Raw genomic sequence first — 61,595 nt, 5'->3', positions numbered from 1 at the left:
AGCCCTCATCATGCTAGTTAGAAATCGCCGTGGGCGCTGCTGCGTGTGAACAGAGGCTGAGAATAAGATCGCCTGAAATGAGAGAAGGGTGTGTTCTCTCTCAAGTAAAAGGAAACCCAGACGAAGCAACCCAGGGCCAGCAGGCTCCTGCCACCTCCTTGCTCCATTGTCTTTCACACACAGAGACTCTGCCTCTTGGTGTCGACGTGGCTGCTGCAGCACCGGGCATCACATTCCAGATGTCAGGAAGAAGCAAGAACAAAAGGGAATCCCTCTTCCCTGCACCAGCCCCTGCAGGGTGGGGATTATCTGGAAGCACCAACTCACTCACGACTTCCACTTCCAACAGCCATGTGTAGAAATGACTGGAAATTGGGAAACGCAGTCTCCCCAGGGGGCGACCGCCCGCCCCAGTTGAGATCAGGTCTACACTAGTCCGCAGGAAGGCAAGAGAAGGCAAAAATGAAAATAAAGGGCATCTAAAGAAGAGAGTGCTCAGTACCAGGTGCCTCTATTGAGTCGACTAAGGTTTTTGATGCATCATTTTATCGCCACGTTGAATGACTGTATCTCATTCTGCTTTGAAGCCCAAGCCACAGCCGGTGCCTGCAATTGACAGACGATCTCCCAACACGCCGGGCATGTCTAGAAGGAAAAGTCGAACCTCGGGCAGAGCGACAATTGTGAGAACCTTCAGCCGTACACAGGGAGAGTGGCTTATCCTCCTACATTCGTAAAATTTGGCCAGCGTGTTCTGTAAATCATTTCTGTTTCATCCTCACACCCAGAACCCCAGTGGATTGATGACAGAGGTGCAGCTCCGGTCCCTTGCAGGGCTGGGACCTTTTGCCCCCAGAGCCCAATACTGGGGGGGTGGGGGGACATCACAGGGTTCCCCTCGGAGTCTATCCACGAGGGACCCTGCAGGAAGTAGCCGGGCCAACTCCAAGGGGCAGATTAAAGGGCATCTAAGGGCCAGGGGCGCGGTGGCTCACGCCTGTCATCCCAGCACTCTGGGAGGCCGAGGTGGGAGGAGCGCTTGAGCTCAGGAGTTCGAGGCCAGCCTGAGCAAGAGCGAGACCCCCGTCTCTACCAAAAATAGAAAAATCAGCCGGGCGTTGGTGGCGCACACCTGCAGTCCCAGCTACTCGGGAGGCTGAGGCAGGAGGATCGCTTGAGCCTTGAGGATCGTTTGAGGCTGCTGTGAGCCAGGCTGACGCCACGGCACTCTAGCCCGGGGGTGGCAGAGCCAGACTCTGCCTCAGAAATAAATGAATAAAAGAATGAAAATAAAGGGCGTCTAAAGAAGAGAGTGTTCAGGACCAGGTGGCAGGTGAGAATGGGGTTTTGGGAGCCCAAAGGGAAGCAAGAAGCCACGGTCACCCCCAGGTGTGGAGGCTTCTAGAGTCCAGAGCGGGAGGCAGCAGGGGCGAAGGTCCAAATCCAGAGAAGATCCCAGCCCAGTGAGGCCAGGACCAGAGGCCGGCCTCCCACACAGGGTCCCAGGGAGACCAACGGGAAGTGGCCAGCACAGCCTCAAAAGGAGCCAGTAAAAGCAGAGACGCCCATGGCCGGGGTCCCCAACCTCTGGTGAGAGTTGCGTGACCACGTCATCATAACCTACGACGTGGTGGTAACCGAAATAAAGAGCACGATAAACGGAATGCGCTCGAGTCATCCCAAAACCATCCCTCCCCACCCCTTCCCCGGCGCATGGGAAAAAAATTTGTCTTCCATGAAAACGGTCCCTGGTGCCCAAAAGGTGGGGGACCCCCTGGTCTACGGAAGGTGGGGCGCTCAGGGCCAGCTAGAAGCCAGGTCGGCTCTGTTTGCTGTGTTTGCAAGAGTGTTGGCCGCGACCGTTTATGACAAACCTTTTGTGCTCAGATCGTCCAAACCGATGGCAGCCTAACAAGGTCCTGGCCTTCAACGAAAACTGCCGAGGGATTTGATTAAAGCTGCTGCTTTCATATAGGGAGGATATACGAGTGTGCACCACCACGCCCAGCTAATTTTGCTATTTTTATTTTTTATTTCTTTATTTTTTGACAGAGTCTCACTCTGTTGGGAGAGTGCCGTGGCGTCAGCCTAGCTCACAGCAGCCTCCAACTCCCGGGCTCAAGCGATCCTCCTGCCTCAGCCTCCCGAGTAGCTGGGACTATACAGGCATGGGCCGCCACGCCCGGCTAATTTTTTTCTGTGTATTTTTAGTCAGCCAATTAATTTCTTTCTATTTTTTAGTAGACACAGGGGTCTCGCTCTTGCTCAGGCTGGTCTGGAACTCCTGAGCTCAAGCGATCCTCCCGCCTCGGCCTCCCAGAGTGCTGGGATGACAGGCCTGAGCCACCGCGCGCCGGGACTAATTTTACTATTTTTAGTAGAGACGGAGGTCTCACTCTTGCTCAGGCTGGTCTCAAACTCCTGAGCTCAAGCGATCCTCCCACCTCGGACTCGCAGAGTGCTGGGATCACAGGCGCCCAGCCTCCACATTCTAAAAAAAAAAAAAGAATCATTCCCCAAGTTCTGCCTTTGGGTAAAACAGACCTTTTTTTTTTTTTTTTTTCCTTGCTAAATTCTTTTATTATTTCTAATCCTGGGTTTGTAGATTCTTGAGGCTTGTTCACACACTCAATCTGCCACTATAGTTTTTTTTGCTTTTTTTTTTCAGTTTCTTTTTATTTTTCATCCTACGGATACATCATGGCTGGGCATATTTAATGGGTCTGCGTGGTGTTTTGACAGAAGCCTGCAGTGTGTAATGACCAAATCTAGATAAGTGGGGAATCCATCGCCTCGAATATTTATCATTTCTCTGTGTTGGGAACATGTTCAAATGGACTCTTCTGGTTATTTTGAAGTAGACAATAAATTATTGTTAAAAAGCAAACTTTTCCTTTTTAGAGGAAGACAGCTGTGAGATTAAAGGCCACCCCCAGATAGATTACATGACCCCCTGTGCCGAGGCTGCACGGCACCCGTAACTTTATCAGGGCACAGCTCACCTCCTTGGCGTCCTTTAAGACACACACACACACACGCACACACGCACACGCACGCACACGCACACACACACACTCCAGCAGTTAACTGTGAACAGCAGGAACACAGGAGTGTCGTGTTCTCTTTGGGTTCCAGAAAGCACGTTCCCCACCCAGAGACCATGCTCACAAGGAAAAAAAGAAATTAGCAGCAAGAAATGCCCATTGCTGCTGCTGCTGCTGCTTCTTCCTCCTCTTCCTCCTCCTCCCCCTCTTCCTCCTCCTCCTCTTCTTCCTCTTCTTCTTCCTCCTCCTCTTCTTCCTCTTCTTCCTCCTCCTCCTCTTCTTCCTCCTCTTCTTCCTCTTCCTCCTCCTCCTCCTCCTCCTCCTCTTCTTCTTCTTCTTCTTCTTCTTCTTCTTCTTCCTCCTCCTCTTCTTCTTCTTCTTCCTCCTCCTCCTCCTCTTCTTCTTCTTCTTCTTCCTCCTCCTCCTCCTCCTCCTCTTCCACTTTTCCCCCACACCTGTAGGGCCAACTCCAGGAACAGATGTGCTGCAAACTCAGGGGTTCTACCTGCCTTATAAGCGGCGGGGATGTCTGCAGAAATCCCCTTTTAAAAAATATCCTTTGGGAGTTAGGTTACTTCTTTGGAGTCCAAACTCTGTTAAAGAAAATATATATATATATATATATATATATATATATATATATATATATATATATATATATTCTTTAAACTCTGTTAAAGAAAAAAAAAATATATATATATATATATATATATATTCTTTGGCACTCGTTAAAGCGTGGGCAAGAAGACTTCATCCCGGTCACCGGTCACCGGGCTGAGTGAATGCCCTCTCTGCAGTGGGGCGGGAGAGTGGCCCCAGCTGCAAGTACGGGAAGGGAGGGTGTAGGTTTATAACCAAGGGGCAGGGCGAGGGCATCCGCAGAGGGAAATTGACTAACAGGAGACCCCAGGGGTCAGGGGGTTCAGGCCAGGGTGACCAGAGGGCACCTGGGTGCAGGTGAAAGAGGATGAGGAACTGACCAGATACCCAGGGTGGGGGCTTCTTGCCAGAGCGACTTAGCAGGCTCTTGCTACCGCTGCATTTCACAGGGGCGTGCACGCCTGGGCCTGGGAGGAGGCTCGGGAGGCTGGCTACAGCCTGACCAAGCAGAGAGTCTCTGTCACCTTTCCTGTCCTGTAAGGCTGTCAGTTAAACACTGACATTCTGTCGGTACTGACAGGTCATTTCTTTTGTGAACTAACATGAAATATTAAGGCTCCCCCCTCCACCGGCTGACTGAGCGGACCCCCCTCCTGGCCAAGGGGACGCCCCAAAACTGAGTTGCTGGCCAGGAGGAGGGAGGTCAGACCTGCCCCTTCACCCCCCTCCCTTCTTGGGGATGTCCTTGGTGACTCACTGGCAGGCTGAGTCTGTGCAAGCCACTCCTGCAGGTCCTCAGTTTACACAGCAAATACGTGTCCGGTGGTGGCTTGTCTCTGATTAACACACTTATCTTAAAACATTGCAAGCCTTTACACAAAGCTTCATGTCTTTAACCAATTATAACTCAAAGAGTCTTTAAACCCACCTGTAACCTGTAAGACCCCTCTCCCCCCTTTGAGATGTGCCACCTTTTCGGGCCAAACCAATGTCCCCCTTCCACGTATTGGTTTATGACTTTTCCTGTAGCCCCTGTCTCTACCTGAAATGTGTGAAACCAAACTGTGACCCAGCCACGGCCAGTCCACCTGCTCAAGGCATCCTGGGCGCGGCTCTGGGCCGTGGCCCTCAAGTTTGGCTCAGAGTAAACCTCTTTAAAATTATTTTACAGAGTTTGGCTTCTTTTCTGTTAACACTTGTGATGCATTTATTTCCCTGGCCACGACTTGCAAAAAAAAAACGAGCATATCGAGCACGCAGCAGTTTCTGAGAGTGGAGGGGAAATGGAAAAAGACCTCCCGAGAAGCAGCTGCTGCTGTCTGCAGACCTCGGGAGAAAGGAGGCAGAGTTGAGCCCCAGGACTCCAATAGCGACTTAAGGAGGGGCCAGCCAGGGGCCATGCATGGGAGAGGGAGTTGGTTGATGCTGAGCTAGAAGGGGCCTGCCTTTATCTCAGGGGACGCCTGCAAGTCTGGTCTTTGACGCTTGGCTCAGATAAGGGGCCTCCTCAGGGGGGCTTTGCAATGTGCCTGTTAAAGTTCAAACCTGCCCCCCACCCCCAGACCCCAGGGTCTGTGTCTTTATGTGAGGTTTGCAAACAGGTTTGAACATCTGCAGCTGGCCTGACCGGTTAGACAGGCCAGTAACCAGAGAACTCACTCTCACACACACCCCCCTCGGGGTCTGCTTTGGGAGTCCCAGAAACCAACATTCCTCCTTGGTGCTTCAGTCCCGAGAAGAGGCAGGTGGGAGCCCAGGAAGCTCATGCACAGGGGGTTTCTGCACCCCCAGATTTTCCTGCAGGCTCCGTTTCACTCTGGTCGCATCCTTCTGCTGACGATTTTTAAACGAAAGCTCCAAGTGCAGGCGCAAACGTGCCCTGTGGGTGCGGGCAAGTCGGCTCAAGCACTTGGTCGTTTGCAGACGGGAAGACAACTGTCGGGCAGAGACCTTAACTCACACCCTTCATCTAAATTAACTCGATTAGAGACCCAGATGTCAGAGCTAACACTACTACAAGACTTTCCAGAAGAAAGCAGAGGAGAAAGTATTATTCGTTCTGTTTTGGCTTTAAAAAGACTTTTTTAGATAAGACACCAAAAGCCAGATCCATTTAAAGAAAAAATAAATAAATAAATGCTTGATAAATTAGTTTATCCAATTTCAAAGCTTTTATACTTCATTAAGGAAATGAAAAGCGCTAGGGTGGAAAAGTTTGGGAGGTGGGTGGAGAAAGATTTCTCAGGCAGAGATTAGGGTGGAAAGAAGAGGTTTATTTACTTTTCCCCAGGGTGGGGGGTCAGGACTGGCACAGAGTGGAAAAGGAAGAGCATGCTGACCCCAAAACCCAGCTATTGAGGCTTTTTAGACGGGGTTGTAGACTGGCGGGGTACAGTGGAGAAAATGCCGCATCCAATCCTGCCTTTCTTCTTGGCTGCAGGTAGGTAAGAACTGCCAGGATGTCAGAGTCCAAGAGTCGGTTTCCTGCGTTTCCTTGGAGAAGCGATTATCCCAGGAGACGTGACCCTGTCTTGGAGATACAGGTGAGGCTGTAGCTCATTCTCTTGCTGTTGACTCAGGAACTCCTTGGGCTGTAAAAAGCAGATTCTCAAAGCAATTCTGAAAGGGAGAGATTTACATCTCTTTTCTGCGCATCCAGCTCTCTTCAGAGGTTGTGCAGAACAGAACTCCTGCAGGTGTCTGCTAGCGAGGGAACTCACAGGAGCGATCTTTAACTGTTCCCGGGGAAATCAGGTATTTCCCTGTTATTTTTGCAAGGCCGCCTGCCCCTTTCAAAAAGGTGAGACAAGCCTCAGACAGGGGGAAAATAGTTGCAAATCAATACTTTATAATAAGAAGGCAAACAAGCCAATAAATAAATGAATGGGCTAAAGGCGCAAACAAGATTTTTATTTTACAGAAGAAGATCTATAAGCACCTGAAAAGATGCTTGGTAGTCACAAGTCATTAGGGAAATGCAAACAAAAGCCACCATGAATGAGACACCACCTCACGCTCACTGGGGCGGCTGGGATCAAAAGGACAGACATTTCCAAGCATTGGTGAGAATCTGGGGAAACTGTACGAATAATTCTCATCGTACATCGGTGACCTGGAGGCTGGGGCAGGTGCGGCCACTTTGCAAAATTCTTCGGCAGCAACACAAAATGGTAAACCTAAAGTCACCACAGGATGCAACATTTTGCTCTAAAAGGCACACCCAAGAGAAATGAACGTTTGTGTCTGCACAAAAGCTTGTGCACACAGCTCTAGCCACAATAACCAAAATGTAGAAATAACGCAAGGCGTGCACGGGTAAACAGAAGGCAGTCTGTCCGTGAAATGCGGCATTATTCAGCCACAAAAAGTCAGAAGTTCAGATGCATGCAGTGACGTGGATCAACCTCAAAAGAAAAAAAAAAGGCCGGGCGCGGTGGCTCACGCCTGTAATCCTAGCTCTCTGGGAGGCCGAGACGGGCGGATTGCTCCAGGTCAGGAGTTCGAAACCAGCCTGAGCAACAGCGAGACCTCGTCTCTACTATAAATAGAAAGAAATTAATTGGCCAACTAATATATATAGAAAAAATTAGCTGGGCATGGTGGCGCATGCCTGTAGTCCCAGCTACTCGGGAGGCTGAGGCAGGAGGATCGCTTGAGCCCAGGAGTTAGAGGTTGCCGTGAGCTAGGCTGACGCCACGGCACTCACTCTAGCCTGGGCAACAAAGCAAGACTCTGTCTCAAAAAAAAAAAAAAAAATTGTGCTAAACCAAAGAAGCCAGATACAAGAACCCGCGTAATGTATGATTCCGTTTCTGTGAAATGTCCAGGAAAGATAAATCTGTAGAGACAGAAATTCAACAATGAGGGGTTGTCTGGGGCTGTGTACAGAGGGAAAGAGGAATTAACTATAAATGGGCCTGAGGGATTCTATTTGGAGCCGTGGAAATATTCTAAAACTAGATTATGGTGATGGCTGCAGAATTCTGTAAAATAATTGAATTGTATGCTTTACATACAAATTAAATGAAGTTGATGTTGTAAGTCCAGTTGGCTTTTACGTGGATTCCACAACAGCGCTTTGATTATTTGTCGGGTCTCTTAACTCAGTAAGGATTGGCAAACAGCCCACCGTGACAGATATTTCTCCCTACCTTCTTTTGATGCTGTTGGGGCCCAAGACGCACCACCCCAAAACATGACTGAGCGAAGACAGAATATGCCACCCCCAAAATACACTTCTCTGGCATCATTTGAGCTCATTATTGGGAGAAAGTGCAGACACAGGAGTGGCTCTGCGAAGCTGCCCTTTTGCAAAATAAATTGGGATCCGTGAAGAAAATCTGTGTCATTAAAAGGTCTGTATGCGGAAGAGGGCTGCTCTACACAGCATTCACTGACAGAGAGACTTTTTATCTGCATGACACGGCAACCTTTATCCACCATGGAATTCCCCACCTGCACAAGAAGCCCCAGACTCTGTCTCTTCCTGCAGCTCAAAATACTATATAAGCTTCACCCATACAGTCTCAAGTGTTTTCTGTGGGAGTCCCGTGTGTGTGCACGTATTTAATAAAATGGTTTTCCTCCCGTTAACCTGCTGTATATCAAGTTAATTCGCAGCCCCGCCTGAGAACCCGGAAGTGTGGAGAAAAGACATTTTTCCTCCCCTAAACAATACCGAGTCGACCAGCTTGCTTCTTCCAAGCCTTGCAAAGAAAGGCATTCATTAATGGGTTTGTCGTGAGTGTGGTTAAGACGGACAAACCGAGCCACTGTCTAAATTTCAATTTGTAACTAGTTTTCAGATGTAACAAATGTAACAAAAATAGCGTAACAAAATAGTGTAGCAAAACAATGTAACAAAAATAGCGTAACTTATTTTTGTTAAGTTATGCTAACAAAACATGGGATGTAACAGATGTAACAAAAATAATGTAACAAAAATAAGTTACATTAACAAAAATAACTTAACAAAAAAACTTAACAAAAGTTAAGTTTTTAACTTAACAAAAATAAGATAATGCAACAAAATAATGTAACAAATATAGCTACCGTTTTTTTGCATGCCTCTCAGGTGGATAGAGTGTTAAGTTTTTAACTTAACAAAAATAGCAAAATAATGCAACAAAATAATGTAACAAATATAGCTACCGTTTTGCACGCCTCTCAGGTGGATAACCAAGGTCTCATGAACATAAAAAGAAGAAAAAAATATTTCGTAAAGGGTTTGGGACGGTCATACCTTGGAGCATGTTCAGGCACCTTCCTGCCTGGCTAGACGTCACCATGAGTAAGTTACATGTGAAACGTTTCCAAAGATAATATTTGCACGTTGGCTTTGTGAGCGAGCGGTGACAGGATGGTCTCCCAAAGCAAGGCAGGGAAGAAAGATTCCATCGTCTGTGCCACTACGATGATTTTTGAGTGAGTGGAAAATACTGGGTTGCGAATGAAAGTATTTCACCCCAGATCTCCCAGCAAGTAAAAAACGTGTGGCCCTTCTGCCGTTGTCTGAACACTAGGGACTCCTCATGGAAAGTAAAGATGATGAAAAATCTTGACTTTTTTTTTTTTTTTTAAGGAAAATCGTCAATGTTCCATAAAATAATACCAAGGACTGGAGCCAAGAGCCTCTGCCTACCTAAGTAATCGCAGGAGCTATGAGTAAGATACTGTTGCATAGTAATTGTTGCATTGATACAAACGTGTTACCCAGCCTGCGGGTTAGTGTTGTTCTGTGGTATAGGATTTTCCTGGCTGGAGCCAGACGATGTTTTTCTCCATTGCATTTCTTCTCGCTTCCCTTCTCTTTCCGGCAAAAAAGGAGAGACCACGTGAGTGACCTCAAGAATCACAAGTAACAGAAGCGGATTCACGTGAATTCTTTCTCCAGTTCAACAAAACAGACGTTTCTGGCCAGGAACTGCACACAAACCCCTTTTAACGTCCTAGACACGTCTGAGCTCATCTGTGAGAACATCCGTGTAAAAGGCAAGCCTCCTGGTTGTGTTGGAGTTTGGGGAAGAAGGAACTCGTACTGCAGCTACCAGTTTGCCCACAGCCACCCAAATTTTACAAACCTCCATCCTCTGCCTAGCTGTTCCAACCTCAATCCAAGGTCTCTCAGGTCCACTCCAATGTGTAGCAATTACCAATCGCTGTGGAACAAATGACCCAAAAGCCCAGCAGCATAAAAAAAAAAAAAAAAAAAAAAAAAAAAACCAAACAAACAAACAAAAAAAAAAACATGCTTTCTGTGAGTCACAAGCATGAACTTGGCTCCATCGGGGTCTGTCTTGCAGCTGAATTCAACGTGTTAGCAAGGCAACGGTTATCACAATTTTCGGTTGGAAATAGGGTCTACTCACTTGGTGGCAGTTCAGTTGCTTTCAGGCTCTTGCAAATCCCTTACCAAATGACAAGGACAGGTTGCCAAGCAAGACCCAAGTCATGCTACTGTGAACAGAATCAATTCGCACTGTTTAGAGTGTAGATTTTTCAGAATCCTTTAGGAAGATTCATGTCTTAAAAATTCACATTATTTATTTAGCATGCCCTTCCTCTAACACTATTTATAGGACAGGCAGAGGTAGATAATCTTTTTTTTTTTTTTTTTCCTAAAATTGGCTTCGGAGACTTGACGGGCATCTCACCCACACCTGGTGTGGATCCGTAGAGAGGTATGTGGCTCATGGGAGGGTGTGAAGTGGGGTGACCCCGAACCCTGTCTTTTTTCAGCTATTCCTCCCACAGTCCTGGAAAGGGAGCTGCCGTTCTCTACCTGGTCCTCACAGATCTCTCAGGAGCTGAAGAATGGATTGCTCGTGCTGGAAGTGCCGTGTGGACCCTCCCAAGTTCTACGCAAAGTTTAACCAGATTCTTAAGAAGATCACAGACCACAGGCCGGGCGCTGTGGCTCACGCCTGTAATCCTAGCTCTTGGGAGGCCGAGGCGGGCGGATTGCTCAAGGTCAGGAGTTCAAAACCAGCCTGAGCAAGAGCGAGACCCCGTCTCTACTATAAATAGAAAGAAATTAATTGGCCAACTGATATATATATAAAAAAATTAGCCGGGCATGGTGGCGCATGCCTGTAGTCCCAGCTACCCGGGAGGCTGAGGCAGAAGGATCACTCGAGCCCAGGAGTTTGAGGTTGCTGTGAGCTAGGCTGACGCCACGGCACTCACTCTAGCCTGGGCAACAAAGCGAGACTCTGTCTCAAAAAAAAAAAAAAAAAAAAAAGATCACAGACCAGGGAATTAGTGTGTCTTCTGTATTACCTTTTACTGCACCTTTGGTTCCATAAATCCAGCTGGTAATAAGTCCATTGGGAAAATGCTGACCATTTCAGAAGGACCCTGTCTAACACGGACAGAGATGTAAGTTTTGAGTTTCACAGATATGCCACGTTGACAGCTAAAACAGTCAGGCAATTAATATAAAATAACAATCTGATTGGGTTTAGGAAATTGTCTCTGAAACGATACACACGTCCATACTCAAAAATACACCCTCCATGGCATAAAATATTCTCAAGCTTAAATTATAACTGGTCTTTTGCTCTACAGGCCAGGAAACAATGCCAGCCAAGAACAAAATCTTCACCTGCAGTAACTTTGCCCATTTGCTGAGGTTTCCTTCTGTCCACTGCCTAAGGGTCTGCAACTCACAAAATGGCTTTTGTCTTTTTCTCATTTTACTTGCAATTTTCACCACCTTATGAAGTTTTTTTTTTTCCATTGCATTTTGTTGTTTTTCCATTTTATTCCTCTCATTTTCCTTCTCCTTTCTTTCCTTTTATTTCTCCTACTCAGCCTATTTCTTTTTCTAGTAAATTCTTTCCTCCCTCCTGCAGATTTTGCCATTTTTGCTTTCCCTTGTAAACAGCTTGCAAAAAAGCACAGAAACTAGGATTAAAGGCAAAGGAAGAGCATCTGAAGGCTTACAATGTTTCATTATTACAAGCATTCTTATAATTTCAAAGCAATTCTCGATATTGTCAGCAGTTTCTTATAATTTATTCCCATCTTGTTAATAGAGCGTAACTATACTGCCAGCTCTTATTTTATTAATCCAGGTCTTCTTTCCTGACTTCTATAGGGGATAACTCCCTCCACCATCCTTCAATATTATCCATATAAAATATTTATAAATTTGTAACATGTTTATTTCATGGCAAAAGCAACAAATGAATGCGCAGTGACTCAATGTCCTTTCTTATGTAGAACGTTGCCTTGCTTTTATTCACCGCACAGTTCTGAAATATCCTTGTCCTTACCTAAAAGCTTGTATAATGTGAACTAAAATAAAATCTTAAGCCCCCTCCCAACCCCAGCGGACTGAATGGACTGAAGCTTTGTCTAAAGGCTTGGGAAATTTTCGGGGAAGGAAGTCTGTTAATCAGAGACAAGCCACGGGACAAGGGCTCACAAGCTCTGTTGGGGAAACTGAGGACCTGCAGGTGTGGTTTAACCTTTGTCTTGCACAGTCTTGGGCCTGCCAATGAGTTCCAAAGGACGTCTCCAAGCAGGGAAGGGGCCTGACCATGCCCATGTGAACTCCCTTCTCATGGCCAGCAATGCATATTTTGGGATATTTCTGGGGTGCCTTAGGTCAAGAGGTCTCTTTTGCTAGGAAAAGGGGTCCGGTCATCATCTGTGGTGTAGCGTCTCTGCAAACCTTTATCTTGCTCTTGCTCTATAATCCTGTCTTGCTGCCCCTCAAAAATGTCCCTCCTGCTTGCCCTCCATGGTATGTCTGGTCATTCTTCAGCCAAGAGCACACCGAGAACCAAGAACACAGGATGAGATTGCCAACCCCAACATTGCGATGTGGATTTTCCATCCCTGAGTTTTTTCTCTCCTCGGGCTACTACGTACCATTGGGCTGTGCAATCTTTCAGAAGAGAAGCACCTGAGGTCACTTCCTGGCACAGCCGGGAGGAGAGTCACCAAGTCTTCCTAGGACATTCCGGGCGGACGGTAAACAGCAAGCAGTGGAAGCAGAGGGGAAGGTTGGGGACACGGAGGGAAGGAAACTTAGCCAATGTCCCCGGTTGGTGGAAACAAGGCAGTGCTGGGGGCTGCCCCCCAAAGGGATGATTTCTTGTTCTCAGCTTTCAAGAGCATCCCAGGGGCTGTGCCGAGTGATTAGCTTTACTCTCCCCACAGGGAGCCATGAGGACCCGAGATGTAAAGCAAACTTTTCGTTGCATTTCGTAAGATCAGAATTATTTCACACACCGACTGCCCGTGTGTGAGTTGTATTCAACTCAGGCTAGCTTCGAGCCCTTTGCTCCTAGTGGAGCAAAACCCTGCAGCTGGCTCGTGAACATCTTATCGATGTTCTTATTGTCGCAACGAATATGGACGATTTAACTCTCAAAGCGCGGGTTGATTTGCGTATAACTCACGCACAGAGAGCAATGGGACCTAACAAATTAGAAAGGATCGTTTCCGTTTTAGTAAAACACTGTGGCCCCAAGGGAAAAAAGAATTTTTTTTTCCCTCTAGTGTGGCAGTCAGTGTGTTAAAAGAAGGAATGGTCCGGGCGCAGTGGCTCACGCCTGTCATCCCAGCACTCTGGGAGGCCGAGGTGGGCAGATTGCTCGAGGTCAGGAGTTCGAAACCAGCCTGAGCAAGAGTGAGACCCCATCTCTACTATAAATAGAAAGAAATTAATTGGCCAACTAATATATATAGAAAAAATTAGCTGGGCGTGGTGGCGCATGCCTGTAGTCCCAGCTACTCGGGAGGCTGAGGCAGAAGAATCGCTTGAGCCCAGGAGTTTGAGGTTGCTGTGAGCTGGGCTGACGCCATGGCACTCACTCTAGCCTGGACAACAAAGCGAGACTCTGTCTCAAAAAAAAAAAAAAGAAGGAATGGGACCCCTCCCTGGGTAGGAGGGTCTCCCCCAGTGGGTACGTAAAAGTGTAAAGAGAAACCCCGTCAAAAATCATAGAAACAGTGGCGACAGAGAGAATGGAAAACTGAGTCTTTAAAACATCCTCCACTCATTTATGAGAACTCGAACCTGCTTCCCTGCCTCACACCAGTGGTTGAGAGGGGCAGGGTGAGTCTTTTCTGATGTGTGCAACAGGAGATGGCCCAGCCCTGACCTAATGAAAGGAGGAGGTGGGCGGAGGTCACAGGATTGTCTTCAGAGGAGAGGGGATGATCAAAATCATCGGACCATAGCTGGACAGCAACTGCCTGAACCTGAGAGCCCACACTTTAGAATTAGCTCCGAATTTCTGCATATTATAAGGACGGTGGGGATTTCAGACAGGGGTCTCCACCCTCCTCCTTTGCCAGCAAAGCCAGGAACTTCTCTTTCCTTCTCCTCAAACCGCTTGTTCTCTTTCTTCTGGTGGGGCCTCCTCGGGGACAAATGCTGAGCTTGCAGTAACAACAGGAAGTGGAAAAGTAAAAGTTGCCAAAGGCTAAGAGAGAGAGAGAGGGAGTTAGAGGTGAACGGGTCCAGGGTTTCAGTTTTGCAAGATGCAAAAGTTCTGGAGATCTCTTGTGCAATGGCATGAATGCACCCAACTCTGCTGAACCGTACTTTTAAAACTGCTTAAGGAGGGGCGTGTAACGTTCTGTGTTTTTTTGCCACAACAAAACAGAGAGAGAGAGAGAGAAACAGAGAGAGACCTCAGTTTCTCTGGCTTCAGCTCTTGCTCCCTCTTCCTATACCTTGCTTCCCCTTTCTATTCTTTTCTCCTTTCTTCCCTTCTTTTACCTGCCCCCCCCACCCATGTTTCCCTGAACTTTGACATATCGTAAGCATTGCAAAAGAACTGTACTAAGAGTCGCTGGGAAGGGATTGCACTAAGAGTCCTAACCAAGAGGCATAAACACAAAACAAAGCAATATCCACCTGATACAGCCCCAGGGTTTGCAGCGGCTAGAGATGAAGAAAAGTGTGCCTTGGGCCAGTCTACAAGGATGTGCACCCTTCCCTTCTCCTCGCTCCATAAACATCTGATCCTGCCATGCCTCCCTGACATCAACAAGAGAAAACGGCTCGTGTGGCAGTCAATGTGTTAAAAGAAGAAATGGGACCCTCTCTGGGCTGCATGGCAGCCTAACCCTAACCCCAACCCTGAAAAAATTGGGACGGATCAGAATACAGCCTGAAGCTAAAACCCCATCCCTTTAAAAGCTCTGTATTTCTGTTTATTATTGGCATGATGACATTTTTAGACAGGTGTGTCTCCATTCTCCTCTTTTGCCAGCAAATGAATAGATGCCTCTTTCCTTCTCCTCAAACCACTTGTCCTCGTTCTACTGACGTGGCCTCAGGGACAGGTACTGAGCTTTCAGAACTTTTGAGGGACCTTCCCACGCTCAGGTGCTCTCTGACGCACCTGAAAGCATCTGCAGAAACAAACCCTCCAGTCTACTTGGATCATTCCACTCCTTTCTTCTCAAGCACATAGTCCCGTAGAATCCAGGTGTCTACCATCTTGATTAATATTTGCTGAATTTTTTTTTTTTTTTTTTGGAGACAGAGTCTCACTCTGTCACCCGGGCTAGAGTGTCATGGCATCAGCCTCACTCACGGCAACCTCAAACTCCTGGGCTCAAGCGATCCTCCTGCCTCAGCCTCCTGAGTAGCTGGGACTACAGGCATGCGCCACCATGCCCGGCTAGTTTATTCTATATATTTTTAGTTGGTCAATTCATTTCTTTCTATTTATGGTAGAGACGGGGGTCTCACTCTTGCTCAGGCTGGTCTCAAACTCTTGAGCTTGAGTGATCCTCCCGCCTCGGCCTCCCAGAGTGCTGGGATTTGCTGGATTTTTTTTTAAACATTCTGTACGTGTTGAGCAAGCGGATAGCATTTTTCATTTATCTCCATGGTACTTTTCAAAACTTCAATGAATGGCAATATCTGCAAGGATGCCAACAAGGTGTTGACCGTGAGAGCAACAGCTCACGTTGGCTTGGTTAGGTGGTAGTGGCATCTGTGCTACGTGCTTTCTGTTCATTGTCTCATTTTATTCTCAGAAAAATCCCCTGAGTGTGCACGATTATCATCTCTAATTTATAGACAAGGCATGAGGCCGTGGGAGTTTTCTGTTTATTTGTTGCAAGGATGTTTCAGAACCGTGTTCTCCCACTGTACCAACGGGCTGTATCTCCCCAGTGAGGGGTGAAGCACATTTAGAACAGCACCGTTAGAAAAAAAGGAAGATCAACCTTGAAGAAATGCCCATCTGATCGCAGGTGTGAGCAGAGAATGTCTAGGAGGCGTCTGGAGAATTTCCTTTTGCCAGGAAGCCAGGCAGCTGTCAAAGTCTAATGAGGTCAGTTTGTAGTCAAAATAATCCACTAAGAGGGAGTCCTATGGGCCAATTTGGGACGATTGGAACATAAAAAAAAATTAGATTGTTTTTTAGATATTGAATAATCAAACATGATAGTCATACTTGTGAAAAAGACCATGCCAGGAAGGGAAGAGAGAACAGAAAGGGTCTTTTGTAGACCCTTATTCCTTAGGATCGTGGATTGAGCTGGTATCTAAAGCATCCAGTTTCTTTTGTTTTTTTAATATATCAATATGTAATTTATTTTATTTTATTTTTTTATTTCGGCATATTATGGGGGTACAAATTTTAAGGTTTCAAAAAGTGCCCCCCACAAGTCTGAGCTTCCAGCATGACCATCCCCCAGATGGTGCACATCTCACTCATTATGTATGTATATACCCGCCCACCTCCCCCCTCCCACCTGCCCAATACCCTATTACTGTAGTTCCTATGTGTCCACTTAGGTGCTGTTCAGTTAATACCAGTTTGCTGGTGAGTACATGTGGTGCTTGTTTTTCCATTCCTGGGATACTTCACCTAGTAGTTTGGGTTCCAGCTCTAACCAGGAAAATATAAGATGTGCTATATCACCGTTGTTTCTTAGAGCTGAATAGTACTCCATGGTATACATATACCACATTTTATTAATCCATTCTTGGATTGATGGGCACTTGGGCTGTTTCCACAGCCTTGCAACTATGAATTGTGCTGCTGTAAACATTCTGCACACCCAAAGAAACAGTCATGAAAGTAAACAGACAACCTACAGAATGGGAGAAAATTTTTGCATCCTACGCATCTGATAAGGGGCTGATAGCTAGAATCTACTTAGAACTCACGAAAATCAGCAAGAAAAAATCAAATAACCCTATTGAAAAGTGGGCAAAAGACTTGAACAGTTTTTAAACCTAATCCTAACCCTAACCCTAACCTCTGGGATGACTCTAATCTAAAAAAAAAAAAAAAAAAAAAAATGGCCCTGTCCTCTAGGTAGCAGAGGCCTATGACATTTGAAAGAATAATTGGTTGGCTTTTCTGTGTTCAAGAATGGTGGCAGAAAGAAACCCCTTTCTGCTTCAAACTGCAGTTCCACACCAAAGCACCCCCACGCAAGGGGCTCTCATATGCACTCAATTTTCACCCAGTGGGTTCAGCGAGAACAAAAACACGGTAATTTGCTCTTGCGGATCTACGCAACCTTAATCCACCCTGTGCCAAGCCAATATACCTAGACATGCTTTTCTTCCTACGTCATTTCCATCTGCCCCCCAAATAATAATCTCGCCATATTTCTAGAACATTGAAACTTTTTTTTATAAACACTCGGTGATGGTCTAGCTCAAATCACCTCTCTCAGGGACACATTTTGTATCATTCTGAATTCCTGACACTTCCGTAAGCACAGAACGTGGTATTGGCATCATTAGGAAAGGAATATTGTTTCATATCCCGCATGTGGATGGTTTAGAAGTCATCAAAATACTCCCAAGCTTCTCAGATATTGATTTATCACATACAACAGTGCCTGGTATACAGAGAGAATTCAATGACCATGTGGTGAGTGAATGAATGAACACATGAACGAATGAATTTGAGAAGGCAGGGCTCGGAAAATGGACATCTTCCCTAAATGAGACCTTAATGAGATTTCAAAGAGTAACAAGTAAACAGTTCCGGGCGCTTTTCCTGTGGCCGGCCATTCTGAAAAAAATCCATCTGATAATTTAAATTTAATTGTTGAAACCGTATTCCTTCTGCCTAGCTATAATTCTGTGTTCCTTTAACAGATCTCTCTCTACCCCCTCCCACTTCCCTTCCCAGCCCCTACTATCCTCTGTTCTACTATTCAGTTCTGTAAGATTGATATTTTTCTTAGCAGTTCCAACTGCCTATAGCCCTGTAGGATGATTACAGTTAACAACAATATATAGTTCCAAATAGCTGGGAGGAGGAAGTCGGATGTTCTCAGCACGAGGAAATCATAAAGGTTTGAGATGACGGAAAAACCAGTCACCCTGATCTGATCGCTGTACGTTGCATGTATCGAAACGCCAATGGGTAGCCCACAAATCTGCACAGGGATTGAGTGTGCAAATTAAACTTTTTTTTTTTAATTAAAAATAAATACATTCATCGCTGGAAAAGGCAGCCACTTTGGAAGTTCCCGTCTGTTCCGTGGAAGTCAAACGCGATTCCGATTTCTCAAGACACGCACACACACACACACACCCATAGCAGAAGGAGCTCACACGGTGTTTGTTTGTTTTTTTTTTTAATTTTAATTTTAATGCATTAGCGTCCACCCGCGTGTGACGATAACACAGCAGAATGCATCCCCCAACACGAGTTCCGGGGATATGCCCCAAACACTCATTTTTTTTCCAGAATCCACTCTCTCAGGTCTGTTAGATGCACGCTTCTCCTTTCCAGCGCCGTAGCACAACTGGTCGGCTTTATTCCCCCCGGACATCATACGGTGTCACCCTGATGGTTGACTCCCAGCTCCCCTGAGCTTGTATCTGTATGGCTATTTTATTACAAATCATCACGCACCCACGCTGCCAAGCGAGACTGCAGCTTCTCGACCGACACCCGGATAGAAAGAGAAACGACGTCTCCCTAACCCACGCCTGGCACAAGCAAACGCCACCAACAATGCCGTAAACGCACACAGACGCCTCTACCCCAAAAGCTAAAACTGCTGCAGGTGACATAAAACCAAACACCCTTTATCCACCAAGTTAAAGCACTCCCAGCGCCTTCCAATCCCACCTCTAATTCACGCCTTTCTTTCTTCCCCCTGCAGCTCGTGCATGATAAGCAAACCTCTCAAACGTTCCCCAAACCGCCTTTTTCTCCTTGTCTTTATGACGACGCTCGTTTTTAAACGATAACTGTCGTGGCCACTGACAACCGCCCAGGGAGACACCCGGTGTATTTTGTCCGTGCAACAAATGAGGATATTCCCAAAGAGGAGGGTTTCTCTCGGGGTAAAGCGTCTTGCCTCGTGAAACAGAATTCTCCCAGAGGTTCTGAGCGGACGTGGCTTTGAAGAGAACAGCGACTCAATAAGTTACTGAGAACTGAGGTAGTGAGTGGTTCAGACAGCAACCCGAGAACTGCCTTAAGACTGACTGACTGGGCCGGGCGCGGTGGCTCACGCCTGTCATCCTAGCACTCTGGGTGGCCGAGACGAGTGGATCGTTTGAGTGCAGGAGTTCGAGACCAGCCTGAGCAAGAGTGAGAACCCCGTCTCTACTAAAAGATAGAAAGAAATTAGCCAGACAACTAAAAATATATAGAAAAAATTAGCCGGGCACGGTGGTGGCGCGTGCCTGTAGTCCCAGCTACTTGGGAGGCTGAGGCAGGAGGATCGCTTGAGGCCAGGAGTTGGAGGTTGCTGTGAGCGAGGCTGACGCCACGGCACTCACTCTAGCCTGGGCAACAAAGCGAGACTCTGTCCCATCAAAAAAAAAAAAAAAAAAAAAAAGTGACTGACTGCACAGAGTAGCTCTAAGTCCTGTCATTGCAAGAAGGTTGTTGCTATACATCGTTCTGCGTGAACCCTCGATTCTTCTAAACCAGGAAGCAAATGATTCTAGAAGAGGTGAAGACCCCCCTCCCCCAACACCCGACCAAAGCCACCCGAAATCCTTCTTCCAAACGTCCCTGGCAAACGTCCCAAGTAGGATTTCCGGCAACGGCACCCGGGAAGTTAGGATTTAAAGCGGTGAGACAACAGCTACGGGGGTTCTGAGCTGATCCTTTGCAAAAATCTTAAATGACAAACTCAAAGACACCTCATCGCCCTGAAGAAAACAAGCCTGGCACCCTCGAAACGCGGACGCCGGCGTTAGGAGCTTAGCGACGGAAGGGAATTTGCAGGGAAGCTGAGCCGGATCCAGGAGACAGCTGGTCGCCCCCTACGAGGCAGCCGGTCCACCGAGCTTCTAGCCAGAGGCCCTCCGAGCAACCGCAGAGGCCATCAGCCAGGGGCTACTAAAGCTTTATTCCCGAGTGCTCGGGCGCTCTTTTGCCGACAAGGGTACAACAAGCGCTGGCCTCTCAGGGAAGCCCAGGGGGCATTGCTGCCTTGCACCTGCAGTGGGGGGAGGTCCAAGCGGAGGGCTTCGTGGGAGGCACTGGAGCTGGTCGACCACACACGGAGGCACGAGGTTCCACAACGGAGAGGACTGGTTGCAGGAGACGTCCCCGGAGCCGTCTCCCCGCACGCCCCGGCAGGTGCACCACGGGGCTCACTGCAGGAAGCGGTCCAGCTTCTCCTGGATGCGGACGAAGGCGTCCTTGCCCATGTAGTCTATGTGCCCTTCCTCCCACTTCCTCCGCTGCTCCTCCGCGCTCGGCACCCTCACCTTGGCCTCGATGGAGATCTCGGAGACCGACACCGCCAGGGCCACCTGCGGGGAGACACGGCAACGGGACCCGGCTTCATTGATTTATTTATTTATGAGGCACGGTCTCGCTCTGTCGCCCGGGCTAGAGCGAGTGCCGCGGCGTCAGCCCCCCAACTCCCGGCCTCAGGCGATCCTCCTTCCTGCCTCAGCCTCCTCCCTCCCGAGCAGCTGGGACTACAGGCGTGTGCCACCACCACCACGCCCGGCTCACTTTGTCTATATATATATATATATATATATATATATATATATTTTTTTTTTTTTAGCTGTCCGGCTAATTTCTTTCTATTTTTAGTAGAGACGGGGGGTCTCGCTCTTGCTCAAGCTGGTTTCGAACTCCCGACCTTGAGTGATTCTCGTGCCTCAGCCTCCCGAGTAGCTGGGGTGACAGGCTTGCGGCACCATGCCCGGCTAATTTTTTCTATATACGTTTTTAGTCGGCCAATTGATTTCTTTCTATTTTTTTTTTTTTTTTTTAGTAGAGACGGGGTTTCGCTCTTGCTCAGGCTGGTCTTGAACTCCTGACCTTGAGCGATCTCCCCGCCTTGGCCTCCCAGAGTGATGGGATGACAGGCGTGAGCCACTGTGCCTAGCTGGGACACGGTGTTGGAAGCTGTGCGTCACCCAGGGGGACAGACGGCCACCTCCCTACACTGTAGGGCTCTGCTAAAATACACATCTCCGTTCTCGAGGAGACAGTGCTGATCCTTAGCACGTTTCTTTTGAACTAAACACACACTAGATTTAACGTAATATGCACAGAAGATTTTTTTTTTTTTTTGCCTTGCAATTTTTTTTTTTTGGAAATTTTATAAAAAGGAATTGTGCATGTGTTCACTTTTCCCCAAGAATTGCTTTAATTTCTAAACCATCTTACACAAACACCCACACACGTTACCGATTTAATACTTCCAGCCGCCAACACCTCTGTGGTTTGTATTACCGTAAATAACCAAAGCAGTTTGCATGAAGAAAATGTTCACCTCACGTAAATAAAGCCCGTGATAACTAATAATTTGGACGGCCTCGCACAATCATTTCAGTAGCAATTCGAGTAATTTTCTGCTTTTGAAGGCACACTTTCTGTCTTCTTAAGGGGTAAATGTGAGAAAATATATAGATACGCAAGTGTGTGAATTCAAACAGACACACATGCACACCTTGCTTCTGTTTGAGAGTCACATGGGTCACCAAAAACAATAAATAGCTCTGCTCAAATACTTCTTACCAAGAGCTAGAAAAAGACTTTTTAAAAATGTTGTGGGTGGTATCAATAACAGACATGCACACATGTATATGGTATCTGTCTACCTATCTATCTAGATGGATGGATGGGTAGCCAGAGATATCAATGATAGATAGATACATGGATAGACTGATAGGCAGATAGATAGATAGATGACAGACACAGAGGTAAACACGGAGCCAATTGACAGGTAGAGGTAGATGGATGATGTATAGAGACAGACACACACAAAGATAAATTATGGTCTTTATGCCATTGGGGCATGTGGTACTTTCTATTCTAGTTATTTGTCACAGCATTTTTACAAGGTTTTGCACACAAGGTTCTGTTTTCTTTACTCATTCTCATGCATTTTATTCAAAGTCAGCCACACCATTAATCAAAGAGATAGCAAGAATTAAAAAAAAAAAAAAAAAAAGGTCCACTCCAGGGTACCTTATCATTTCTCCCCTCAAAGAGCACTTGGATTTATATCCATTAAGTTCCTGAGGATTAAATCCTTCCAGAATTAGCAGGACCCATAATGCCCAACCCCGTAATAGTTTGCAGGACCAAATTGCACGGTGATTGCAACAGCCGTGGTAACAAGAGAGGAGCATCCCAGCGAACACAAACTCCTTTCGTTGTATGAAGTAAGGTATCGTACAAGATGCTAAACAAGGATCCTCTGTAGGGCAGTGGAGATACACAAGAGAAGAAGGTCAAAGTGCTCCCATTTAGCAAACAAATGACTGACATGTTTATGAGCCAGGCACTAACGAAGGTTTGTAATCTATCACCCCCTCTTTTCCAGTTCTTTGAGGCCGGCGATCGGGTCTCCATGTCCTGGATGCTCAGAAAAAGTAGCAAACTCCCCTGAGATCCCAAACCTGTCACACGGCTGAGCTGCCAAAGGGAGGTCTGCCCAACCTAGTGTCTACGCCACCCACTGATATCCACGGATTTGATTCCTAGGGCTTCAGAATCACTATGCAAAAGTGCTCATCATGCTGAATGGATGAACTCACATGCTATCACAAGCGGAGTTTCGGGGGAAACACTGACACTAACCGCTCTAGAAATAAATTCAAAACACGGCGTGCATGTGGCATGTACGAGATTAACCAGGTAACAATGAGGAAAAGCGTTCGTTTTCTCCAAGGGTGAGTGCTAGAGCAAGCATTTAGTGAATGGAAATGTTTATAACACACCAGATCACATTCTAAATACATGTGCAACACTCATCTTCAGTCTAGCCCCAACACCTAGCTCTAGAGCTATACTTGCCGTTACTTAAAGACCAAAAGGTGTTATCAGATCACGCTTAGAAAAAAGAAAAAGCTGCCAATTACGTTTGTTAAATGCATCAACAGAGAGAATGCAAGTTAAGATGAGAAGATCTGTAAAAGGAAGGGACAGAGAGGAACGCATCTTTCATCCTTAAAGAAGAAATCATTTGCGTGTTCGATTTGGATTACAATGTTCATCCCCAAATTTTCCAGCTTTTATTTTCTTTCGTTTCAGAAAGTGGGTGCTTGTGGGTTAATTCCCATAGCCGTCTCTGCTTCCCGTCAACGAACGTTTGCAGAACGGCTTTTAGAGAGGGAAAGAACACGCAGACCAGAGTCGAAGACGGGAAGGAGAGTCCACCAACCACCCCGAGCAAGCACGAGACAGAAGACAGGCGCATCGGGAGCACGAGGAAAGGTGGGCAGACTCGTATCTCAACACGACGAGACTGAACATAGAGGTAACAGCTCATGTGAGCACGTGGCTGGCCATAGCGGTGGCCACTCCGTCAGACAAGGCAAAGAGTTTAGGTACTACCTCCAAACCATCCTGGGGACCGGGGTCCCTGGTGAACTCAGCAGAGCGCTCCTGGCTGGCGTCCAAGGTCTTCTCGTACGGGCCACTTTCAGCCTTATTCTCTGGCTGCTAGAAACACAACCATTCCAACGTTAGTCTGCAGTGGGCTGCCGGCAACTGTAGTCTTAACCTAAGTGACAGGGAACGTTTAATCCTGGGGAAAATCGGGTCAAACAAGAGAGCTGCCCTCAATACTCTTTCCTGGAAAGGCGAAACACGCTGAACTCTACATCTTCTCGGTTTCCCTGGGTGACCCACAGTGTCTTACACAGGATGAGATGCTGCAAGTTCTTCTGTGAGTAACTTTTCAGAGAGGGACTCGACTACTTTATACCAAATGCCTACGCAGAAGCATTTCAGTAAGATAGTCTCTCACTAAAAAGAAGAGTGTCTATCTATAGAGGCAGTCTTCTGGTCATATTTGGTCATTAAGAAGCTCAGATTCATAAGGGTAAGCTTAGGGGAAAAAAAGGAATTCAAATAAAATTCATATTCCTTAAATACTGATTTTAGACACAAGTGCATGTTCCTACCAAAAAAAAAAATTTTTTTTTTTAAATTAAGGGAGACATAGATGCTGTCTTGATGTTGTACCTGTTTTCTGATCCTTGTTGAAGCATGGTGGAAGAGAATGAACAAATGACCAACAGGTATATAATAACAAAGAGGGAAATAAGTTTGAATAGCCTGACAGATTCCTTATCCTCCGGATTAATAGAGAAATAGACTAATCATGGTACAATGTATTCCAGGCTGAAAAAAAAAAAAAAAAAAAACCAAAAAACTATTTGTAAACTATTCATATAGGAGGAATAAAAAAACATGTGGCGCCCTCTTTGGCATGTTGTGGGCATAGACACCCTAAAATAACAAGGAACAAGAGAGCGAGGACGTGTGGAAATAGAATAAATGAGGTATACCGAGGCGGTCTGAGTCTCTGTGAGGTCTGCAAATTGAGGGTAGGGCGGTGACAGGGGGTCACACGTTGTCCCAGGAGAGGTCCCAGTTTCAGGGCAACCTACCGTCTGTCACAAAGAAAAAGAGCAAAGGCAAGTTAGGTTAAACCTTCACGCTATAAATAAGTGCAGCGTCGTCGAAAACACCCAACCTGTTTTTCTTCTGTCTCCTGGGAGCACATCCGGCTTGACCACTAGAGGTCTTGGGCAGAGTGACTCGCTCACTCACACCTGTCTCCACTTCTTCTTTTGCTTCCTGGGCTCACACCCTGCTGCAGTTCACAGACTCCCTGCACCCAGGCAGGGCTACACGACGTACTGTCACCAAGGGGGCTGATCAGCTGTGATGTATGTCGCCTCCGGGCTGGGCAGACGGCAGCAATGTACTCTTTTTGACTCTCTCTGCTTCTACCAGTTGGACGAGGAATAAGACCCCTCCACCCTGTCTTAAAAGGAGTCCCACAAGGAAATAAAACTCAGCCCAAAATGAATTAGGTGATGATTTTCCCAGCTCTCCCAAAGATGGTACATGCCTAACACATACATATGTGCAAAGGAGATGACTTAATGTATTACGCACACGCACAGTGGCTGCCTTCAGCTTGCAGGGCATAATCCTCCCACCCAGGGAGTCTGAGCTTAGAAGGGCCATCCTAGAAGAAGGCAGAACCTAGCACTTGCAGGGTCCCTTGGAGACAGCATGGAGCAGAGCACGCCTTGGCCACCCCAGCCGGCTGCCTGCAACACAAACACGAAACAAACTTTTCCTTCCCTGAGGGCTGTTTGTTGCGGCAGCTAGCATGCCCTGACAAACCCAAGGCGAAAAACGCCAGGCCTGTGTCCAAAAGATGGGGTCCCTAAAAGGTCCCGAAGCAGTTCACCTAATCTGTGTCCGTGAGGGAGAGAAGAGAACGCTGATATCCTGTGGTTTCTCACCACAAACACGCTGCAGAATTCTTGAGGGCATAGGGGGTCAGAGCTCAACTCCTAAGCTCAAAAGATCCTCCTGTCACCGCCTCCCTGAGTGCTAGGATTACAGGCGTGAGCCACCGCGCCTGCCCGGCCACTCATAAGCTTCTTAAACCTTACTCCTTTTAATCCTGACAGCCCTGAGAGGGAGAGAGTTTGATCCTTCCTCCTGCTGCTGCAAAGTTTAATCTGCAGAGAGAGGTCCATCTCGAATATATCAGAGCTACAAGTGAGAGAGAACGGGGGAATTTGAGCACACGCCTCTCTGACTGCCAAGCCTTACTTTTGATGCCTGTGCCATATGCACACCATTAACACATGGTTTGGAAAACACACACACAAAAAAAAAAAAAAAACTTGGGAAAAAATGATGAATGACATAACTGTATTAGCATCATAAACATATGACTCCCATTAAAAATTGATACTTTCTTTCTCCAATCAGAGTTTGTAGAGGGACACCCTAGATTCCAATGCTGACACTTACAGGGTCAAGGACCTGGAGGCATTATCTATCCTCTCCAAGTCTCGCTTTCTTTAGTAACATGTCGAACAAGAATTTGTCGTGATGCATACATGAAGCACTTAAGCCGGGCCAACAGCGTAAGTGCTCAAAAAAAAAAGGATTAGCTGAATCAGCTCAGGGAAAATATCACTCTCTTTCTGTCACCTAATTTCTCTCAACAAAGAACACAGAAATAAATTCCATGGGGCCAATCGGGAAACGTAATCCTTCCTCGGAAGGGATTTAACTCAGGGTTTTACGTTCGGTTACGAAGGATGGAATAATGACACAACGGTCCAGCCTGTCTTCTGGGGAGCTGTTGTAATCTTACACATTTAACTTAGCCAGGAAGAGAGGTTCAGTCAACCCCTGCTAATATTTCTAATCAAGACCCATGGGCTTGCTTACAAACAACGTTAACAACCGAAATATAAACCAAAATATATATATATAAATAAACACCCCCGTTATTCTTCCTGCTTAACAAGTAAAGATGTCCTTCTGTATGTACCATGCAGAGAGAAATTCTAAGATGAAAATATAACAATAGCGCCAGGCCAAGTTGGCTTTTAAGATCATTTTTGGCAAGCCCGTGAATTCATGAATATCAAATGTGACTTTTTTTTTTTTTTTTTACAAACTGCATTTATTTTTATCCTTAGGTAATAACTATTCCACGGATTCATCCCCTAAAAGCCTGACTCACGGACTGGGTCACCTTGAGAGCCGAGAATCTGGAATTGGAGATGATCCCGAAATGAATTCTTAGCCCTTCGGGGAGAGAGAGAGAGAGAGAGAGAGAGAGAGCGAGCATCTGAGGCAAGTGGAGAAGCTTCAAAAGAAAACCCCGCAGCCTGGGAAGAGGGCAGCTCAGAGCGGACACCACTAAGCTGGACTATCAGAATAGATACACACAGGACACAAAATGCTCTCATCCACGACCCAAGCAGGTAAATTTAGCGTGAATAAGAAGGAAGCAATCTCTTGCATTACGGGCTACAAAGTTGTGAAAAGTTATCACTGTCGGAAGTGACAAATGCTAAAAAATATAAATAATATACAAATCAGGTCAGGGACTGACATGAGATTTTCCAACCTTCGGCGATGAAAGAAGCTGCTTATTTCACACTAAAGTCTCCTGCCAAAAACAACTAAAAAGGCTGGACCTCCTAAAAAAATATATATATATATATTTTTTTTTTTAAAAGCCCATCAGAGTGCTATCAAGGCAGAAAGAAATGAAGAGTCAAGCTATCAGAGACAAACAGGAAAAGTGAGCCTGACATTTGGTTCTGTGTTTCTGCTCAAGGCAAATAAATAAAAGGCTGGAAAGGAGTGCTGAGCTTCTAGCCATGCTAAGAGGCTGAGGAACCCGTAATGGGTAAGAAGGTTATCAAGGATGAAGCTTGATGAAAGCACCACAAGCTTTCTTTTGAGACTTCACTGATAGGAGAATCAGAAACAGAGTAGTCCTCATTCTGGCAGGGCAGAGGCAATATATGGATCCTAAACATCTGTACCCCTGTAATATTCTGAAAAAAAAAAAAGAAAAAGAAAAAAAAAGAAAAGACATAGAGTAGCCCTCATAAACATTGAAGCTGCCCTTCAGGTCAACCTTAGATGGGGTCTAGACAAAGCACCTCAATAAACACTTCCTTCCTGGAAAGAGAACATCCTCCCTTAGGTGATGATATTATGATTCAGACCTTCAAATTATCTTTACACGTTTTTTTTTTTTTTTAAAAACATATACAATGTCTGGCTTTCAGTTGAAAAGCACATAACGTTCATACAAGAAGACAAGATCAAATGAGTGGATATCAATACCAAATGGAATAGAAGAAAGAAAACAAAACCGACGGGAAACCCAGATATAATTGATCAGACATGAATTGAATGGGAGACATACTTTAAATGAGATGAGGGAAAAGAGAGAGAATTTCAATGCCGTATGGAGACTCCACTCACAAAAATCTGATGTTTATTTGAACTAAAAACTCAATAACAGCAGCTAAGGGCTTTCGATGTGGTTTAATGGCTGACTAGACATGGTTTTGACGTGGTTTAATGACTGATTAGACATGGCGAAAGAGAAGATCAATTAAGTGGAAGATAGGTCAGTAGACTGAAGCATGGAAAGACAGATTGGCAGAAAATGCAGATAGTTGTGTCACAGATATATGGGACACAGTGAAAAGTTCTACTGTAATGTAATTGGAATTACAAAAAATAGGGGAGGTGGGGGATATGGGGAGGGTGGGAGGGAGAGAGAGAGAGAGAGAGAGAGAAGATAGAAATAATACAGTTTTGAGAAGTGCTGTGAACCCCAAGCAGGATAAATACAAGAATAATAAACCCAGGGCTATTGTTATAGCTAAGAAAAAAATTCAAAAGCCAAGAGAAAAAACTTAAAAGCAGCCAGAGTAAAAAAGACATATTATACTCAAATATGCAAACATTACACCAGCAACTCCATTCTTGGAGAAGACGGAAGTCAGAAGATTTTAAATGACACCTTCAGAGTGATTCTGGAAACCAGAGCCCAAAAAGAATTTTATAGTTAGTAAAATATAGTACAAAATGAAGGTAAAAAAAAATTTTTTTTCAGAATACGTACTGAGATAATTTTCAGTAATAGCCCCAAACTAGAGTAGTAACAAAGGGAGTTCTTCCAGGAAAAGAAAATTATGGCTGATGACAAGAAGAAGAGAAGACAAAACATGGCATAGAAATCACATGAAATGACACATTTAAGTGAGCACCAAATGTATGAAATAGCTATAGGGTTAAAATACAAGACAAGAGCACAAAATATGAGAGAGACACAACCACAGTCAAATTCTCCTACGACCAAGAAGTGGGAAAAAGTACTAAATTTATTAAGTGATAAGAAGTTCAAAATGAATATTGTAATTTTAAAAAAATTTAAAGACAGTAACTATTTTTTAAAAAAAATCAGAGAAATATAAAACTGATGTATAAATAAAGGCTAAAACAGAATAAAGCTACATAATTAATTCAAAGGAACATAATAAAAGAGAGAGAGAAAGGTCCTTAAACCAGGGGATAGTATGTAGCAAACCAAGAGACAGATTTGAACATAAATGTACCAGTAATTAAATTGTATGTCAATAAACTACCCCACATAAAAGGTAAAAGGTATTTGACTAGATAAAATGGGAAACAAACCCCAACTCTAAGCTTCTTCAAGAGTCACAATTTAGGTATAATAAATGGAACCATCTAAAGTAACCACATGGAACAAGACATACCATATGAATATTAACCAAAACAAAGAGTTAAAACAAACTTTAGCAATGACAAACATTTTATAACAATAAGACCAATGCACCAAAAAATATACAGTAACTTTACGTTGGTTTTTGTCTCGTTAACAGCTTAACTGGAGTATAATTTACAGATAAAAATTTGCACATAAAAAGCCGGGCGCGGTGGCTCACGCCTGTAATCCTAGCACTCTGGGAGGCTGAGGCGGGCGGATTGCTCGAGGTCAGGAGTTCGAAACCAGCCTGAGCAAGAGCGAGACCCCGTCTCTACTATAAATAGAAAGAAATTAATTGGCCAACTAATGTATATATATATAAAAAAAATTAGCCGGGCATGGTGGTGCATGCCTGTAGTCCCAGCTACTCGGGAGGCTGAGGCAGCAGGATTGCTTGAGCCCAGGAGTTTGAGGTTGCTGTGAGCTAGGCTGACGCCACGGCACTCACTCTAGCCTGGGCAACAAGCAAGACTCTGTCTCAAAAAAAAAAAAAAAAAAAAAAAAATTTGCACATAATTAAATTAAACATTTAAATTAATATTTAAATTTAAATTAAAAACCCAGGCAAATTTTGAGATATGTATTCCCCTATAAAAGTGTCACTACAACCAAGGTAGCAAACATATCCACCACCCCCAAAATCTCCCAATGCCCCTTAATAACCTCCACGCCCATTCCCAGAGAACCACTAATCTCTTTTCTACCACTATGGACTATTTGATATTATCTAGAATTTTGCATAAATGAAATCGTACATTATGCATTATCTTTTATCTGGCTTCGCTCACACAGTGTAATTATTTTTGTTATTTATTCCTGTTGTTCTGTGTATGTCAATAGTTCAGTCCTTTTTATTGCTAAGTAGTGTTCCATGGTAGAAATAATGCCATAATTTGCTTACAGACCCACTGGGTGATGGACATTTGGGTTGTTTCCAGTTTGGGGCTATTATAATACAAATCAAATTGGTATTTGTCTTTGTACGGGTGTATGTTTTCATTTCTCTTGAGTAAATATTTAAGAGCGGAATGGCTGAATCACATAGTAGGTATATGTTTAACATTTTAAGAAATTATCAGTTTTCTACTTGCAGATGATGCAATTTTGCACATAGAGTAGCCAAGAGAAATCCAGGCAGTATCTTAAAATTATTAATATGTAAACATTTAGCAAAGCTGCTGGACTCAAAACTCAAATGTATTTCTCTGTATGTGGATCAAACAGCAGGGAAATTAATCTTTAAAACGATGCTACTTACAATAGCCTCAAAAACCCAACAGAAAATTAAAAACAGGACTAACGAAATATGTGCAAGACTGCTACCAAAAAAAAAAAAAAATTGACATTATTGAGAGAAATTAAAGAATGCCTAAATAAGTATAGAAAAGCCCCAAGTTTATAGAGTGGAAGACTTAATAAATTGGACATATTAATCCTCCTTAGACTGATTCACAGATTCAACACAATCCCAGAAGTTTGTTTTCCTAATTTTTAAAGACAACTTTCAAACTGATTCTCATATCCATGTGGAAATTTTAAAGGGGCCAGAAAGAAGAGGGAAAAAAACAAAGGATCTGCACTACCAGTAATGAGACTTGTTTTAATTGCCATAGTAATTGTAGGTGTCAGCCCCCCAAAATTAAAAAACCTGTAGTATATAGGGCAATATGTAGTAACTTTAACGTTTGTACCCCCATAATATGCTGGGGGAAAAAAAAAAAACTGGAGTAAATAACTCAATAAATGGCCAGTAGGTGGCAGTGCTGCTACACAATTTATTTCAAAGACCACCTGCAGGGTGAATTAATGAAATACAGTCATATCCATGGGGGGTAGGTTCTAGGAAAACCCCACAGATACCAAGATCCATGGATGCTCAAGTCCCATAGCATCTGCATATAACCTATGAATATCCCTGCATGTACTTTAAATCATCTCTGCATAATTTATATTTCATGTAAATGCTACATGAATGGTCGTTATACGACAGTGTTACTTATATTATGATGTATATTAATAACACTGAATGCCATATAAATGCTACGTGAATGGTTGTATTATACTGTATCATCTTGGAAATAATGACAAGGGGGGAAAAAAAAAACATCTGTACACGTTCGCCACAGATGCAATTTTTTGTTCCAAACATTTTCAGTCCTCGGTTGGTTGAGTCCACAGGTTTGGAACCGATGGTTATGCCGGGCAGACCAGACAAAATATCCAACACTGGGCAGGTGGCATCTCTCTCTTCTGAATGTGTGATGACTTTGTTGTTTTCAGAGAAATAGTCTCATCATAAAAATATACATGCCATCGATAATTTTATTTATTATTTTTGAGACAGAGTCTCACTCTGTTGCCCGGGCTAGAGTGAGTGCCGTGGCGTCAGCCTAGCTGGGCTCCAGCGATCCTCCTGCCTCAGCCTCCCGAGTAGCTGAGACTACAGGCATGCACCACCACGCCTGGCAATTTTTTTTTTTCTATTTTTACTTGCCCAGCTCATTTTTCTACTTTTAGTAGAGACGGGGTCTCGCTCTTGCTCAGGCTGGTCTCGAACTCCTGACATCAAGCGATCCTCCCGCCTCGGCCTCCAGAGTGCTAGGATTGCAGGCGTGAGCCACCGCATTTGGCCTTCGATGCATTTTTGACTTAATGATTTTTTTTTTTTATAGATTTAAGGGGTACAAGTGCAGTTTTGCTACATGGATATACCGCATAGTAGTGAAGTCTGGACTTTTCATGCAGCCTTAACAATATTTTCAGCTTACAACGGGTTTATTTGGATGCAATCCAACCTTAAAAAATTGAGGAACATCTGCATTTAGACGGCTTCGGTTTTTACCCCCAGCCCTTTCCCTGGAAGCCTGAGCTCCCTGTCTCCCCTTGTCTCTTCCTTTCCGGAAGGTATTTCAAAGGGGCCCCCAGTCTTCTGCCACTTTCATCCGACCGAGTCTGACGTCAGCCCCATCTCTCCACCTGCCTTGCACTTCACGGCGCACCTGTTGGCCCTTGCGGGGCTGAAGGATCCCTCTCTTGCTTTATCAATCTCATGTTTATTTTATTTTTTTTTATTTCAGAGTATTATGGGGGCCCAAATGCCTTGGTTACATAAACTGTCTTTGCACCACAGGACAAGTGTGCCCATCCCCCAGAAGGTGTGCACACCGTTAGCTGTGAATTTACCCATCCCCTCCTCCCCTTCCCCGCCTGTTTCATTTTCGATGAATGTTATTTCCATACGTGCCCTTCAGTGTTGGCCAATTAGTTTCAATTTGCTGGTGAGTCCATGTGGTGCTCGTCTTTCCATTCTTGGGATACTTCACTTAGTAGAATGGGCTCCAGCTCCATCCAGGATAACACAAGAGGTGCTAGATCGCTGTTGTTTTTTGTGGCTGAGTAGAACTCCATGGTGTACAGATAACACATTTTGTTAATCCACTCATGGATCGATGGGCACTTGGGTTGTTTCCACATCTCTGCAATTGTGAATTGTGCTGCCGTAAACATTCGAGTGCAGATATCTTTGAATGAGCCTTATTCAGACAAAGCTTGGGGTCACACTTTGAAAGACATTCATGGACACCAGTCAGTGATGGAATAAGTTTAAAATTATTCAGTAGCCAGGAATTAGAACGGTGGCTTGGAAACACTCTTCGGGGGGTTGCTGGATAGAGTCTAGTCGTCTGCTAAACCTTTAAAGTGAATATCGATTTTCCTTAAACATCCATTACAGGCTCGGCTCGGCAGGATTTCGGGCCGTTTTCCACATCACGTAAGCGTTAAACCAATCACACTCGGAGAGGGACACGCAGATGCCTTTGACTTTACTCAAACGAGGCAGGTCTGGGCGGCCAGACCACGCACGTTTATGCTCAGCAAACGTTAGGAGGAAGAACAACAACAACAACAACAAAAATACGAGGAAAAACCCATTTTATGCCACTTCAGTCTTCTCTGTGCAAACCTGAGCATCTTAAGATCCCACATGTTTGGGTTATTGCAAAGTCACTCAAAAATTAACACGTGAAGCTAGCTGCCCGAGACCATTTTCCCCATATCAGAGTATAACACACGGTGTGCATTCCGTAGAGACACGTACCCGAACGTGCACGCCGCTTGTTCCTACCCGGCGAGAAGCCACTCTCCCGGAGCTCTGTGACATGCATAAAAAAAGGGTGACTCCCCTTCAGCCCAGCCCCAAATCCATCCATGCCTACGTCCGACCTCACAATCGTTCTAGCGAGAAACTGGTTTCTCACCATCACGAGCGTGAGCATTTAAAAACGAGAAGTCGCTAACCACTTGGGCACGGCGCTCGCCGGCCACTGCGACGCCTCGCCCGCAGCCGGCACTCGCGGCCCGCTCGGCGGCCTGTGCCGCGCATGGACGGCGCGTCCGACTTGCTCTTGCGTGACGAGGAAAGCTTGGAAGCACCGCAAGCTTGTTTGACTTCACAGGCAGCTTTGCTTGTCATGTAAATATCAGAGCAGGTAACACAGACATATATGCTTTCATTGCATTATTTTTTAAAGTTCACAATTTTACTTTGGTAAATGCAAAATCAAGAAAAGCCACGGTTCACGGCTGTCGGCTACAGTCGACGCCCATGCCGAAGTGGTTAAGCGCAGGATGCGGTTACAAAGTATCCACTCGGACATCCCGGGGAAATGACAGCTTCCAGGATTCTGTGCTTTCCACCGAAGGTGAGCTCCGGTTGGTTTTCTTCTCCGAGGACAAACTTCTGGCAGATCTAGCCTCGCCAGACCCGGCCCCACGGGTCTGCTGACATTCGGCCGTGACATCCTCTCCCCGCCCCGGATGCTAATCCTCCTGCCCCCGCCGTCCCAAACCCTCCCGGCAGTGTCTCCTGTCTTAAAACCGGCAAGCCACTCGCTTCTGCAAACCCCCACTGCCGCGTCAATGCAAGACTCACGGGTTCCGGGGGTCAGACCACAGACACCTTTCAACCGGGGGCTTTTCATCTTAGTATTAATGCACGCGGGTGGCCCCCAGCCCGGAGCAAAGCCAGCACCGGCCCTTCCCTCCCGGGGCAGTGCTGGAAGCCGGTCTCCCCCGGCCACCCCTGCGTGGGCAGCAGGTACTTACGCCTTCCGAATGGTCCTCATCCGGGACAAGCGGGGTCTCCTCCACTTTCACCTTTGGCTCCGGAGGGCCCCGAGTGGGACATGGCTGGTCAGCTTCCGGTGCTGGATTCGCACCCGGCACCCCGGCACTGGGGGTCGACGTTGCACACGGCTCTGCAGCGCTGGGTGTTGGGTTTGCACACGGCACCGCAACACCGCTGGGGCAGACCTGCAGGGACGGATGAAGAGCGAGTGGAATGAGCGGCCCCCACATCCCGTGAGCTCACCTGAGACCCGCAGGACCCCCAGATCTATCCTATCTCGGTGTAGCCGGGGCTCCCAGCCCTGGATTCTGCACCGAGAGACACCTGTTCTCAGTTGTTTTCTTTCTCACAACCACACCACGCTACGGCCAGACGTTCCCCTCTACCCGACCTCGTGCCTGGCGGAAAACGGAGCAGCCACTCAATGTCTGCGCCCTCAATACCGATTAACCCTGTTCAGTCTCTCCAAACGAGGACGCACAATTTTCTGGGTTGTTGAAAAAGTACCATCTAGCTCCACCAAATAAAAAAAAAAATTGTAAAAAATAAAATACGAATTCTTCTCGATTACCCAAGCAAGGCATTTGCTGATACCTGATTCCACTGTAATAGTTAATCCTACAGTAAAAAGAAATAAATTGAGGTTGGGCGCAGTGGCTCACCACGGTGATCCTAGCACTCTGGGAGACCGAGCCGGGAGGATCGCTTGAGCTCAGGTGTTCAAGACCAGCCTGAGCAAGAAGGAGACTTCGACTCTACTAAAAACAGAAAAAAATAGCCGGGCATGGTGGCACATGCCTGTAGTCCCAGCTACTCGGGAGGCCGAGGCAGGAGGCTTGCTTGAGCCCAGGAGTTTGAGGCTGCTATGAGATACAATGATGCCACGGCACTCTAGCCGGAGCGACAGAGCAAGACATTGTCCCAAAAAAACCCAACAACAAATTGACCAAGAATAAAACATTTCCTGGTATGTAATTTCAAAGGGATTTTTTGCAAGGCAGATGCAACAGACTGCAGAAACAGAACTATTTAGTGTGCTTAGAGGCTATCATTATGTTTTTAAAAAATCAAATTGGTGTCAATCAAAAAAATTTTAAAACCCTCATCAGACACTTCCTCCGATTGCTATTTCAAACGAATGATGGCTGAAAGGAAAAAAAAATCTATGCGAACGATGTTTTAATCAGTTACGGCTGGGCACTTATCAAACGAGTGGCTCTTACTCTAATGAGGAGGGCTAATTTAAATAAGCTGTTTATTCATGCCTCAGTTCTGCAAATCACAGAGACATCTCTACTCATCAAACATTCTCTATTTGAGCAAAATCATTTAAAAAAAAAAAAAAAGTTGCCTGCCACTTTAGAATCCGTTTGCATGAAATACATACTGAGAAACAAAAAGGGAGAATTGAAAGGGAAAGGAAAAACCACCATGGGCGTCAGTCACTGTCTGCAACTCCGGTTTTTAACACGCCGAGTGCCGCGCGAGTTGTATTTAACTCACGCTGGTTTTGAGGCCGGGGCCCACGTGAAGCAAAAAGCCCCCGCATCTCTGGTTCCAGAAAACGTTACTTGTTGATGTTTTTTTTTTTTTTTTTTTTTTTTTATTGCTGCCACGGAATACCGGCGATGTCATTCTAACACGGAGACTGCGTGTTGCAATAGACAACTCGCCGCACAGGCGACAGTAAAAAGCAGCAAATTCTTCAGTCCAGAGGTTACATTTTAAAAAAAAAGAAAAAAAAAAAAAAAGCAGCAAATTCGAGAGGGTCGTTCATGTTGTAACGAAACACCGCGGCACTAGGGAGAATTTCTGTGTTTGCTCTTTCCCAGCGTGGGGCGGTCACTTACCGCATGTCCGGGGCACGCGTGTGTTTCCACGGCGCACAGGGTTTCATAGAGAGGTAGCACGCTGCTCTGGTAGGTGTGCCACCAGAGGTTGAGGAAGGTCGCCTGGTGCTGGCCGCCCAGCCCCACGCTCTGCTCCGAGACCGAGCCGGTCCGGGGGTTGTACTTGTAGTTCCAGGGCTTCGTGGACCCCAGAAAGTGCACGACCTTCGCGCTAGACCCGAACCTGGGGAGGGAGGAGACAAGACAGAAGGGAGTGGAATTTCTACGCGGGACTCCGGCCGGGAGTGCATTCCACCGCAAACGCATACGACAGCGCGGAGAAACTGGCATCTGAAAAAAAATAATGACGATTTGCATTTCCCTGGGGGAAAAAACAAAGTGCTTAGTAAGAAAAAAGGGAAACATCTTAAATGTATCTTAAATCTTCTTAAGAAAAAGGAATATTAATAATGTTCATATTAGTGACAGGCTGAGGTATTGATAACCTTTTTTTGGGGGGAGACCAGATGAAATGAAACATAGAAGCAATTTTAGAACTGAAAGAATTTCTACTCGGAAGTGATAAAAGACGCAACCACCACGGGACCCCTCAAAGGTGACCTTGGAAAGGACTAGCCCCAACCTGCCTAGTTACGGATAAGGGCGTCATCGCCATTCGTTCGATTTGCGGTTATTCTGAGTGAAAATACATTTTTAGATTCGAGATCTGCAAATGTGGAAGAAATACACAAGCTATTGCTGAGAGAGTTCATGAATGACAGAAGGTAGCATGATCTTAACAAACTTTTGGAGCAAAAAAACAAAATATAATCATCAAGAAATCTGAAATATATATATATATATATATATTTTTTTTTTCCCCCCGAGACAGAGTCTTGCTCTGCTGCCCAGGCTAGAGTGAGTGCTTACTACAGTCTCAAACTCCTGGCTTTAAGTGATCCTCCTGCCTCAGCCTCCCAAGTAGCTGGGACTACAGGTGCACACCACCATGCCTGGCTGATTTGTCTCTTTTTAATAGAGACGGGGTCTCACTCTTGCTCAGGCTGGTCTCAAACTCCTGACCTCAAGCAATCCTCCCTCCTCGGCCTCCCAGAGTGCTGGGATTATAGGCGTGAGCCACCTCGCCCAGCCCAGAGATCTGAATTTTAAGGCAAATCATTATATGTCTTCAATTAACAGCTGCAAAAGTTTCAACATTACGAAATCTTATAACCATTCCTTTACCATAATGATTATTTGGTGTTTAGGTGAAAATAAATGTTAACAATAAATAAAATTTTTTAGAAAAGTCACGATTGGCAATTATTTCAATTTGTACCTACCGAGAATCATAATCATAACCCATTGAGCTCTTCCCCCAAAACTGGAAGAATAAACCAGTGTTTCAAAGATAGTACAGCACTCAAATCATCCTCTCCTTAAAATATGATAAAGACAAAAAAATTAGAATTTATAGCAGATAATGCAAGCGGCAAACCAAACGATTGGTGTTTTTTTTTTTTTTTTTTTTTTAAGATTCTGAATTTTCCTCTCTCAAGCTTGTTTGTCATTCAACAACAAAAATGCACCCCTTTCTAGGTGCCCTTTTAAACATTCTTTTTTCTTTAATCATCACCCCATGATATTTTAATACGACACGTCTGTGTTCTGTGTGTCACACTTGTGATTATACATTGAAAACTAAGATGTTTTTCACTCCTTGAGAATTCAATTTCTATGTCCTTGGGCACAATATGGCCCCAAGTGCTTCTAGTTCTACACACTAGAACTAATCACTTCCAAGATTATTCTCAGGTTTCCTATGAAAAGTGAAATGTCCCCTATCACAGTGAATTTCAAAGATCTTCAACCCCTGACCCTCTTTGATACTCTTAAATGTTATTGAGAAATCAAAGATTTTTTTTTCATGGTGGGGCACACTGGCTCAAGCCTGTAGCTCCAGCACTTTGGGAGGCCAAGGATGGAGGCTCGCTTGAGGCCAGGAGTTCGAGACCAGCCTGGACAACATAGTGAGATCCCATCTCTATGGGCCAAAAAAAAAAAAAAAAAAAAGGCTGTGTTCACATAGTTTTTATCTACCCATATTTATCCTAATAGCGATTACAACTGAGAAATCAGAAAAATCTATTTCTCAGTTCATCAAAAAAAAAAATTCAACGCATGAGACATTCACATAAATTTCACGTTTTTCCACGCTCAGAAAAAACTATATTTCCACAAAACCCACGACGAGAGGCATGGCTTCGACTGTCTGAAGAATACACAACTCATCTCTTGGCTGACGAGCGGGGCGTTGTGTTTAATCACTCGCCATGCGGCGTCTGTAAAATCTCATCGTACGCTCACGAAAAAAATGACAGTGAAAAGGGACAATCACATCTTGCAATTCTTTTTTTTTCTTAAAGCAGCTTTGACTTTGGGGTCGCTTGGAAGACTTGCAGGGAGCTCCCCTCGGACAATACGTGGGGAACCCGGTCACGAACCCTTGACTACCTGGCATGCACCGCAATCTAAGCAAGCAAGGGATGAGAGACAAAATTTATTCACTTAGATTTATTTATGTACTTATTTAAATGTATTTACTCAAAATTTATCTAAGTGTATTTATTTAAAATAAATAAATAAGTACGCATCATTCTCCACGGATAACCCAAAAACGTTAATAGTAATAAATAATTAACAATAAGATTGCATGTCGTGTCTGAGGTTCGCCCCTCACTCCCAGTGAATTCTACCTGTCCGCGAGAACGCGTTCCCCACCGTTTGGTAGGATATATCCCATTCTAGCCTTGCAGAAGGACGCTTAGGATGTTCACGCCAGGACAAAATCGCCCAGTATTTTTTTTTTTCCGCTATGCCAACGGCTGGTATGTATTCAGAGAGAGAGAGAGAGAGAGAGAGGGTGGCGGCCACGGCGTGGGACTCACTGTTTGAAGGCGGGGCCGTAGGTGTACGCCGAGTTGCTGCTCAGGTTGTAGATGAACGGCAGGTGTTTGCTGATGTCTGCCGTGGACCAGTCGCTGAAGAAGCTGTTCAGCAGCCCTTGATCAGCCCCTGTGGCATGAGCAAACGCAAACCGGAGATCAGCAGAGCTCGAGGCAGTCGCTCAATGCTAATAACCCTTTGCCATCGCCAATTCTGTTTTTTCTTTTTTTTTCTCTCCGCCAGCTAACGCATTCTCTCTGTTCTCCAAGCGGACCGGTAGCCCAAGCCATCGATAAAAAAACAAGCGCACGTTTTTTTCTCTCGAAAATTCCCCGCCGACGACGCGAAAAACGTAATCATCGGATGGCATATCGTCTTTGAAGCTCACCACTCACTCCTTCCCCAGTGAGTTCTGCCCGGTCGCGAGAGTGCATTTCCCACTGTTTGGGAGGCTACGCCGTCCAGGGCTTGGGTAAGGGCTCTCAGGATGCTCACAGCACAGTAAAATCGCCCGGAAATGCGTTTCTCAGAATGAACCCCCACCGGTCAGCGACGCTCGGCTGTATCGCCTGTGCCTGATCCCAGGCTGCACCTGCAGCACCGGGCATTTGCAAAGAGAGACTGTGCGGTTTGCAACACCCACGGCAGCTAATATCACCTGGCCGTTTAGAGAGAAAGGCTTAGGCACCTGTTCTACATGCTTGGCAACGTCCAGCCGCTCTTTCTAACTCATCAAGGATACTTCTTTCATGGTTCTCTCAGAGGCTTGTTTACTTACAGAATTCTTAATTTTTCTTTTTTTTTTTTTTTTTTCTGAGACAGGGTCCTGCTCTGTTGCCCCGGCTGGAGTGCAGTGAAGTCATCACAACTCACTGCAGCCTCGAACTCTTAGGCTCGAGGGATCCTCCTGCCTCAGCCTCCCGGGCAGCCGGGACGGCAAGGCGTGCACAATGACGCCTGGCTAACTTTTCTATTTGCAGTGGAGACGGGGGTCTCGCTCTTGCTCAGGCTGGTCCGGAACTCCTGCCCTCAAGAGATCCTCCCGCCCCGGCCTCCCGAGAGTGCTGGGACTACGTCCAGCTAATGGGCCGGGGCAGGGGTCTCGGTCTTGCCAGCGGCCCCCAGAGTTTCCGGGCTCCCCCTCGCTTACCGTCGAAGCTGCCGTGCTCGGTGGCATGTTGCAGCATGCGTTTATGCGTTTCCAGAGACGGCTGGAAGACAAACACCCCGCTGTTGAAGCAATCCGGCCACCCGGGGTCGGAGGCTGCGGAAAACTCTCCCCGCTCAAACAGCTCGTCGATGTTGGCCAGGACCTGGTGCGGGCGAACACAGAGAACACGCAGACAAGCCTGGCTCGCCGCCGGCACGCCAGCAAGGAGTGCAACGGGACGGGCCAGAGGAAAAGCAAGCCTTGGTGCTTGCAAACCCGTCCCCAGTTTTCAAGGAGGGGGGCTCTCTTAATACTTTCGGACTTTATGCTTACAGGAGAAACCTTTGTGACTGTCCTGCCGTGTGCTCCAAGTGGTTGGAGTAAGGCTTTCCGAAATTAAATCGTTCTCTCCAGGTTTCTAAGATGCTGCATGGAATCCCCTTAATTGCATATCCCCACATCTCCAGCCAGCGTGACCAAGGAAACCACGGGGACCCGTGAGAAACGGAGAGGTTTGCAACTCAATACAGAGTCATCAGTCTCCTTGGAGAGCTTGGCTGCCAATTGCAGTTGCTTCTAATGCACGGTGACTTTCTAAACGGCGCTCCTTTTTGGGGGGAAAAAGCCATTATTCTGTTTACTCGGTCATTCTTGTTTCCTTCTTTCTACGGAGCTACTTTTGTTTAACCGAGGCAATCCCGAACTGACTGCCAACACTCCAACTGCATTTCGTGTTTTCGTCTTTTTCCAATGGCTGTCTCTGAAAGTGACCATCACAGATTGCTATGCTGTGAGTCACTGCCCCAACTGACAATCAGGACATCTGACAGACCTTAAGAGGCCAGATATACCGGTTCAATCAGGACCATAAAATTCAATATACAATCAGGATGAAAAAAAAATATTTTCTAATTATTGGCCAGGTGCAGTGGCTCATGCCTGTAATCTCAACACTCTGGGAGGCTGAGGCAGGAGGATTGCTTGAGGCCAGGAGTTCAAGACCAGCCTGAGCAAGAACGAGATGCCCATATCTATTAAAAATAGAAACGTTAGCCAATTAGCCAGGCGTGGCGGTGCACACCTGTAGTCCCAGCTACTCGGGAGGCTGAGGCAGGAGGATCGCTTGAGGCCAGGAGTTCAAGACCAGCCTGAGCAAGAGCAAGACCCTGTCTCTATTAAAAATAGAAAAATTTGCCAATTAACTGGGCGTGGTGGTGCACACCTGTAGCCCCAGCTACTCGTGAGGCTGAGGCAGGAGGATCGCTTGGCACTAGGAGTTCAAGACCAGCCTGAGCAAGAGTGAGATGCCCATCTCTATTAAAAATAGAAACGTTAGCCAGGCATGGTGGTGCACACCTGTAGTCCCAGCTACTGGGGAGGCTGAGGCAGGAGGATCGCTTGAGCCCAGGAGTGTGATGTTGCAGTGAGCTACGGTGACACCACTGCACTCTACCCAGAGTGACAAAGTGAGACTCTTGTCTTCAAAATAATAAAAAAAAATTGTTTTCTAACTATTCTATTCTGTGTAGGTGAAATAATGTGATTGCAAACAGCTCCGGGGCAAGAGACACAAGTTCAAATCCACTGCGGTCCTCAGCAGGGTCCAGCACGGAGCTCTCGGGCGTGTTATGTCTGGCTCCCACGGGCGGAGCATCCGCGTGAGAGACAGCGGGGCGTGTCACCTGTCCCCAGGTACTCACCAGGGTGTCGGCGTCCAGGAAGACGCACTTGCTGTAGTGCGTGAGCCTCCAGCAGTGCAGCTTGGTGAGGGTGACCCCCAGCTCGGGCCTCCGGAGAAAGGCCAGGTGGACGTAGTCTTCGCTGTCCATCAGATTCACCTCCACGACCTCGTCGAACACCTTCGAGAGGAGGAGCCTGGAGGGGCAGGTGCCAGGAGCCAGGACAGCAGGTGAGCACCGAGCACGTGACCACCCACCCCCTCCCACAGGACGCCCCTTGGCTGCTCCCAAACTCGGAGCACGGAACTAACTCCCCACGGCGCTCACTGCCGTCTTCCTGTTCCGCGGCTGTCTGCAGCTGTGCGCGCCTTCCACCCACGCCCAAAACCGTGAGCACGCTCGGAAGGCCACCGGACGGCCGAACACAACTGTGCTACGGTGGACTGACTTGGCCGGGCGCGGCGGCTCACGCCTGTCATCCCAGCACTCTGGGAGGCCGAGGCGGGAGGATCGTTTGAGTTCAGGAATTCGAGACCAGCCTGAGCAAGAGAGAGAGGGAGAGAAACCCCTGTCTCTACCAAAAAATAGAAAGAAGTTAATTGGACAGCTAAAAATATGCAGAAAAAAATCAGCCGGGCATGGTGGCGCATGCCTGTAGTCCCAGCTACTCGGGAGGAGGCTGAGGCAGGAGGATGGCTTGAGCCCAGGAGTCTGAGGTTGCTGTGAGCTAGGCTGACGCCACGGCACTCTAGCCCGGGCGACAAAGTGAGACTCTGTCTCAAAAAAAAATTAAATTAAATTAAAAAATAAGATGGACTGACTTGGGCCATCTCTTGGGAAGGTTGCTTCCCTCTTTGAAAGGCATGAGCAGACAGGAGTGAATGCTGAGCAAGTAGAAACCAACAGGTGTCCGGATGTGACAATCTCCATTGGTTTTGAGTTTACGTATTCAAAAGCTACACCGTTGTTAGTTGCCTACGAGTCTGAGACTCAGATCTGGAAAGACCGCACTCGGGCTCAAATCAAAATTCGCCTCTGTTCCATTTACTTATTTGCTGTTGCTTATAACCCTGTTTCAACCCAGCCTGGAACATTTTGGGAGGACGGAAGCAAAAATTGAGCAAGTGCTAGAAAAACGACAGGGGCATGACAAAAGAAGGCGGGGGGGGGCAACTAGGAGAGAGACCCCCAATTGTGAAAGCAGAAAGAATATTTGATCAGCAAAATAAACAATAAGCCCAAAGTACGAAATAAATATGCACCATGCTGCGATGATATGACAATGCAATAAACAAATAAATAGGAAAGAAGGTCGTTTATTGCCTTTTTTTTCAGGAAAAGAATGGCAAGTTGGTCTTACAAAGGAATTCCAAGTTGCTGGGTGTGGTTGCTCACACCTGCCATCCCAGCACTCTGGGAGGCTGAGGCAAGAGGACTGCTTGAGCTCAGGAGTTCAATGCCAGCCTGAGCAAGAGTGAGACCCCATCTCTTCTAAAAAAAAAAATAGAAAAAATTAGCAGGGTGTGGTGATGCGAGTCCGTAGTCCCAGCTACTGGGGAGGCTGAGGCAGGAGGATCGCTTGAGCCCAGGAGTTTGAGGTTGCTGTGAGCTAGGGTCACACCACGGCACTCTAGCCTGGGTGGACAGACTAACACTCTGTCTCAAAAAATATATATAAATAAAAAATAAAAAAGGAAAGAAAAGCGACGTTCATTTTGAGTAGACCTTAAAGACTTAAACGAATACATGTTGATCATTTTCACTGACCCCAAAGAGACAAAAATCCGTGAGAGACTCATCTACGTTTTTCCTTTTGGCTTTGAGAGGTCAGTTCTATAAAAGAATGTAACTGCTGCAAACTCAGAGGGCAGACCACAGAGAGGACCCCAGGGACACGTGTCCGCCCGCCCACACACGTGGTCACTCTTTCCCCCAAAACCTGGCCCACTGTCGTCTTAAACGCAGCGGCTTGAACACGGGGCAATGTGCACTGTGGCCCAATGTATTTTCTTATTTTCTCTTTGTCCTCGGGAGGCCCCGAGGGGCTTCTATTGTAGGCAAGAGAAAAACCGCAATGCAAGGATCCATGTATTGGAAGCATGGTTAAGAGAAGGAGGTAGTACAGCCAATTGTGCTGAAGTCCAATCCCAGCACTTGGCTGTCTGCGTTGAAAGTCTGCTCCCGGCCGGGCGCGGTGCCTCACGCCTGTCATCCTAGCACTCTGGGAGGCCGAGGCGGGCGGATCGCTCGAGGTCAGGAGTTCGAAACCAGCCTGAGCAAGAGCGAGACCCCCATCTCTACTATAAATAGAAAGAAATGAATTGGCCAACTAATATACATAGAAAAAAAAAATTAGCCGGGCATGGTGGCGCATGCCTGTAGTCCCAGCTACTCGGGAGGCTGAGGCAGGAGGATCGCTTGAGCTCAGGAGTTTGAGGTTGCTGTGAGCGAGGCTGACGCCACGGCACTCACTCTAGCCTGGGCAACACAGTGAGACTCTGTCTCAACAACAACAACAAAAAGAAAGTCTGCTCCAAAGAGGCCAATGTTTAAAAAGATATCTGACAAACCTAACTGATCATAACACATTCCTCAGAATATTCCTACCGACTTGGCACGACTTTAATTTTGTTTTTTTGAGAATGCAAAATGAGTGCTGATTATTCCTGTTCGGTACCCATCACTCTATATGTCCATCTTTCTCTGCTTCCAGCGTGCAGAGACAAGCCGTGCAAATCTCACGAGTGTTTGCAGGAGTTCTTCACGCACTATGGACAATTTATTTATAATTTCCATTATAAACACCTCCATTGGTTGTGTTCCTCAACTCCTTTGCCTTTTGCACAGAATATTTCTGACCGAGGGCAGCGCCCATCTCCCTCTCTTTGTTTTGTCTAATTTAAAACGGCCTTTCCAGAGTTCACATGAATGAGACATCGAGGGACATCAATGTCTGGAGATATTTTGGGATATTGCAACTGCCAGGAGAGGGTAGGTAATCCCACTGGCAGCTGGTGGGCGGGGACCCGGCTACACACCCCAAAGTACACAGGACAACCCCACCCCACCCCAGACACCTGGCCCCAAATGTCAGCCGTGCCCGGGGGCTGACAAACCTTGATCTGTTTCCTTCTAAGATTTTTCTAAACTTTAAATGTTTGCCTTTAGATTCATAACCTATCTGGACTTCATCTTGTTACATGCTTAATTTTTGCATCAAAAAGATCGCATCCTTGCCCTTTCTCTGACATATTAATGTGATGAATTCCACTGATAATATTGTTTAAATAATAAACTATCTTTGCTGTCTTAGAGTAAGCACTATTTACCTCACTATGACAAAGAGCTAGAGTTGCCTATTTAGTTTTCTGTATTCAGGGGTTTTATTATTATTATTATTATTATTATTATTTATAGAAGAACACAAACTCACACATCAAGTTTCAGATTTCAAGTTTTTAAGATTATGGCAGTTTTTCAACATACGTGAACATATTGATCTTGTTCTAAGCTCCAAGATCATTTACATAGCATGGGATTTTATCATAGTCGACGTAACAGAACTCCCGTTAAAATGGCCAAGACACAGGGCCTTCCTACAGGAAAAAGCTTTGAAAATATTCTCAATTCCTCCACTGATTGTGGGTCTGAAAAAGTTTTCTATTTCTGCTGATGTTAAACATTGGTCATTGCTGGACCAAGATTAGACCACAGATCAAGCATTTATTTAGCACTTCCAATACTATTAGCAAAAGGTTCTAAATAGTATTTACTTTCACGCCTTAATTTCAGTTTTGCACAATTATGTTTTCTCCAATCAAATATTTATTTCTTTAAGTGACTCAACACTTGGATTCATTTCTTATTCCTAATCATTAGTTTTAGGTTTTTTTCCCTTTATGAATTTCTTCCTCCTCTTTGGTTTATGCAGTATTTTTTTTTTCCCTTGGTTGTTTTAATTTTACGAAATATTTGAACTGGATGATTTCTTCAGCCATTTAAGTTTTTCTTTCTGATAGCACCTTGGTTACCTTCTTTGGTTTTATAGGTGGCATTCAGATGGCAGTGAGTTTCTTAGATCATATAAAATTTAGGCTTTCAACTGTTCCCTGAACGAGTTATTTGGGAGAGTGCTTCTCGTTTAAAATGTCTGAGGGGACCCTGGTTGCATGTTTAAATTTGCTTGTTCCTTTTTTTAGTGTAGCTATCGATGTCTAGATTTATTATACCATGGTTAAAGAATATGACGTTCGATTTCTGCTCCAAGTAACACATGAGATGCCTCCTTGTCTCATTAGGATAAAATCAATTTTTCTAAGTGGTTCATGGCTGCTGAGAGAAGAGATTATTGTTTAATGTATATCATTTAAGGGAAGCCTTATGCATTATGCATTAGATGAATTTATTTGTAATTTGCTTTAAGGACTAGGACGATTTTAAAAAATACTGCTGCATCTGAAGGTATCTCCTTTCCTCTCTATATATAATCGATGCTGTTTATATGCTTTATGTAATGGTGACTGACATGCAATATATATGGGATCATTACCAGTAAAGCTAAGATGTAAATTTTATACTTTATTATCTAATGCCTCCTGCCTGAATTCTCACTCAGAAAAAAAAAAAACCATATAACAATCTCTGCATTTTATTTTCCTTCTGCATGTTATCTGATATCTATCTGTCTTTTATTAAATAAAGATATTGAATACTACGGATTCCTTTAAATTTGCATTGCTTCGTAAATATATGTACAACAAGTATTTCCTTTCCATGCTAGGTTTTTACTTGCTTCTTATCTTGATAACTTTCCCTGAAGTTCTGCATTTTTATACAACACTCAGTGAATAACCAACAATTTTTTCCATGGCAAACTTTCTAAGGACTTTCACTTTCTGGGGAATGACAAACTTGGCTGGGTATAAAATTCTCGGGTCCTAAAAGGGTCATTTTCATGATTCCAAATGCTCACTGGTTTCTGACTTTTGACATTGTCATCTAGATTTTTTCTTCAAATTTTTTCTTTGCAGACAAATCTACATTTCTTTTTCTTGTATGCGCATAGTAACAGAAATCTTTATCACTACAATTTAAAAAATTCCTCTCTCTATATATATATGTGTGTGTGTGTGTGTGTGTGTGTGTGTGTGTGTGTGTGCATTATTTAGTTTTCTCATGCTTGGCAATACTCATTTTTTTCCTGTTATTTCTCTATCCCGGGCATCCTTCAAGTACATCTTTGATGACTCAGATTATTTCACTTGATTTGACCTTTCTGTTGTTAAGTAGGTACATCTCTGTTTTAGAGCTTCCCTTTCTATGTGCATTTTCTCAGATGCTGGAAAGATACTCACATTTTCCGTACGGATGACTCTGCAATTTGTATGACTCTGCTCATTTTATTGAACGACTTCTCTAAAATATTTACTTTAATGCTATTTTTATTTACTCTTAACAACTCCTCATCTTATTCTGTTCCCATTTTACACAGCCAGAGCCTTTCAACCCACTATGTTTTCCTACCTTATTTTTAATCAATGTGTTTATGCTTTATGCTTTCCTGAATTTTATTCAAAGTGCACCTCGGATCTTTTTTTTTTAAGACAGTGTCACTCTCTTGCCTGCGCTAGAGTGCCGTGGCGTCGGCCAAGCTCACAGCAGCCTCAAACTCCTGGGCTCAAGCGATCCTCTTGCCTCAACCTCCCAAGTAGCTGGGACTACAGGCATGCACCACCACGCCCCGCTAATTTTTCTATTTTTAGAAATAGAAAAGAGCAGAGTCTCGCTCTTTCTCAGGCTGGTCTCAAACTCCTGACCTCAAGCGATCCTCCCGCCTCGGCCTCCCAGAGTGCTGGGAATATAGGCGTGAGCCACCTCACCCGGCCACACACCTGAGAGCTTTTCCAAACGCGTCTCTTGTTTCCTGCAATAGCTCTTTCTCACAAGTACGCTCTTCCTATCCCCTTGAGAGCAATGCCTTCACTTTAAGTTGAAAACTCTCTTTGCAAGACTCATGCTGGCTTTATTCTTCTCTGAGGATTCGACCTTCACCAAGAGGCGGGCTCTCTCGCCAGATGGTCCCTCAGCAATGGGTGGTCTCTTTGGGTTGCCTTCACCATCTACCCAGTTAACATCAGCATTCCTTTCTTAACACAGCGACTGCCCTGTGAGTTGTATTTAACTCGCGCTCGTTTTGAGCCCGGGGCCTTGTGAAGCACATGTAACTCACACATCTCTTCGCCTTGGGACCCACGAGAACTGTTTTTCAAGTTGCATCTAACTCACGCGCACAAAACAATTAAAAAAAAAATAAATTTTTCGTTACATTAGAAAGGATCGTTTTGTTTTCGAAGCTTTTATTCTATTTTCATAATAAAAAACCATGGCCCCAAGGAAAAAAAACTTTTTCACTGAGTGTTGTATGAAAATGCAGAACTTTGGGGAAAGTTCGCAAGACAACAAGCAAGTAAAAACCTAGTACGGAAAGGAAATAATTGTTGTAAACATATTTACAAAGCTATGCATATTTAAAGGAATCCGTATTACTCAATATCCTTACTTAATAAAGGATAGAGAGATATCAGATAACACACAGAAGGAAGATAAAATGCAGGGATGGTTACATATATACTTTTTTTCCTGACTGAGAATTCAGGCAAGAGGCATTAGATAATAAAGTGTAAAATCCACATCTTGGGTTTCCTGGTAATGATTCTGTTTATAACGACCATTTCTAGTGTGGCCATCCCTGTGTTAAACCTCAAACCCGGGGAGCTGCCCAAGCTAACTGTTCACGTCACTCATGTAGTCATTCCTGCAGGGTCAGGGCAGGACAGCCCTGCCGGGTGAAGTCCCAGCTCTTTCCTCTGCGGAATGAATCTGTCCGCCCAGGTGCGAGCCACTGTCACTCCCTGGTGCAGCTTCCTCTCCTGGTACCGCCTCTACTAACCCTGACCGGGACAGCCCCTTCCCGGAACGGCCGTCCCCGCGCCCGAGCTAAACCTCCCGAGCCGCCTGTCTGGGGGATTCCGCAGAGCACCCGCGTTTCCGTCCTCAGCGCGCTGTTCGCTCTCAAAGCCACCGCCCAGAACGTTCTTAGGAAAACAACCCAACAGAGAGGCTGCCTCTCCTCTCCCCTCACGCTGCCTGTCACCTCCAAAACCATCTCCTCTGACCTCCCAGGGGGAGAAAGGCCAGCCCCCGTTCTGTGATCACCCTGCCCAGGAACGAACTCACCAACAGGGCTTTCCTCAAATTCGCTCAACCTACAACCACCAAGAGAACCAAAGTCACGCCGCCCGGGAACCTGCGACTGCCGCCAAGATGCAGGCGTTTGGTCCCGACTCCTCGAAGCTCTGCTGCTCCGAAAGTGGGCGCCCTGGACAACACCCTGCCCTCACCTCCTCACCACATCCGCCCACATCTGCACTGAGGCCACCGAGAAGTGCCACCTGCCCCACTCCCGCCCTGCTGTGGGGCTCTCCTGGCTCACGTCTCTGGCGAATTTATGAACCATCTAGAGGGGACAGACAAACCAGACGCAAGCTCCTCTCTCTGCGCACCGTCTTGCAATTACGGCCGACGCTCTTCCCTGGAAGACCCCTGTCCCCAAGTGGGGACCCAAACGCCTTCCCTGGGCTTCCAGCCTGGGGAGAGAGATCCCAACTCCACAGAAGCAACAACCCCAGGTCCGACACTCACACCGCTAAACCCCGGCTCTTCTCCCGTCTGTCCTCCCATCCGCCACCTGCAAGAGGATTCTCTTTCTTAGGAAAAGAAGAAGAAAAGAGAAGAAGAACACCCTATTTCTTCCTCTCCCAACCAAGAGTGTAGCCGTTTACCTGGACGGCTGAACCGAGGTGCCGCCGTTCTACCTGGGAGCATCCGGAGGAGATAAATCATTTTCTGAGCGAGCTATCGAAATGCACGCTATCCCTGCAAAATGCTGGCTCATGTCTCTCTCTCTTAAAAGCGCACCTCGATGTTTTTTTTTTGTTTTTTTTTTTTAGACAGAAGTGTTGCTCTGTCGCCCGGGCTGGAGTGCCGTGGCGTCAGCCTCGCTCACAGCAGCCTCAGACCCCTGGGCTCAAGCAATCCTCCTGCCTCAGCCTCCTCCCGAGTAGCTGGGACTACAGGCACGCGCCACCACACCCCTGGGCCAGGCGTTCATGCATGATCCACTCTACAGAACTGGCACACTGAGGGACTTCAGTGTCTGTGCATGGATGTACCGTGTACAAGCGCAGACATCCTTACGGACCTCAGTGTGGAGTGTCCACGGGGCTCCCGCTCAGGCTGTATGGGGTGATTTCCATCCAAGCCACACGCAGCCCCTGGATCCTAAACCCCTGGCCCCCAAACTGACCCAGTTTCCTTGTCATCTTCCCAGGAAATAAACTGGCTTATTTCCAAGAGCTCAAGCCGGGCTCTGTGCATGCTCTCCCTGCCCGCCTGTGCCTCCACCCTGCTCCCGTCGGCCCGCACGCCCGCCTGATTTAGCAGGGTCCGACGCTGTTAGCACTCACTACCTCGCGTCACTGGTAGCGGGGGCAAAAGTGCAGTGCTGAAGCACAAGAGATGTGATGTGGACTGGGTCTTGGCAATCCTGCACCTGCCCAGGGGGTCTAGGAAAACATGCAAGCACAGCGGGCAGCCGCGCAGGAGTCTGGAGTGGTCAATGAGCAGGCGTTGTGTCTATCTTGGTGCCGCCCATGGGCACTGCCGTCGGGCCGTCCCGGCTCTGGGGGCCCAGGGGCCCTGGCCGGTGTGGACAGCTGCTCTGTCCTTGGCACTTGGGCAGATGTCCCAGATCCGACACACACACACACACACACACACACACGCACGCGCGCGCATGCACGCACACACACTACCATGTTTCCCGTTCTGCCTGGCTGGCATTCCCTCCTTCCCCGTCTGACATCCAGCCATTCCTGTGCATACAAACCAAGATGCAGTCTTTTGCCCATCGACAGTGTGTTTCTCAGATTGTGAAAGAGAGGCTCATTCAAAAAATACTTGCAGCCAGGCGTGGTGGCGCACGCCTGTGATCCCAGCACTCTGGGAGGCCGAGGCGGGAGGATCGCTTGAGCTCGGGAGTTCGAGACCAGCCTGAGCAAGCTCGAGGCCCCGTCTCCACTGGAAATAGAAAAATTAGCCGGGCGTGGTGGCGCATGCACCTATAGTCCCAGCTACTCGGGAGGCTGAGGAAGGAGGATCCTTTGAACCCAAGAATATGAGGCTGCAGTGAGCTTTGATGACACCATTGTACTCTAGCCTGAGTGACAGAGCAAGGCTCTGTAAGAAAGAAAGAAAGAAAGAAAGAGAGAAAGAGAGAAAGAGAGAAAGAGAGAAAGAGAGAAAGAGAGAAAGAGAGAAAGAGAGAAAGAGAGAAAGAGAGAGAGAGAGAGAGAGAGAGAGAGAGAAAGAAAGAAAGAAAGAAAGAAAGAAAGAAAGAAAGAAAGAAAGAAAGAAGAAAGGGAAGGGAAGGGAAGGGAAGGGAAGGGAAGGGGAAAGGAAAGGAAAGGAAAGGAAAGGAAAGGAAAGGAAAGGAAAGGAAAGGAAAGGAAAGGAAAGGAAAGGAAGGGAAGGAAAGGGAAGGAAAGGGAAGGAAAGGGAAGGAAAGGAGAAAGGAAGGGAAAGGAAAAGAAAGGAAAGGAAAGGAAAGGAAAGGAAAGGAAAGGAAAGGAAAGGAAAGGAAGGAAAAGGAAGGAAAGGGAAGGAAAGGAAAGGGAAGGAAAGGAAAGGGAAGGAAAGGAAAGGAAGGAAAGGGAAGGAAAGGAAAGGAAAGGGAAAAGGAAAAGGAAAGGAAAAAGGAAAGGGAAGAGAAGAGAAGAGAAGAGAAGAGAAGAGAAGAGAAGAGAAGAGAAGAGAAGAGAAGAGAAGAGAAGAGAAGAGAAGAGAAGAGAAGAGAAACAAAGAGCTATACCTCAAACCTAGACATCCGGGAGACAGGACAGCAGAACACCCATGCACTGCCACCCAGAGATACCCATACGCATTCACATTTTATTGAAAACCTTTAACAGAAAGACATGCATCCAAGAGGAAACAGAAACTGGCTCTGTCTATTAGAAGATGCTACCTTCCAACCCGGATATGAAATTCTATCACTCTCAACTTAATTGAATGGCAGCTGCCTTTCAACGTTTTCTTTTTTTTTTTTTCCTTCCTCGCTCAGAAAAAAAAAATTGACTTTTGAGTTCCCAAAATGGAGAGAATGAACAGTAACCGTGAACAATTATTGTTTTTTTAGGTGTCCCGAAGCCGGTCCCACTCCGTGGTGACAGGTGTGTCTCTGCTTTCATCGCGATTTGAAAGCACTTTACAGGTGTCCGGCGCCTGCCACGGGGGCTGTCCAGGCTTGCAAAGGAAGGCGGCCAGTCATTAGGGCGCTTCCTCAGACCCCAGGAAATACAGGTGCCCGTCCTTCTGCCGGGGGGTTGGGGGGAGACCACGGGGCGCAGGTGGCACCTGCAGGTCTTACCTGAGCGGGCCGGACACCTGCGGCGTGATCAGCACCACCAGCCTCCTGGTCAGTCTGTGGCTCCTGAGCGACTGCCCCAGCACCAGGGCTCCCTGGCAGTAGATGTCGTTGGTGGCCAGGGTGACAAAGGCTTGGTCGACCACTGCGAAAATCGATGGAAACACCGGAGTTACACTCCCCAGGGACTCAGGAGAAGATGGGGCCAGACAGAGGACACCTTATGTCCTCTGTCAAGAGTCATCAATCGTACTGAGCACACGACGCAACACTCCAAAACGTTCCCAGGTGACGCATCATACATCACACACACCCTTTCGTGCGAACGAAGCAAAACAGAAGAACGCTTTCAGAAAGGGAGATTTGCATGACCCAGCTGCAGGGTTTTGCCCGGGGCCACGCATCATGTAACAGGTATGTTACGGAGTGTCAGTGTGAGTTGCCTGCACACCACGTGCCTCCCTGGAGGAAGAGACGTGAGTTACATACGCTTCACGAGGCCCCGGGCTCAAAGCCAGCGTGAGTTAAATACAACTCACGTGGCGGTTAATGTGCTGAATTCTGCACACGCCAGTTGTTTAAATGACATTGACTCAAGGATGTAGGAGGCGGCCGTGGAGATGGAAGCAGAAAAGCTATATTGTTTCATCCACCAAAATGTTCTCAGTTTCCTAACGTCTCAGTAGGAGAGAGAAAGAAACTATCTACCAACCCATCACCTATGTATCTATCATCCATCTATCCATCCATCTATATCTACCCATCATCTATTAATTATCTATGTATCTATCATCTGTCTATATATATTTTGAGACAGAGTCTCACTCTGTTGCCCAGGCTAGAGTGCTGTGGCATCAGCCTAGCTCACAGCAACCTCACACTCCTGGGCTCAAGTGATCCTCCTGCCTCAGCCTCTTGAGTAGCTGGGACTACAGGCATGCGCCACCATGCCCGGCTAATCTTTTCTATATATTTTTAGCTGGCCAATTAATTTCTTTCTATTTTTAGTAGAGACGGCGTCTCGCTCTTGCTCAGGCTGGTTTTGAACTCCTGAGCTTGAGAGATCCACCCGCCTCGGCCTCTCAGAGTGCTAGGATTACAGGCGTGAGCCACCGCGCTGGCCCATGCTTGCTTTGACCAATGCAGATTCATGATGAAAATGTGAAAGGGGAATCTTCCAAGGAAAGATAGAGGTTGGGAGGCTCCCAGTTTCCCCTTCCCTGCCCCTGAAATAAAAGGAGAATGAACTATAAAGTGTGCCAAGGAATGCCAGTGTGACCCCCAGCCACCAGCGAGGCAGGAGAAAGCCCTCTGCCTACAGGAGATTTCTGCAGATGTCTGGCTACAGAGGGAGCAAGGTAGCTCTTGGCACATGTAAAGGAGATCCCCACTCCAGGACCAGCAAGATGACCAGCCCAGCCAGCCTGTGTCCACCCCGCTTGGACCCACATCACAAGAACAGCAGTGGACAAGAGGCTGGAGACTGGAGAATCCCCTGAAATTCTGCGGCATTCTCCAAAGTCAAATATTCCCATACCCAGAAGGATAAAAAAAAAAAAGACAGTAAGATCTACTCTAAAGGAAATGAAAGGTCTCAGAAAAATTCACCACCATTAAGAACTGGAATTCCTAACTTGTAACAGAACCTTGACAGATTCTGACAAGTCTGCAACCTTTGCCTGCAGGCAGAGCTCAACGGCATTACTCATCTTTACATGCGTAGATGGAAAGGATCAGCAAATAGTTGTAAAACACCTTCCACAGAGAAGAGAGAACCGAAAAGTTATGGGGAAGTGTGGGAAGAACTCGAGAAGCACAAGACATTCCAGGGAACAGAAATTCAAGGAATAAACAAACGATAGACATTTAAAAACTCCAACTGCAGTGATCAGCATTCTTCCAAGAGACTGGGTGAAAAAATATACATCTTTAAACCAAGAATCAAATGCTGTAGATAAAGAACAGTCCACGGATACAAAATAGCTCTTAGAAATTAAAAATAGGATTTACTGACATGAAAATGGTATCACAAAAGGTTTGGAAAATGTCACCGAGGAAATCTCTCATGAAGTAGAATAAAACAACAAATGAAAATTCTGAGAGAGCTCAAAACCTACGGGATTAATTCAGGAGGTTCACCAACATGGCTTCTGGAATGAGAGAACAGAGGGAAAAAAAAAAGAAGAAAGAAAAGTTTTCAAAGAAATTAAACAGGAAATTTTCTTAACAGCAGAAAGTCGAAATCTTCAGATTTTAAAAAGCCCACAGAGTATGCAGAATAAACAACAAACAGTCTTCATCTTGAGTATATTTTTTATGAAATTTCAAAATACCAAAAATAAGATGAATATCCTAAAAGCTCCAAAAAAATAAAAAAAAATCCAGGGTAGTCCTACAAAGGATGAGGGTCAGACTTCTTATCATCAACAGTGTCTACTAAGGCAAAGCATCATACCTAGGTTATGACCAAAATGGTCTTCATCCTAAAATTTTATACCCAGACCAAATAGCACAGCCCCTGCACATTCAATGACCACACACAAATTTTATACCCAGACCAAATAGCACAGCCCCTGCACATTCAATGACCACACACAAATTTTATACCCAGACCAAATAGCACAGCCCCTGCACATTCATTGACCACACACAAATTTTATACCCAGACCAAATAGCACAGCTCCTGCACATTCACTAAACACACACTATTTCTTAGGCAGGTACTTGAGTATGTGTTCCATATGGAATATGGGATTGTATTCGTTTAATTTAAATATATATGTGCATGTGTGCTTAAATGCTACAGTAGATGGCAAAGTAAAAACTAAGATAAATCAACATATATACATTATAACGTGTGTATAGAGATATGTACACATGTTATGAAGGGAATCATGCTCAACATAATATTGAACTGAAAGCAAAGTGCTAGTTACAATTTTTAGTCTTCATTGGCTGTATTCTAACTTTCATGTAATCTCCAATTTACGGACTGTTGAAATCCAATTAATACTGTTTAAAGATGATTTGAATGAAAGAGAGGTGAGGTAATGAAGTTCATCATTTAGAAAATATGAACAATATATTTATATTGTTTTCCTTTCTGTCTATATAATAATATAGAACTATGAAGTGTATGTCTATATAATAATATAGACAAAAGGGAAACAACCCCAGAGGGGTGGGCTTCAGTTCTGAGATTTCTTCCTGGGCTGAGTGTTCTGTCTCTACCATTTTGAGACGCTCAGAGGAATCCATGTCCCTGTGTAGCTTGAGTCTGAGAAGGAGCCTAAGTCACAGTCCAAAGGCCAGGCTCCTGTAGGTTCCTCCTGACACAGGAGTCTGAGGTCAGACCATGCTAGCAGGACGGCTGGCCCTACAAGAATGAGCCCTGCAGAATATCTATCCTGGTGACCCAGTAAGGAGGGATGCCCCTGCCTCCAATCCAACCTTTTCACCTTGCAAAACTAACATGAGGTCAGTCTTAACAGCCAGGCACACCAGAACACGCGGCAAAGTGGGTCTTTCCACCAACCACGCCAATTCTCCACCGCCTTAGCATCCTCTGTTCCACCCTGCAGATTGTGACCCTGCTTTTCTGTCTTCTTTGTTCTTATGACAACATCCTTTCTCCCCGACACATGGTGACATCATGGGCTGCCCTGATAAACCAGCCCATCGCGAAGGGTGTCCCCACTGGCTGCAAATTAAAGTCCAGTCCACACTGCCGGTCATTTCGTGTCCCGAACACTTGGGTCCCATGCTCAACCAGACACCTCTGGGTCCTCCTTTGGGGATGCTATCATCCCCTTAGTTCTCCTGGGACTTCCTCCCCTCCCAGGCACGTGGTGGCTGCTGGAATGACCACCCATCACTTGGAGACCTTCTTGCAAACCTTTCCTCCCCTCGTCCAGCTGTGGGGGCTCCAACTGTGCCTTGGGGTGCAGACACATCACTCCACTCTCTGCCCGTGTTTTGTTGTGGCCTCATCTCTGTTTCTGTCTGTGTCTCCTCTTCTTATAAAGACACCTGCTGTTGGCTTTAGGGTCCACGCTACATTCAAAGCAATCTCACCTCGAGATCCTTAACTAGTTACATCTGCGAAGACCTTATTTCCAAATAAACACCCACTCACAGCTTCTAAAGAGACATAAGCTCTGGGGGGGGGAATTTACTTAAACCCAGTCTGCAACTACTCTCCCAGGCATCTCTCGTGCATGTGGCCCATGCAAGGCGTGGAGCCCCAGGACTGACAAGGCACAATCTCTGTCCTCAGGAGCCTGCGGAACAGCAGCCCTAATGAATGAATGGTTTCAGCACCCCAACGCACTTGCTCTAGGAAAGGAAGCAAGTGCTCTGGCCAGCGGACGTTCTGAAAGGCGAACAATGAAAGCACAGGGCTGAAAGCCCAGGGAGATCTTATCAATCGACCTGCCAATGGATCAATAAACACGAATCAATACGGCTCCCATCTATGCAGGGATGTCTAGACCTGGTGGGTGCACACATTTCCCATCACGAATGCCCATCCCAACTCTGAAATGCACTTCAATGACCTCAATCAATCAATCAATCAATCAATCAATCAAACCAGGGTTTTACGATTTAAGTAACTATCCCCTCTGACTCCAAAGCCCACAGAAGCCCTCAAAAGAATGACTCCCTCCTGCCTCAAACAATAAACCAAACTAAAAATAAGAAAGCAAGGACAGAGGAGGCAACTTGCCAAAGAAAAATCCGGGAGCTGAGGTGAAGGGTGGACGTCAGCAGTTGGGTGCAGCAGCCTCTGGGCAGGACAAACCCGCCCAGCCTGGCCGGAGCCCGAGAACAAGGGTGGGTGTGCAGACACGGGGCCAGGGGAGGAGGGCCATGAAAGTGACATTCAGAATTTTTCTTTTATCTTGAGAGTTACCAGGAGCTCTTTGAGGGTCCCAAGCCCTGAAAGAAGGTCCGGTTCGCATTGTAGAAACATCCCTCTGGCTGCCCGGAGAGGGAGAAGATCTAGCTGAATTGGCCCAAAGCGAGGAACTGGGGAAGACACAAGAAAAATGCCAAAGTACTCAATAATGGGTAACCCTGTGCGGTGGGGTTGTAGCTCTTCATGGGGTCATAATGGAACCGTTACTATTGACAGGTGTTATGGACTGAGTATGACACCTCCCCAAATTCCCATGCTAAAGTCCTAGCCCCCCGTATCTCAGAAAGTGCCTGTATTTGGAGATGGGTCTTTAAAGAGGTCAATTAAGGTAAACTGAGGTCACTAGGGTGAGCCCTGATCCAACAGGACTGGTGTCCTTATAGGAAGAGGAGACTAGGACACAGACATGCACAGAGGGACGACCCCTGTGAGGACACAGGGATGAGACGGCGTCTACACGCCCAGGAGAGAGGACCCAGAAGGAACCAGCCCTGAGACACCTGGATCTGGGAACTTCCAGCTTCCAGGACATGAGAGAACAAACGTCATTTGTCCAAGCCACCCTGTCTGTGGGACTCTGTTATGCCAGCCTGAAACTCAGGACCCAATGACACTTGGAAGTTTAACTTGACATTCAACAACCCTCTGCAGGCTAGGAAACTTCTTTCTCCTACTGAGCTACATTTCCACCAGTATAATCATCTATTTATGGTGTATGTAAGCAATTTGCATTAGATCCTTCTCAAAAAGGGGGGAAAAAAAATCCCAGCAGAGCTACAAGAAAAGTTGATTGGTTTTTTTTTTTTTTTTCAGTTTGGATATTCCTAAAAAGGGCATTAAAGTATTTCTATTAATAACTGGATGGTCACACAGAGGCATGAAAAATATCTCACTGGATCATTTTCTGCTTACTCATGTGTTCTTTCAGTGCTCAGAGGCACACCTGGATTTGTGTGGCTACAGAAACCGACACCTACTTAGCTCAAAGAGGCTTCAGTCATTGCTGGTAAAATGGGCCACCGTGGAAGAGTCGTAAAACCGGAGACCAGAGAAATGAAGTGTTCAGCCATTCCACGTTTCCCACCCACTGAGTCTGGGCGCCTGGGCAACATGTGTAGGGTTAAAAAAAAAACCAATGTTTCAGGCACGTAGAAGCCACGAGTCCCTGAGACCAGGCATACTTTTGTGGTCCCCAAGTGACACGCTTCACCTGGGAGGTCTTGGGGGCCCCCCTGATGGCTGAGGCGTGGAGAAGGGAGGAAGGTCGCCCACAGATAGATGAGCATCAAAGTTCATGAGGACAGGTGATTCTTTTTCCAAAAGCTTCCTGCTTTACGGGGAGGAGAGAGAGAGAGAGAGAGAGAGAGAGAGAGAGAGAGAGAGAGAGAGAGAGAGACACGGGGTGTAGACGGATTATTGATGGCACCAACACAAAGACAAGATCGCACCAGTGGACACGAGATATCTCCCTCTAGCCACAAGGGCCCCAGCACTCAAAAAAAATCTCACTCTGGTTAAAAAAAGGTGCAGCCCTGAAAGTTGGCCACTGCCGGCCCATGCACGGGAAGCTGCGAAATCCATCTAAAACGCAAAGGCAGACCAGTGGTTTTTAGTGCACCAACGGATGAAAAATGGATCGGTCCGTGTTGAGCTTCCACATCGCCCTGTCTTGAAGGAACTGCACGTGATCAAGTCTTGCTATGGCACCAAAGGACATCCCCAATTACCCAACGAGGGAGTCTCCACTTATCATGTCCCCAGTGTGGTGACTTTTAGCATCTGCCCCGAGAGCGGGTAAACGGAAGAAAATCTGTTGCTTGTACCCCAGCTCCAAGCCAAGAAAGCAGACATTCTCCCCAAAACCTCGTCCAGCCTGGAGACGGCAGTGGCTCAGCATTTTATAACGTCTGCCAGAAATGTTTATTCCTACCCGTCCGCTGCCTGCCTGCTTGTTTGCACTAAACCCATCTTCCAAACACCCACCAAAATAACACTGGTGGCTTCCCCGTTGGTCCCTCTCTCTCTCTACTCAAAGGAGCTGTTTGTTTTCTGCAAAGAGTTGGATCTCCCCCTTCTAGCACATTCCCAGGCTGACCAAGATGTGTCCGACTGTCCTCCGTGAATGCTGCCATTATGCAGACCCTAGCCGCCTTGGGGAAACATGCGGTTTTCTCTTTGCAGAGCTCCAAACCTGTCCCCGAGACAGAGAATCTTTTCTGCGGTTCCTCAGAGCAGAATTTTTACAGCGTGCCTCCCGAAAACAGCCCTTAGTACCCCTGCCCGGACCGTTTTCCTTTCTGAGGCCGGAATGGGGGGAAACGGAACAGACACAGCTCCGGGAAGGACCAACACCCTCCTCCGAATAAAAGAGTAATCTGTTTTGTTTGTTTGTTTCTAAACACACTCATGAATGATTTGAGTCTGCTCTGGTACAACAAGAGGGGGTGTCTTAATGATTAAAAACAAAACAAAACAAAGAAAAGCAGGACTAGTATCTTTCCTGTGCGTTGGGGTTACAATTTATCATCACACTCGCAAGTCAACTCTCCAAATCTGAAGTCCCAAGACAGGGGGAATCAGGCCTTGCCTGAAGTCCCTGTGGGGCCATCTGCTTCCTGGAGGATTAAGGATCTTTATTAGGGGAGGGGAAGAAAGAAAGAAATTAAGTTCACGGTCTGAACTGCAGAGACTCAAAAGCTCTGTCTCCCCAGAGTTTGGGGGGTGCCTGAAGAGTACAGACTTGGTTCCAGGCGTCTCCCAGGCAGTAAGAATCCCAGACAGCCCATTGAAACTCCCAGGGCTACATTCTACAGAAGGAAAATTGAGAAATCCCTGCCCCCCTTCACGTGCTATAAATAACCCCTGTCCCAACTGCTGGGACCCTCCCTGGTCTCCACCAGCCACGCAGGGCGCCAGCCCCTCCCACCCCTAAGAAAAGACTTGGCCCAGATGGCGACTTCTGGGTTCCGGACAATTGAGACTTCAGAGTTGGGGGTTGGGGGGGTCCGGGGGGGGGGTGTCTCCCCAGCGCAAACCAATGTCACCAGAGAGACTGGGCTCAGGCAGGCTGAAAGCACAGGGGGCCTTGGCATACTCACCCGACATGGTCCGAGTCGCTGGGCGCAGGGGGCCGGCGTGCGCCCAGGCGCAGTGGGTAGATCGTCCAGGCCGCCACGCGCCCGCAGAGCAGAGGCGCCGCCGTCTCGCGCGGACCCGTGGGGACTTCAGGCCTGTGGGCGGCAGCGCGACGCTCCTGACTCCCTCGGCTGCGGCCCCCGCCGGCGTCCCCCACCCCCCCCCCCGGCCCCTTACGCGCCCCGTGGCACCTGCGCCCCGGCCAGCCCCGCCACCCCCACGCCCTGCACCTCTTCCCCTGCGCTTTGGGGCAGCCTCTGCCTGCCCCCCGCCCAAGACCCTGCCGCGCCCCGTAGCTCCTTTGAGTCCCCGGCATCCTCGGTCCCGACCCTGGGCCGTCATCCCCTGCTCCACTCCCGTTCCCCCACCCCGGCCCCCAAGCCTCCCCAGCGTTCCGGCCGCCTCCACCCGGTCCCGCGTCCCTCCCCCAGGCCCCGCACCTCCTCCGCGCTCCGGCAGCCTCGGCCCGGGGCCGGCGCCCCTGCCCCCAGCCCTCCGGCCCCCTGCGCCCCCCACGCACCTCCTGGGCTCTCCCGCAGCCTCTGCCCCCGCCCGGCGCTGGCGGCCCCGCGGCCCGCGATTGGCCCCTCTCCGGAAGCCAGGCCCCGCCTGCGCCCAGTGGCCGCGGGCCCGGGTCCCCGCCGCCTCCGCGCTGCAGCCCCCGCGCGCAGCCCCGGCCACCCGCCCAGGAGAGAGGCCGAGCCTGGCACCCCACCCGGGGCCGCCCCAGGGCCCGCGCCCCGCCCCGCGCCCGCCCGGCCCCCTCCCCGTGGAATCCGGCAGCTCGCGGTTTCTAGGTTTGGACACTTAACCTTTAATCAGCCAGCCCCAAAGTAAATGTTTGCCGTGGCTGCAAGGGCCCGGGCCCAAGGCCAGCGCGCAGCCCAGCCGGGTGGAGGCCGCGCTGGAAATCTCCTGGGTGGGGGGGGGAGGGCGGGGAGGGGCGAAATTATTGAATGCATGGGTGAGAGAAGAAAACAGGGACGGATGTGTCGGTGCATGAGTGCGTGCGTGAATAAACGAGAGAGGGAAACAGAGTAAATGAGTGATCAGGACTCAGCTGATGAATGGGAGGGGCGAGGGAGCGACCGGCTGTGCGCGCGCGCGTGCGTTCATGGATGAGCGAGCACACGTGTGCGCGAATGTGCCCGGC

The 61,595-nt window shown here is 46.8% G+C and overlaps 2 protein-coding genes across 6 annotated transcripts in view; one reads left to right on the top strand and one right to left on the bottom strand.

The window, feature by feature from the left end:
• The window catches only part of ARSD (arylsulfatase D), a 25,640-nt gene extending 22,753 nt beyond the window's left edge, over positions 1-2,887 (top strand). For both annotated transcript variants that reach the window (XM_075999618.1, XM_075999619.1), the window contains exon 10: positions 1-2,887. This exon is cut by the window's left edge and continues 559 nt beyond it. The gene's annotated coding sequence lies outside the window, so the exon portion shown is untranslated.
• Positions 2,888-19,945: 17,058 nt separating this feature from the next.
• Positions 19,946-61,125, bottom strand: GYG2 (glycogenin 2). Of its 4 annotated transcripts, none has more exons than XM_075999094.1 (12): positions 60,963-61,125; positions 60,406-60,537; positions 57,302-57,417; positions 52,393-52,534; positions 41,928-42,102; positions 40,228-40,390; positions 39,080-39,206; positions 36,153-36,375; positions 34,281-34,487; positions 24,382-24,486; positions 23,423-23,530; positions 19,946-20,373 (listed from the first exon to the last, which is right to left on the bottom strand). In XM_075999094.1, the coding sequence occupies exons 3-12, from the start codon at positions 57,348-57,350 to the stop codon at positions 20,212-20,214; spliced, it is 1,461 nt and encodes a 486-aa protein (XP_075855209.1). In that variant the 5' UTR covers positions 57,351-57,417; positions 60,406-60,537; positions 60,963-61,125; the 3' UTR covers positions 19,946-20,211. The 4 variants fall into 4 exon arrangements, with proteins under 4 accessions (XP_075855209.1, XP_075855210.1, XP_075855212.1 ...); XM_075999095.1 differs by having other exon boundaries at positions 23,423-23,527; XM_075999097.1 differs by having other exon boundaries at positions 40,228-40,288.
• Positions 61,126-61,595: the final 470 nt, after the last annotated feature.

Source organism: Microcebus murinus, chromosome X (genome assembly GCF_040939455.1).
Source record: "Microcebus murinus isolate Inina chromosome X, M.murinus_Inina_mat1.0, whole genome shotgun sequence".
In the NCBI taxonomy this organism is placed as follows: Eukaryota; Metazoa; Chordata; class Mammalia; order Primates; family Cheirogaleidae; genus Microcebus; species Microcebus murinus.
The sequence above is the reverse complement of the archived record's forward strand: the minus strand, read 5'-3'. Positions and strand labels throughout refer to the sequence as shown.

Excerpts from the sequence above, each read along its gene's own strand:
- GYG2 (XM_075999094.1), bottom strand. The coding sequence starts at position 57,350 with ATGCGAACCGGACCTTCTTTCAGGGCTTGGGACCCTCAAAGAGCTCCT. Across the intron at positions 52,535-57,301 it reads GGACCCTCAAAGAGCTCCTG|TGGTCGACCAAGCCTTTGTC; the intron begins GTAACTCTCAAG and ends CGATTTTCGCAG. Across the intron at positions 42,103-52,392 it reads CAGGTGTCCGGCCCGCTCAG|GCTCCTCCTCTCGAAGGTGT; the intron begins GTAAGACCTGCA and ends CTGCCCCTCCAG.